Here is a 72089-nt window from a genome sequence, read left to right on the forward strand (position 1 = left end):
AAATAAAACAGTTACACAATGCAGCCATAAACAGTTTATATACATTAAATGGGTTACAATAACCATTATTGTTGTCTACTTAATCTACGTGTTGTCCAACATTCAGATATTTACATAAATAATTGCTTTAATATTTTAGTGCGGACAGATGTTTTCATTAGTAAATGGACATATACATTTTTCATCATGTGAGATGGATAGTATATACAATATTAAGTTGATATTGATACTTTGCATTCAAAAATAGAGGTTGTTTTTAAACTAAAATCCTATTATCTTCCTATCAAGCAAAAACATTTTTTTTTAAAGAAAAGTTACGATTAGATATTAAGTATAAAACACTGTTAAAATCCGAATCCAACCTTGTATCTTCTAAATACGGGATGAACAAATGTTTGTCTGACAACAAGCAAAGGCACACCAAGTGTATGGGTGAGCATCTGTGGCGTACAGCGCCCCCATTTGATCAACAAATTGTTCGTCTTCTCTTAAAGGGGCACTAGCTACGAAATATATAAAACATTAAATATATTATTTGTTTTTCTTAATCCTTAATGAAAGCAAATAGTGAAATAATAATTCGCCAGTATGGTTCAATTTTGACAAAATATGCTAAAAAACATTGATTATGAATTATTCATTTGCACGTGAATAATTCGACCTCTTTGAATCCGCATTCATGTGAACTTCAGTTTAACCCATTTGCTTGAGATAAATAACAAGTGAATTGTATGTGTAAAGTTATTTAAAGAAATAATGTCAACATTAAAAGTGAAACAAATGTAAATCATTTGATTGACTGATTCGATCCACAAAATATCATTCTTATAAAGGTAAAATCATTGATAAACATTTATTTTTCATCTATAATATGAAATTAAATAGACCTAGAATAATCCAACAGCACGAGTTTGCTTTATCTATTTATATCTTTTGTTATGTTTACATCGCTTATATGGTCATCGAATGATTTAAGAGGTAAACTCGATAAATGATAGTTGGTGTCTTAGCTAAATTACACACGAAACGATGCTACGACTTTACATGCCCGTGTCCTGTAAGTTGTTTATTTTAGACTTTTAATAAATTGGATAAATGTTTTAAATTGTAATAAATAAAAATTAAAATGAAAATTTCATTAAAATCGGTGAACATGAATTTGACAGCTAGTGCTCCTTTAAGAATGATTTGGTCTAGTTCAACTGGTGTGATCGGATGACAAGTCTCTCACGATTAACATACAGTTTTAAGCATAAACTCTGCAAGAAATCTTTGAGAAAGTAATTTTTGGTAAAAATACGCCCCTTGTACAAATCTTTGATTCGCCACTGAAAAGTGGTATATATATATATATACTAGAACACACCGGTGATATCGCGGGTCCGTGACTGAATTAAAGTATATAATTATGTGTAAGCCTTATTTTAGTATTGGGATTGTCATTTGATAAAGTCATGCCGACTATAAGATGCAAAATTTTCTCTGCTTTTAAAATCTTTCTGTTTGAACCCGTCGACCTGGAACTTATCAATTATTAGTAATAATAATTATTTGGAAAACAAAAAGTCCTGGAATGGAGTATTTTTTAATCAACAGCATTGTCCTATATTTATTAATTTAGTTATAAATAAAGTTGAATTCTTTGATTCGCTGTTTTATGTCATGCCCGCTAACAAGTTGAAAACAGTACCTATACGTTATTTTAAGTCCAGATTTTTAGTATTCGTATTGTCATCTGCGAAAGTCTTACTGCTTAAAATACTACAATAGGAAACAATTTGACAATGATTGAATTTAGTAGACAATACTGTGATTATGACCTGTGTATATAGCAAAATCCGAAATACACCGTTTGATGGTGCGCCTGTCAGATGAGAAACGTACAGATAAGGTAATAGGTGACAGGTGAATATAATATTGGTATCGGTATCAGATTCGACCCGGAACTTGTTAATTATTGGCAATATTAATTATGTGGAAAACAAAAGGGTCTGGAGTAATGCAATTTTTTAATCAACACCATTGTCCTATATTGGATATATATAAAATTGAATTCTTTGATTTGTCGTTTTTAACCCATGACGGCTGACAAATTGGACCTCGTTATTTTAGTATTATAGATATATATGTACGTCTGAGCCAGTGACAACTCTACAACAGATTTATCCATCGGATCACCAGCAGTGATGGTGATACATGGCTGTGTACATTGTGTATATACAACTCGTCTAAACATCAACCCAACAATGTTAGATCTTTAAATTTGCTTTATATATATGTACATACTGCTTGTAATGAATAATTAACACTACAAGAGCAGATCATTAGCTTGAAAACAGTAAGAAATCATAGGATCTCGTTTACATGTTTAACCCAGCCACATTATGTATGTAAGTGCCTGTCCCAAGTCAAGAGCCTGTAATACAGTGGTTGTATTTTGTTGGTGTATTTAATATTGTTTTTTCGTTCATTTATTAGGCCGTTAGTTTCCTCGTGTGAATTGTTTTACATTTGTCATTTCGGGCCTTTTATAGCTGACTATGCAGTATGGGCTTTGCTTATTGTTGAAGGTCGTACGGTGTAGTTGTAAATTTCTGTGTCATTTGGTCTCATGTTGAGAGTTGTCTGAATTGCAATCATACCACATCGTTTCTTTTATTATATTGAAACACAACACTGAGTAACACCTTGCGTTATAACAGAGTTATAAACTTCATTGATAATACGAATCCATCTATATTTGGAAATGCAGTTTCCTTGAATTTTCGTATGCCAAGTATAATGTTTTAACACAGATAGTAAAATATATTAAAAAGTGTAAACTAATTCAACTTCAAACAAACTTGAGATTGTAATTACATGGATATTTCAAAATGAAACAGATTGGGAACTCGATGATTACAAATGCAACTGTTTCTAATGTTACGATAACTATGTTATTCTAATTTAATCTTCTCTGAAAATGTTATATCTCCAATTCAAAATTAATTAAATGATTCTGAATTTTCAAATGACATTTTAAGTTATGGACACCCACTTCAGCTTTAAATTATATTAAGGTAACTGTTTTCGTCTATTCTTTATAAGGACAGAGTTGAAATGAACGAAAGTAATATGTTTCTGATTATATCAATTGATGTTAAAGTTACGAGTGAAATCGATCACACAAAGTTACAGTGAGAAATAAATACGTCACCGAACAGCTTGGATAATAAGCTTTCACACCTGGTCAGATCCTTGTAAATGTACATCAGTTGTAGTTTAAGGGATTTGAATACCTGGTGGTCTGCATAAGGTAAGGGAATATTTATAGCAATTTTTTCATAGCAATTACACAATGTAGATATATGGTACAACTGTTTTTAAAGTTGTTTTAAGTAGGTACTTACATATAGATAAATAGTCAAAACTATAGTTTTGGTGGCAGCAATCGTTTCTTAGTATAAAATGACTATTATAACTGGTTAGCTAACAAAGTTTTGAGTAACTACGAAATATTCTTATGATGATATTCGTATAATTCCTTCCCTGTTGCAATTACACAATTTGTATAGTTCATTTTTGTCATGTTCGATACTAAAATAACATGTCATATTATTTATATTTTACTTGTTCATGAAGTTAAATGGATTATAATGTTACAATTACAAGGTCGCATTTGCAGTATATTTGAATGTATATTTATTCCCGACATCGCTAAAGATTGTTGGTAAAATATTTTTAAAAAGTTTCTACTGAACTCACCTTTGTTCAATGAAATAAACTTAGACGTTCAAAGGGGAGGTTTTTCGAATAATTTATTTTATTCCGTGTGTGCTCCATTCGTATCATGTCACTGAGGTTAACTTCTTACCTAGTGCATTAAGGGAGCTAAGATGATGACAAAACATAAAAAGCCATGTCAATGACTTTTATAAATAATACAATTTTACGATAATTCAGCATTAATTGGGAAAAAAACATAGCATATGGCGTATATAATAAGTCTTTTATGAGTGACAGATGGTTTTGCATATGTACGTGTGTACCATAGAACTACACGTTTTCTTGTACAATTAATTTGAAATCAAAAAGCGCATGCTGTATTTGTTTAATGTTGCGGTAATGCACCACTTTTTGTACATTGCACAAATATAAAAACTGCCAACTATTGGTAACAGTAAATTTCACGTAAAGATTAAGCAAAGTGCACATTACTATTAAAAAACAAAAGTGGGTTTTTAGGCAAATGAGACGAGAACATATTCAACCCTTAAAGTAAAATGTACCTACATGGGCAATTTGTTGGATATTAATGGTCGTAACACACATTAACGTACATTTAAAATACGAATAGTTCTGGATCTTTGATACTAAATGAGATAGAATAATAAAAAAGAGGCTGACAACTGTAGAACAAATATACAAAAGTTTTTGGAAAAATTCTCCATAAGTGTCCCTTCACGTCGACTCCCCGTTATTCGAATCACCTAATGTAATTAAGAGATGATTTGTTTAAGTAAAAATAATCATTATAGTATATAAGGCTTTTCGTCAGGAGTTCTTGTATAAAAATGTTCCTAAATGACATTATTCACTGTTTAGTATATTTTTACTTAAAAACTAGAGTTGAAATTTTTTAGAGGGAACATATATTTGCCATTTAGTTTTATCCTCGGTATTTGTCCGTTATAGATACCTCATCGTGTACTAGTATATGACAAGTCTTAAAGAATAATAATATGATACGTAAAAAGAAATCAAAAACACATAAACACTTCTAAAACACTAAAATGAGGAAAATAATTGGAATCAAATGAGAATGGAAATGGGCAATTTGTCAAAGAGACACTAACCCGACCAAAGAGCAGAACACAACATGAGGTCACCAATTGGTCTATGTCGCAGCAAGAAAATCCCGAAGCCTAGCCCCTAAGCACAAATGTGTACTAGTTCAGTGAAACTGGACGCCACACTAATATCCTAAACATATATATGAACTCAAATTTAAAAAAACCCATACAAGCCCAACAAAGGCCAGAGATTAACTGACTTTGGACATGCGCAAACAATGCAGCTGGGTTAAACATGGTTTGTGAGGTCAAAATCATACTGCTATATCTGTAGCCAATTTAGAATAAACAAACGCACAGCAATACGCGAGTTTGAAAACGTCATAGTCCAAAATCAGAATAGTTACTAGTAACCAAAAAAAAAGGCAAAAAGACAATGATACACAAATTCACAAAAGATACTAGCAGTTACTGACAAGCCAGCTCCAGACATCAATTGAACTGATTGCAAGATTACGTTTTTGTCCTATGAAAATCTCTCCCGTTAGAGGTTTAGTATAATACCATAATAAAGAATATATGAAGAAAATAACCCGTATCATGCAACAACTAGTTTAAGAATCAATATGTTAATTTCCGACAAGAAAGACCCTGTGAATGAATCAAAATTGATTCCAAAATATGCCATCTTTAATGACCTGACAGCAGTTTCGTAACTAAACTCATTCTGAAGAAGTCTGTTGGAAGGTGGTTTTTTTTTGGGGGGGGGGGGGGGGGGGATGAATGACAACCTTTGTGTGGTTTCATTTTGTATTTTTGATTTTTTAGGACCGTTTTGTATTCGTTTTATTTTCTCTATTATGCATATTGTTAGGCCTATATATCTATATTACTTTATTTGTTTACCTTTTATTCTGCACCTTTTACCTACTGTCCGCTATCCTGTTGACCCCATCTGCACACTCATATTCAGTATTGGCATATGTTAATGTACTTTATAAAACAATCTGCCATTCATGCTAAAAGCCTTTATCTAAATAAATTATGTTGTGATAAATCACGTTCGACAATTAAATTCTATGTTTAAACTAGTTGAAAATTGATCAGGTCCCATTACCTAGTGTTTTCAAAACAATTTATCGTGTATACCATTCAATCTGTAAAAAAAAAGGTTATACATTTTTATCACAAAACTTTCAAATGTTGGCATTGTATAATGTGATACTGTTCAATCAGTAAAATGAAAGTGGAAATGGGAATGTGTCAAAGATTTGACAACAGCCGAAGGCCACCAATGGGTCTTCAACGCAGCGAGAAAATCCCGCACCCAAAGGGGGCTTCAGCTGACACTTAAACACAATTGTGAACTAGTTCAGTGAAAACGAACGTCACAATAAACTCCAAAACATATAAATGAACTAAAATTTAAAAAAAACATACCAGATTAATAAAGGTCAGAGACTTGGTACAGGCGCAAACATGTGGTGGGATAAAACATGTTTTATGAGATCTGAACCCTTCCCAATAACTTTAGACAATGTAGAATAAAGACAAACATAGCAATAAGCACAGTAAAACTCAGTTTAAAAGAAGTACGAGTCCCATGTCAGACAAGGTAACAAAATAAATTAAGCAAAATGACAATGATACATTTAATGAACAAAAGATACTAGCAGTTACTGACATGCTAGCTTCAGACCTCAATTACAGCCGATTGCATTGAGGGTGTACCCTCATTTAAGAGTAGACTAGTCGGACAGATAACCAATCTATCTGTCTGTTGGACTAGACTAGTTCGGAATGAAGGTAGTACACCTTTCTTTATAATGACTAAACATATTACTCTTTTCTACAAACTCAATGCAATCAGCTATGTACTGATTGAAATCAAGTACAGTACTCGGGTATAAGTGCTTTCGTACGGACATGACTTTTAACATACATTTCTAAATTATCCGTTGATAAATTTAGAGATTATTAAAAAAAACTAACGTTCTGACTCCCTCAGGCAAAGTTTATATTAGATGCATTATGTTATTTCTTTAATGCTTCTACTACTTAATAATAAAATATTATGATGTTGCATTAATATTTTTTAAATAAGACATTTCTCCATCAGACACCAAATGACGTAGAAGTTAGAAAATAAAAGTTGATATTGAAGTTAAAAGTTATTTTGTAATAGCATGTAAGATATATGTAATGAAATATTAATTTTATACACTTAGAAATTAACAGACCAACACAAATCTAAGACTGCTTTTATATTCATATTTACGATTTAATTCTGAGAAAAAAAGCACTATCTCAATGACTAGAACTATTCTAAATAATGAAAAGAGAGCTTCTTTTGTTTGCGTCATTTGAAATTAGTTTACTATATAATAGCTTTACCAAAAAACTGGACCTGCAATTTCTATCCTTTAACACATTTAAACAGTTCTACATGGGAGCAGATTGTTCATTTTCAGAGCCGCTGTGTACATGTAGTGGTTAGTGCATCGGACTACTGAAACAAAGGTTCCTGGTTCGAACTCCGTTCCGGGGAGAACATTCTAGGGACTGAGTTTTCGGCTCTCCCTTGACACAATTTGCGAGTATGGTCTTGAGAAACGATGAAAGTCCTTCCGGATGATAGATGGCTGACACGTCTTAATAGTTATCAAAGGTACCAGGATTATAATTTAATAGGCCAGACGCGCGTTTCGTCTTCATAAGACTCATCAGTGATGCTAAGATCAAAATAGTTATAAGGCCAAAGAAGTTCAAAGTTAAAGAGCATTGAGGATTCAAAATTCCCAAAAGATGTGCCAAATACGACCAAGGTAATCTATGCCTGGGATAAGAAAATCCTTAGTTTTTCAAAAAACATAAAAGAGAGCCATATCTCTTGCTCGTAAAAGACACCCTTGTAGATTTCGAAAAAGAGCAGGATTATGCTGCTACAAGGCAGCACTCGCACCCGCAAAGTTGAAACGGATTCATATGAGTTTCAATAATTTGTTTCTCAATACACTAAAAATAAATATGTTTAAACTACTATTAAAGCATTCTGAAAGTTATAATTCTAGAATACTTGTAAAGTATAACTGTTCTAAGATCCGTATTCATTGTCCAGAATGTTGAATAATGCTTACACGGAAATCTATATAGATCACAAATAACGAAATATAAAAGTATGATTATACCGCGCTCGTATTTATTGTTTAGGAAAGTCAGAGAGACATGAACCTTAGACAGGAACACTGACACATACATTCTATCAAAAATGGAGTCGAACGCACCTGCATGTGTTTGCAGTTGTATCATTTCTGAGCTCGCATGATAGTGTCTTCATTAAACGTCTTTATTACCATTTTGAATTCGATAAATTGGTCCATTTTTGAATTTGAAACATTAATCATAAATCTATTTTTCTAAATAGTCTTGCATGTCAAATTAAACAGTAGCACCAGTTTCCCGTTCGTCAGCTCTTCGTCAGCTACTTTTCCAGTTTTTATTGGTGTCTAGTCCTTGCATTATTTGAACTGTTCAATGAAATTTTCGTTTCACTGTCCGTTGTATAGTCAACTAATTAGAAAATATTTCATCAACGAAATTGATGTATAAGTACATAAAGGTTCCATATTGTTTGTTGGAGTTAACATTTTATAACGACAAATTAATAGCTTTTTATAAACAGTTCCCAAGTTCAGAGTTTAGCACCTTGTTAATTGGTTATCCTAAAGGACTCTATAGCGTAAACAAATTTGCTCTAATGCACATCGGGCAATATTGTTAACTGTGAAATCTATTGAACAAACCAGTTTGGACTGGTAGTAATAAATATAATAATAAGAATTGGGGTTGTATAATTACAGAGGATCCGGTTTACAAAAGGTATTTATGCAAAGGTTTCTGATGGGGAAAACATTACACTCTAACCAAAATGTACAGGAAAACGATTTATGCAGGGTCCCGTTTTATCCAGGTTCCCTGTATATCAAAATCTCACACTTGGGACTAGGACACAATTAGTATATATTCAGATGCTTTTTATTCTTTTCCCTTGTAAACTTCGTTTTAACGTAGGTGGATAGTTGTCTCATTGGCACTCCTTGTTGTTATAAGGGAGCTACCATTTGATTTTCAGGGGGCGGGGCTAGTAGGAAAAATTTTGTCCTGCATTTTTTTTTAGCTGTAATCTCTGTCCTGCCTTTTTATTTTTCACTCTGTTCGGTCCTGCCTTTTTTTTTTAGTTTATCCTGACTTTTTTTACCTAAATTGTCGTCCTGACTTTTTTTTGCAAGTGTCTCATCCTGCCCTTTTTTTTCAAATTTCATCCTAGCCCCCCCCCCCCCCCCCCCCCCCCCCTAAAAATTAAATGGTAGCTCCCTAATATTGAGCAAGTTTAAAAATCACAGATATCGAACACATGTCGCTAATGACCTGGAAATCAACACATCAAATCAGTCAACCAATTGGTGACTGTAACCATAAATTGATGTGGTACCAATTTTGTTCGATCAACTCACAACCTATTAATGAAGTTCGTGTAGCGAAGAAGTGTTGTAAGACAAGCCTGATGAGTTATTTTCAACAATTTAAACTAGAAACTAGCGGTTTTATTTATATGTAAATGAGAAACTGAAATTGCTTCTGAACTACACTTACATTAATCTACAAACCCTAAACTTCGGACAGGTGCATATAAATGCAGCAGGTTTAAACTGAACCCTCGAATAAATTTCTTTCTCAGTCCTTCCTGGATTTCTCAATATCAAAATTGATGGTGAATTCAGTCTTGAATAATGTATTATTGCTTGTTACATTATGTTATTTTATGGAAATTATTAATCCCTTGTAATATAAACAAACTATCATAATCAGTCTCGTAGGGTACATATACAATTTATGTATTCACACTTCTACGCCAATTTACTAAATTGTCTGTTAATTTCCTTTAATCACACGATATTAATATTATTACGTTAAAATGAGAATACAGAGAGTTTAACTATTGATACATCTCTATTTAGGAAGGTTTCATATTGTTTACGAAAAAAGATAAAGAAAAGAAATATCAAGGATACACAATATTATATCTAAATTACTTTTTTTAAATCCGTGGGGATTTAAATAGATGTATTGTAAAGATGATTGTCTCGTTTCGAATACCGTTTGTTGATCTATTTATTTATTTTTTCTCTTGTTTTTGTCATTTGTAGTTGCAGTGTTATTTCGCTGTACAGGCAAAATATATTTTTATTCATTCACAAAGTGTGTCTTACTCTGCTGCAGAATCCGTTTTAAAGACAAATATAAAAGGAATCAATTAATAAGATTGCATACATCTTTGATAGAAGTTTTTTTTAAATCACAATATTTGGTTTTTGATGGAAATAAAGACAATTATTCAAAACAGGATTTGAACAACAATAAATGGAAGGTCTTTCACATAAAATCAAATGCATATACGTTGTACAATGTAGGTTGAGTAAATATAGTCAGAATCTTTTCTAAACAGTATATCTTTAGAACTGTCATAATCATATGTCATAGATTAAGGCGACAGTAATTTACAAATGTTGAATACTGTTAATCGACCAAGGACGAATCAAGGAGTTTAACAAAATTGGAGAATAACATGTTCTAATAGACACAGGATCGGGTGCGTCGACAGGGTACGCGTTTCCTGATATGCTTGCCATGCGTACTTACTTTCAGTACAAAATTACAAATAATACGACTAAACTGGTTCATACAAATACCGCAAAAACATGACGATACTGAAATGAGACACCGACAACGCTTATCGGTCGACCAATTTGTTACAGTGACCATAACATCATGTTAACAACTTACGTGGTTCTTCCTCATGACATAAGTCTGTTAGAACTGGTTTTGTGGAAGGAGCACAATCATGTTGAGGAGGTCAGCTTTATGTGAACGAGCACGAGTGTGCTGCATAATATTGAAAAACACTCATTGAAATGTGAGTTTGTTTAAAAGACATGAATAATAAAAACTTCACATTGTATTTGAGTTCTGAACAGTTCTATCCTTGTTCTAGGGAATAACTGTCAGAAGCAGTATCAAGGTCATATAATGAATAATACTATAAATTTGGTCATTGAAGTTCTGAACGGCAAATGCAGATATGTTGACCTCCTCGACATCAATGATAACTTAGCTAATTAATGACAACAGTAGTATACCGCTGTTTAAATTATATCAAGTACATAAAATCAAAAATTAGGGGCATATAATGAAGGACTTTTTGCATAAATTAAACTTGATTTTTTTTTAATGACCACAAGTGTTATGTCATTATTTTTAATTGATATTTTCAAGCCTTGTTATCTTGGTATCTTATGTAGATACCAGGCGTATTATTTGGTCGCCATTCTCATGTTTTGTCTACATATGACTGACCAGTTTGCACTCAATTATGACATTTTGAAATAGGAATCGTATTAGATTCTTCCTTGACACCATTTGCGAGTGTGTTCTTGCGAAACAATGATATTCCGTCGGAAGGGGACGATAAATGACTTAGCCGTGTTAATAGAGAGACATATCTCTTGCACGTAAAAGACACCCTTGTAGATTTCGAAAAAGAGCAGGATAATGTCGCTACAAGCCATTCGCAGCACTAGCACCCGATAAGTTGAGAGGGATTACCATAAGTTGTAATGACTTGTTCCCAATACACTTTAAATACATAAATATGTTTAAAGTAGAAGTCAAAAAGCTTGAACACAAAAATTCCGAAAAATTGTTCCTAACACAGCAAAACGACGTACACATGGCGGTTGAAACCCTTTGGTTTAAAAAAAAAATTAACATAATATTTACAGTTCAATTATTGAAATTGTAAAGAAATTATACTGAATGATACTTCATACCAATGATATTTCATATCAATATAAATGAGACTTCTAGGCTAGAGATACTTGCAGAGACTAAAAGTCCACCAGCAGTGGTATAGATCTAGTGGTTGCATAACTCATCCAAGAGGGACGAAAGATACCAGAGGGAGAGTCAAACTCATAAATAGAAAATAGACTGACAACGTCGTCATGGCTAAAAATAAAAAGACAAACAGACAAATAATAGTACAGAAGACACAACATAAAGAACAAAAGACTAAGCAATACGAACCCCACCAAAAATTTTGGGTGATCTCAGGCGCTCCGGAAGGGTAAGCAGATCCTGCGTCACATGTGACAAATGTATCAGGCTTATTACTGTTTGTCAATCAAACACACACTAATTCGTCCTCTGTAATTAACTTTAAAAGGTCTAGGTTTGAATTATGTGGAATAAGATATTTCCGGATATTGTAGAGTACTCAGGCTTTTCTTGATGATTATCCCAAAAATTGATATATAACTTATGTCAGTTGTGTAAGTGTCCACATAGTTTTGTTTAACTATTTTTATTGTGTATCTCTTTTTTGGTTTTTTTTAAATAAGATGCATTGTATGCTATACTGGTTTCTCCAATTTTAAATTCACTTAAGATTTTTTCTTGGATCTCCCTAGCATTTGAGATATTTGATCATAGTTTGAAGACCCAATATGTCAATGTTTCCCGTTAAAACATTTGATGTGTTATAACTCTATGAATTGAAAATGCATTTTGGGATCAATTGACTGGTAAATCATTATAGTATGTCAACACATGATTCGTCTGAAAAAATGAAGCAAAGAATAACGTGACCTTACTAAATTTATGCATCGATAGTCTTAAAATAGACATGCTAAACATAATTTAAAAAAATATTGTAAACACTTCTTGTTAATCATTGACATGGAATAATTGTTGCAAAAGCAACATTTTTTGCAGGTTTGTTGGTGATGATGTTTCTGGAATGTAAGGTGGAACAAATGTACGTCATCCGTTTAAACTGTCAATGAAACAGATAGCAACCAAACAAAATCATCACTTTCCTCCCAAACTAATATCTAGAAATGTGGAGAAAATTGGAAATTGATACTATAAATGTAAATTGATTTTCTCTCAATGGGATTTTCTTATATTAGTTTTAAGAGTCGACGACCCACCTCAAACGACCTTTATAATACCATCATATTCAGATCAGTCAAGATAATGGCATTATTAGAACGCCGTATATCACTATTCAGTAGAATAAGCCCTGGAATTGACAGTGGCTCGCAAAGGTTTAATTGACCATAATACTGCAAAATAAACTGATATATACTTAAGTAGTCTTTGATTTTACGTAATGGTGTGTTATTCTGGGTTCAGGATATGTCCTTATATATAAGTATTCATTATTGGATAGAAATCCGGAAGCAGACTTGTTTGTTGTTTTCTTGCACTAAGTAATCTTCTTCTTTGATGATAGCGATATCGAATATTGTGGAAATTATCCCGAGAGAATCGCCTTTTTAAAAAAAACAGAAAACATAATTTAATACAATTATGTTTTTCGATCTCAAGTAAATCGCTAAAGGGCGAAACGAAAAACAATCAAGTCATTTAAGTTCAATGTCTGACTTTTAGTTACCTATTGATTTGTAGGAATGACCTAACTACTTCCGTACAGTGGAAACAAATTACACGAAAACCATAGGTGTCTTTTAGTTTGTTTAGACTTTATGTTGCTTCTCATATGTTCTTTTATCTATATTGACATTAACACATTTCAACACGTTCAACCGATCCCATGATTCCTACAAGATTTTGACAAACTATACATGTACTACTTATAAAAGATGATCAGTTTAAATATTTACTATGTCAACATCCGTGAAAAACTGCCAAATATCTAAAGTATTCAGTAAGAGAAAAAAAAAATTATCATGAAAATTTTCGATAAAATTTATATGTTTTATTCGTCGTACCATTGACATTCGTGTTTAAAGTGACGTACATTGTATAGACACAAAGGGTTGGATGTTCTAATTATTGTCTTTTTTTTTTAAATATTTCACTGTACTATAATATTTTATGAAAAACACTTGTCACTATAATAAATATTTTACTTACTTACTTACTTACTTATGGCACTTGTATGTTTAATGCTTATTTAAGAAATATCTCATTGAACGTATGCGTAGCATATAAGAACTTGAAAATTAGCACTGTTGTGCATTCAATATAAAGATGAAATCCTTAACCTTATAGTTTGATCAGTTTCAATAGTATTATGCATTATGCAATTGAAAGTAGCTAAGATAGTATAGAATATTTTCTCAATGTAAAATTGAAATATTCGGATTGTTATAAAATTAAAAACAATACACAAAAACAATACAACATGTACATGTAATATTGTCATAAACATAACAAAAATATAAATGCGTGGTAACTTATTGCTACAAATTGATTATTAAAATTATTATATTTAGATTATGTATAACAAAGTAAAATACTGCCTACCTCTTTAATTTTGATTGGAGGTTGATTCATAGGAACTTCTTTCTGCATTCCATTCAATCAAGTAACACTGGGTGCATTTTATGTGGCTATCAAATATAAGATGTGTGGGATGACAATTTAAACTATGTACCTTCAATTAACATTATCTAGTATTAAATGAATTGAAAAACAAAAAGTGAACGTGAAATGTGTTACAATGAATGAGATGGGAATGAATTTGGTCATATTTGGGAGAAAGAAAAATGGGATAGAAAAAATGAAAATAACCTAAATAAAACATGATAAACCACGGGCAAAGCAAACTAATGAGTGAAAAAAGGTTTACAATTCGCCGTTTCAAAATCTAATGAATCCTGGGTAATATTTTCAAAAGTGTTCACCAAAACGTCGTGATTGGTTGAAAATGTCATTAACAATGGAAATTCAACCAATGACGTGACGTTATTTCATTTTGGGGTACGAACAATGAAATTACCCATGATTCTTTAGATTCTGAAACGGCCAATTCTAATCGTGTCATCTTTTCTGTATATTCTTTTATTCTGTTTTAGTAAAAGGATGCTAGTGCCCATTCTAATCGTGTCTTCTTTTCTGTATATTCTTTTATTCTCTTTTAGTAAAAGGATGCTAGTGTCCATTTGTTTCAGAACAACTAAATGGTTGATTGTTGACTGCCATTTCTATTTCCTAATTAAATTAGACCAGGTCCTATTCATTTCAAATTCACAAAATAAATGTTTCGAATTAATATTTTGATTAATATCTTTTGAAATTCTGCAGAGTAAATCACCATGATATGTTTTTTAACTCTGCTTAATATCACATAAAAGAGGATACATTTATGAAGAGACTTTACTGAGGATACAGGAATAGATTCCTATTGACTGTGATCGTATTCTCTTTATATTGTATGACATTTAGTTACATTGTGTATCACAAGACGCGAACAAAGGTAACTGTTCGGTGTGGTCCTCAATCAATTGTGTCCCTGTGTCTTTCTGGGATATAGCAAGACTTACTACTTAATTGAAATGTAAATGACGCGGAAGGAAAGGCCTTACTGTAAAAGCCTTTACTGCGATATATCTGTTTTACTTATATCAGATGTTGTCTGCATTACGCATGTCTAATCAAGTATAAATTTTGCAATGAAAAATTGATCAGTATGTCTTCAACGGTGAATAATGTAATTTTTATTTATCTGAAATCCTGTTGTTCTTGTATAAAATATTATTATACTGATGGGAGTTTAATAAAGCGAAATTTTACAAGTTGTGCAAACAGATTCACTGTAATACAATATGTATTTCTGTTCTGACCTTTCTGTGTATATATGCAATGTACAACTCTCTACAAACGAAAGTGAATTAAGTGGGTTTTTTTTTTCTTTTTTGCATTTGTGAATAATGTTCATAGAATGTTTGTGTTTAGACAATATTGAACATTATTGATTAAGCTTTAAAATGATGACTGCCATATTACATTTTTATCAATCAAGAAGTCAAACATGTTTCATGCTAGGAAAATAGCTTCTGTTCTGAAAATCTAATTTTAAATACCACGAAATATCATGTGGTGCCTTGTGTCCTTGTAATTATAATTGGTGTCACTAGGCAACGTTTATAGGTACTGTTAAACAAAAGTCATAAAACGGCCACTTCATTCATACAAGCATGTGGCTATAAAGATGTATAATAACAATATGACTACCCCAGTCTAAGAGGACAACGAGTTTTGTGTAAACTGTATAAGGACCAGTAAAATGTGATGTGAATAAGACCAACACATGGTACGTACAACAATAAACTTTATAACTCTCACCAGTATATGAATTTCATACTGAATAAAGATTATTCAGTTTTATTTTATTTGGCTGTATAGTTTAAACGGGGCCTTGTACCTAATATTGTTTTCAAGTGTCAAAATATCTATATTTTAGAACATTTTATAATGACATGAAACGGGCGTACTTTAGCAGTAGCTTATGTATATAGCTATATAGTGTATTCAGCATTTGTGTGATCGACGGTTGTGTGTATTATTTTGTTCGTCGGTTCAACACGATTCATGGAGGCTTCTTGGAAGTAGCTTTAGAGTTATCACCAATTGTCATCCTGAGCATGCTTGACCCGAAATAAATACAATTTCCAATGTCTCGATAATTTTCGTTTGGTTTATGTTGTTCTTTGTTTGCATTTTTGTTGTATAGAGCTTAACCTTATACATGTACTTATAGTATATCGATACGATGTTCAAATTCGGAATATCGATTTATATTGTAAGTATTAAACTAAATGTAAAGTGTGAAACTAAAATTCCGAATTAGGATGCATTAAAGTTTGGATGAAGAGAAACTCGACATTCGGGTCTTATTATATTTTTCATGTTATTCTTCACATCCAAATCGTGGAAAAAATGTTCGTGTTCAAGTACAGCCATATAATTTGCAACAATTTTTACCTGTTTAAAACGGAAGTCAATATCAATTTAATGTTTTTTGAATTACTTGATAAAATGTCACAGCAAACAAGAAAACAATGACAACGACTGCTCTCATTTCATGACAAGACCTACTTATTTAAGGTAAACATTAATATTACATTGTAATTACTTTTTACGGGATTTGAAACAATAAAAATAGCAGGACATTCTTTTAATGAAAAATATTCTGTATATATATTGTCCTCCATGATATGTTTTATTTATTTTAACAAAGTTTCTATTGTCGTTCATGTTTGCAGAAATATGTGTTTTACAAGTTTAAGAAGTATATTTGCGTTCTCAAGATTGTCTCAATTTGCTGTTTTTGTATATTGTTTTAACAGAAGCTGTCGTTTCCGATTTGAAGCTTTTCCTTTTCTGATTTACGCTATGCGGCAAATTGTCACTTTCTCATATATCAGGGCTGACAAAATCATATTTAAGTTAATAATATTTTTTTTATTATATGCAGATTTTTAAGTGCCAAGCTAATACAAAATTCATCAAATAGCAATAATGAGTATTATGATCTTGTTAAAATACAAGAAAATTGCATGTAACTCATTAAAGCATAAATGCATACAAATTCACGCTACGATTTTCTTTTGAAATCTATGATGAAAGATAAATAAAATATAATCATTTTAAAATAATACATGTGAATGTATGGTTTCTAATAAATATAATCATAATATTATATATAAGATATAATTGTAGCGTAAGCTTGTACTACTTATCAACCAAACAATACGTGTGTAACAGTTGGTGTCATTGAATATTACATGTACATTTTACACGGTACAAGATTAAATTACACATAAAAGGGTGTACGGTGCAAAATGGACAAATATTGAACTTTTATGGATACAATTGCAACCTAATAACAAGCGAACCGTATTGTTAGAGGTTTGTAGGTAAGAGGTCTTGGTCGAATTACTTATTAATTGGAATAAACAGAGATTTGGTGAAAATGCCAATTCAATTAAACAACAATATTCAAGAACCCACAGCCAAAGCACACGAGGGGTCAATATTATGGTCTTCGGTGTCAGAAAGTATAACAATCCTATAAAATGTGTATCTCAGTCTAAGTCGCGCGCCGCGGACAAGTTGTTACATGTATTCGTTATCGGTGCACGCAAGTATTACAAGTTTGGTGTCTTTGATCAATAAAATGTACATGTATATTGATAATATTTCTTTAAATGTAAAACGACACAGTATTGCAAAGTTCAAACCATTTAAAATAGACGGGAATTCATACTGAAACTGAAAATTCTGTAATGATGGCTCATTCACAAACATCACGCTAAAACTCTTTCTGTAAGCTTAAGTTGTAAAAAACGCAATAGCCAAGACCATATCGATAAAACAAAATTTGAACATAGTATGAAATACAACATGACCATGATTGTACTTTTATAGTATCAAAATAGTCTCAATTCCATTTGTCAGGATAAAACTAAAATCGAATACTATGCCTGCAAATGTTGATGTTTAAACATTTTGTAATGTCATATACAATAAAAACGGGAAATGTTTTATTTAATTATACCCACATAGTGTAAAAGTAATTGGGTTGATGCATCAGTTGATTATAATTAAATGTGATGTTGTTGTTCTGTCCTACATCGTGAGCTACAATCTATTGTACAAGAAAGTCTTTTAAAAAGATCCACAAAAATGAAAGTACAATTACCCTTACCAAATCAAGAGGAACAAACGTATTACTATTTTATCGGACTTTTCCTAGTTTCGTCTTGGGTAAAGTATGTTCAGAAAAGACGAGTGAGTAAATTTGTAAAAGAACGGAAACCAATAATTTAAAAAAAAACGGAATATGAAAGATTATAAAGATTGCTCTGTATATTCAGCAATGAGTCAAAATTTTGACATTTTACTGTTTTAATGATACTATCAAATTGTAAAAAATTATATTGTGACAACAACCTAGATAAAGTTACCGTCAATAAACTTAAGCAGTGCATATATTGTAAAAATGAATACCGGTTTTATATGAATATATAAATGTTTAGATAAGAAGATGTGGTAATTATGATTGCCAATGTGACAACGTTCCACAAGAGATAAAATGACGTAGCAGTCATAGGTCAACGTACGGTAAAATCAATCATGCATAGCTAGCTTTAAACGGTCCCGACATTGCAAATGTAAAACAATTCAAACAAGCAAACTAACACACTGACATCGTGTCATCTTTTCTGTATATTCTTTTATTCTCTTTTAGTAAAAGGATACTAGTGCGTTTATTATGTTTATATGTACATGTATGTTTTTAAAGTGTCTCATAAGTCAACAGTTACTGTTTGGCTGGGCATTGATTGAATTTTAAAGATATTAATTTATTTGTATATAAAAAAAATTATGTACTGTATCAATCAATGTGTGTCACTCAAATAAGATATATATTTATTTATTATGTTTAAAATAATGTGAAATTTGTCCGATTTTGATGTGTTGTTAGTATCAATGGTTAAAGCATGTACGTTTAATCGTCAGAAGATTAAAAATAATGTTCTTTCATTTAATAACAACAAATAAACTTATCTCATATAAAAATAGCTACAATCCGTATTTATTTCTATTTTCTGCTTTTAATCCTGTCTTTCAATATAAAAATAATAACGATGTTAAGAGTTAGTAGCCACTTGAAAATTACTTCCATCAAAGAATGTTAAAGATAAACCGATTTTATTTTACCAGACTTATGTTTGTTAGTTTGAAATATTAAAATATAGTTGAAAGGATTAGCCTGAATGGTATTAAAATACGGTATTTTAAAAATTTATCTGATAGGTGTCTTATCTTAACATTATTCTGATATTATATAACAATTTCTTACTCCGAGTTGTGCATATTGTGGCGCTGGTAAGATTAAAAATACATAAATAAGCATTACTGTTTCATAACAAAGTTATTTAAATGATTTTAATTGCAATGCGTAATACGATTGTACTTTCCTTTCTTGAGCATATGTTTTAGAACATGTAACAGAGCAATAAGTCAATATTTTTATCAAATTAAACACCTATTAATTCGAAAAACGGAAACCCCTACGACCCTGTCTAGCATCCGGATTGTTAAGTCAACCAGAACAAAAAGTTTTGTACTTATAGCTATGGTCAGTTATCATCGCTAAAAAGCTACTCGAATTACTGTGTACATGACAAAAGCAAGCTGCGTATGTCCTTAATTGACTGATACAACTATAGAAATGTCCATTGGGAAAACTAGTTGAGTTTTTAGAATTCCAATCCTATATAATATCGCGGTCATCAACTATGAACACAGCGATACGACATAAGATTTAATTCTAAAAAAATAATATTGATAAATTCAACTGTACGTTGTCTCCATAAGGGTAACCCACCTGTTGTGTGAATTTAATTGCGTTTTATGATGTTATTATCTTGGAATATTGATCAAAAGAACAAGATTGTCGGTGTAGGAGGACATTTATATATACCATTAGGTAATTGAAGACACTTGTTTTCTAGTAAAAACATTAGAAAAACATTTACATATCTTGGACTTCTTAAAATAGTGTACAAGTGTGAAATTTCCTGCTTATAACTTTACGAAATGATTTAATGTAAATTCTGTAAGGAGTCAATTAGTGGTAAGTAACTTTTATTCTTAGATTTTATCTTTAAATAATTTAATGAAGTTCAGTATTGTTCTTTATGGGTTCAATACCATACTGCTCTGCAATAAATTGTTACGAGTGTTATTGAAGGAAAATGGCATTAAATACGCGAAACAACGGTAATCGTTGTAAAAGCTATTTTCGATTCGTAAAACTTATCACAAAATATGTGTTTTTTTGCATGTCGATCTTAATTAGTGAGTGCTCAGGCAACAAACGGACAAGTGCGGTATTTTTCAATCTTTGATTGCAGATATTTTAAATGTTATTACTAAATATTTTTAAAACGCTAGCTTTTTTTTCTATTCTGTGCAAACTTTTTCTGTTCCCTCCTCCTTTGCTATTTTTAGACTTGTTTTTGAGACTCGAAATTCTGTATTTCATACAATAAGAGTTTTTTTGAACATATATAATCTATTTTCTATCAATTTCTTTTATTCGGAAAGAGAAATAGAAGACTTTTGCTGAGGAAAAAAACCCAGAAGTTCTGTGTTTATTAAGGGCTTTTCATTTAGTATAGATGATTGTATATACATGTAATTCAAGATCGTACATTGACATATATATCAATTTTGGCTAGTGCTATTTGGTTTCTTTAACTTACGTCTACTTTAAAACTACTCCTCTTTTTTTAACAAAGATTAACAACATATAAAGCAAACTGATATACATTGTGTATGTTGCAGCCGCTATTTACTACATGGGTCATTCTCAAATTTTGTCCAAATACTTGTGTACGAAAGACTCCAATAAAAATATACAATATAAACAAGTTTCATGTACTGTACTGTGAATGGTGACGCAAATTAGATTCAGAAACGGCAGTTAAATGTTTGTGGGTATGATTATAAGGAAAAAAATATTCTTCAATACCTCCAGATTGCTCTTATTTTGCATGTGATTTCGCCATTGAAAGCACTTACTGTAATGAATTCAACTTTCTTGTGAAGTAAAATGCAAAGTTTTTACTAGTTTTACATCACAAATGTTTTTGTTAATTACAAATGTGAACATATATCTCAATAAGAATTACAAAAAAATGAAAAAAATATTAAAAATCAAAGGTGCCATCTGCCATGTCCTTGTTGTTACCAAATACAATTTAGAATGTGTAAGAGTTATGTACCTTACAACAACTCTTCTTTAATGATGGATCCCTGAAGACAACTTCCTTTGCAGACATCTTGTGACAAAAGCAGACGACAATTGTGTATAATACAAAGAAATTCAGTGTTTAGGTTTGTATTGACTTCACCATAAGTATTTTTTAGGTCCATGATGTTATTAAAAAAAGGTTGTCTTATAAATAAGCATAAACTAAAAAGATAGACAAGTGAAATGCTTATGAAAATACGTTGCACATGAGATTTTATTTTGTGACTGGGGAGCAGTAATTTTCCAATTGGTAATGTTTTCCCGTAAATATATCCTTGGTGTTACTGTCCATTATGTTACCTAAAAATAAGTAACATAATGGACAGAATCGGTTATGTGAAGGAACAAATGTTTAATTAAACCTATGAAAAAGATGATATAAAAGAATTTTATAACATTTTTCGATTTTATATAAAACCAAAACAGACGAGTGTAAGTCATGATATATGTAAACAATACAAAACGTATGCACTATTATAAAATCAGTGAGAAAGTAACACCAGGGAAAATAATGGTAACACACTGGACACATAAACAACAATAAAGCGTCAAGAACGAAAAAAAGTACATTTATAAATAAGAAATATATTGAGTAAATAGGTAACCTAAACTCATAATTAATAACACATTTCTATACATGTTCGGTAGAGAATAATACAACCACAAACATCAAAAAGAATAGTAACACCAGGGAAAAAAACAGATTAAAAAAATAATCTTTTTGTATGTTTATTGAATTCGAAATTTGATATGATTTTACGTTTTTCTCATGATGCATTTTGTAAATTATCATTTATTTTGCATCTTATCTATCTAAATTATTTTACAGAGCATCATGCCGTTGACGAACGCAGAAAAACAACGTCGTTATAGAGAAAAGAGAGACAGTGACCCCAACAGAAGAGCAGAATTCCTTGCAAGATGTAAATCAAAATATCAAAGTGACATAGGTGTTGGAAAGCGCAAACGCATCATTGAAATGACACCACGAGAACAAAGGAAGCAGAGAAAAGAATGGAGGAAAATAAAATCAAAACAAAGAAAAAGAAAGAAAAGTAATCACACCATTCTTACACCGCCTTCTTCACCACAACCAGCTCTAGAACAAATCCCTCCAGAACATCACAGTACACGCAGGAAGAAAAGATTGATGGCAAAGTGCTACAGGGACAATGACCAGCTAAAGTTGGAAATTGCAAAGCAAAAACGACTTGCACATAGGCTTCAGATGCGCCTGTTAAGATTGAAACGGAAATCCTCTTTGAATACACCAACAGGTCAAGACACTCCAAGGTCAAAAGCCAGAAAACTTCTAAGACATTGGTCTACTGAAAAAGGTGAAGGATCCAGAGCTAAAAGGAGATTAATGAAAAATCAAGCAAAGAAAGCACTACAGTTCCAATACACATTAAATGCAGAACTAATGAATAAGTACAGATCAAAGAACAAAGGAAAGCAGGCACTATCACAGATTATACGGGGCAAGCTAATGAGAAAATACAAAATCATTACAGAAGCAGTTAATGAATTTAGATTTACAGCAGGCAGACAACGTCAAAAGAAAGGCTCACTAAGTAAAAGGTTGACAGACAGAGTCTGCTCATTCTATGAAAGAGATGACATAAGTAGAATCACACCAGGAATCAAGGATACGGTAACAAAGAATGGAATAAAGAAGCAAAGACGAGTTATGACCGAAAGTATTGAGATTATTCACGAAAGATTTATCCTTGAAAATACAGATATAAAGATCAGTTATCCAACGTTCTGCAGAATGCGCCCATTTTGGGTTCAACCACCGAAGGATTCAGATAGAGAAACATGCGCATGAAAATACCACGAAAACATGCAATTTCTTGTCAATTCTCTTCACGGTTTAAACTGTCTCCCATCGAAAAGACTACAAGAGATCGTTAAGATGTTTGCCTGTGACATTAACAAAATGGATTGCATGTACGGAAGATGTATGGAATGCAAAGATGTCATTCTTCAATCAGAAACTGATAGTACTATAAATACTGAATGGTTTCAGTGAAAAACAAAGAAGGAAACCCGACTTATAAATAATCAAGAGAAAGAAGTCACACTAACAGTTAAGGAAAAGGTAACTGACAGTATAGATTGTTTGATAGACACATTTTCGAGTGAAATGCAAAGATTCAAAGTCCACACCTTCAATATCACCAACCAATTCAATCACTACAGGAAAATGAAAGAAAACTTAAAAGAAAATGAAGTTTTAATACACATTGATTTTGCTGAGAACTTCCTTTGCAAGCTTTCAACAGAAATTCAAAGTATGCATTTCGGTGCATCCAAGCAACAAATCACTTTGCACACAGGTGTGTATTACACTAAAGGAAGAACCCAAACGTTTTGCGGAGTTTCGGATTGCCTAGACCACAATCCAAGTGCTATCTGGGCATTTCTTGATCCGATTTTAGATAGAATTATAAATGAAAACAAAAATGTAGACACACTACATTTCTTCAGTGATGGCCCATGCAGCCAGTACCGTCAGAAAGGTAACTTTTTTCTGTTATCAAAGGAAATGTCAAAACGAGGATTACAGGCTACTTGGAATTTTCATGAGAGTGGACATGGGAAAGGGGTCCCTGATGGTGTTGGTGGCACACTAAAGAGAACAGCAAACGATTTAGTTTTACGTGGAACGGACATCACAAGTGCAAAGTCTTTTGTGGAGAGAAATCAAGAGCAAGAATCCTTGGTGATGCTGTATGAAGTTGTAAAAGAACATATTGCAGAAAAAACACATCTACTAGCATCTCAGAATCTAAAAGCTGTACCTGGAACATTCAAATTGCATCAGATAAGAACGTCAATATGTGGGGAAATTTGGTACAGAGATGTCAGCTGCACATGTGTTGAGAGTTGTTCGGAATATGGACATAATTGGAAAAAAGCAGTATTAATAGTAAATAGCAAACATGTCCAAGAAAAAGATAGAGAAGACAGCAATTTGAGAGGGCTAATTCCAGAAGAAAGTGGTTCGAAAAAGAGTGAAGAAGATAAAGAAGCTAAAACAAAATATAAAAAATCCTGTGATCATCAAGAACCTGATGAATATGTCCCTAAAGATTCAGATTCTAGTACCAGAGAAGCATTCTTCTTAAAGACTTTAAATAATTTGGCAAGTTGTACAACTTTTACTGATGTACACAAAATGTGCACCAAGATACAGAACGAGATAGAAAGACAACAGTTCAACATAGATTACAACTATTTTCCATCTATTTTGAATACAGGCATCAGTGTTGATGAGGATTCTCTTCAAATATTTCCAAGGGATATTTCTCAGAAGGAATTACTTGAATTGACTCCTGTTAGGATTGGAGCGGATGGTAATTGTCTACCTTATACAGGCAGTGTATTTGCCTTTGGTGACCAGAAAAGAGCAGAAGAGATTCGGGTCAGAATGATTATTGAACAGACTATTTTCAAGGATTGCTACCTAGACCAAGATTATCTTAAACGGGGTACAGATAATTCATATACAAACAACGCTTTGTCAAAGACTTATGCCATGTACTCAGATGAGTATATTCCAAATGAAAGACTATCTTTGCGAAAAGTGGAAATGGTATACCAAAAGGAAGTAATAAAAATTACAAAGAACAGGTCTTATATGGGAATCTGGCAACTGTTTTCACTTTCAAGTATTTTGTGCAGACCATTATTTTCTGTGTATCCTATGCTAGGCAATCCAAATGTTCGCAATGATCTTCATAGGTTAATCCTACCTAGACAAAACATAGGCCTTGAAACAGCTTATGTAATGTGGACATCAACAAGAACAGATATGAATGAGAAAAACTGGGTTCCAAATCATTTTGTAGCAGCTTTGAAAGATATTGAAATGGAGGAAAAGGATACTATTGAGAATTTTGATCCAAATGATGTAACACCCCATTACCTAGTCGATCGTTATGTTCTCGTTGAATATGACAATAAGCCATATCCTGGCAGAGTAATAGATTGTGATGAAGCTGAAGTATATGTCACTTGTATGCATAGATTAGGAAAGACTTTAAGAACGAGTACGTTTTATTGGCCACTCGCAGTTCGAGATAAATGTTGGTACGGTATGGATAAGATCATAGGAGTCATTCCTGAACCAAGACTTGTAGGACAAAAGTATTTTGTAGACAATCAATTGTGGGAAAGTGCTCTCAGAAAACTAAACATTTGACTTGGTATTGTGCATTCTTAATTTAGTCAAATTAAGCATAAAATGAGGGACCAAAAAGACATACTGATTTTCTTTATTGCAAATTTATAAATTCTTAATATTTCATTTTTTTCAAATTTCGTTTTACAAGAAAAGTATTTCATCTATTTTTGGTACGTCCTTGGAGTTACCGGTCCTACTGATATGATGTTTTAAAGTGAATAATCTTAAGAAATTTCTGACAATCATAGAATAACCAAGTTTATGTTAAAATCCTCTTTGACAGATACCTTCTTTATAACACTTTTTCTTTCCTTTTGATAAATAACGGTTTTTTAGCTGAAAATGTCATTGATGATACTATTTATGTCATTGTTGTTATATTTTGTCCTTTGTGTTACCATCCTCTTTTACTTTTAAATATTTAATTCATTGCAAATAAACTTATTCAAGAAGATTCTCAAATGATATTAGTAATAATATTTACACAATGGGATATTAAACAAATGAAATTGATCCTGCAAAGTAGATTTAAGAGAAAAATAACAAAGTTGTTTTTTACTATGCCTCTACCTAGTGTATGAAAGTGAAAAATTCACTTCTTTGGAACTTAGGATAAGGTGGACGTAATTTGATAACACATATATTGGATACTCAGGCTATTATTTTGACTTTACACATAATCTGAAATTGACCAATTTTAAATATCAGTGCTTTCTTAATCGGTAACTCCATGGACACTTGCAAGCAGCAAGGGTATGTTTTATGATATTTTTACAAAAAAGTTATTGTTCATGTTGATGTTAAGTTGTATTTTCATGTTTTGCAGAAGTTAGAGTTCTAATTAAAGTCATTTTTTATCTTAGACTTGCTTATCATTTTTATAAATCTTCTGGTTTTGAATTTGGACATTTTTTGAGAATGACCCACATGTATTTCAACATGCTATTATTACGGTGAACATTCAATTAATTCTCATATATCTTTTGTAATGTATCGTTTTAAAAACAACAATAAAGTGAACGACGACATTGGCAATAAATTCCCACAATAACAATTTGATTGGTAAATGTCGTTCTGATAATTAAAACATAAAAGATAGCTGTGTTGTATCAGTAAACAAAGTTGTTTTGATAAATGTTAAATAAAGTTACAATTGATTTTGAATTATTCATCGTAAAATTAATTACAAATTGAAACTTTAGCTTTTATTTATTACATAAAATAGCAATTATTCCGTTAATACCAGGATGTGCTATAAATAGCCATCACTGTAATGGGACTGTCATCTGAATAAACAAATTAATTCACCTGAGATTCATTCAAATAAAGATATGTTCATGAAAAACTCCGCCGAACCATTTTTTTCTCTTTGATACTTTCTGAAAAGACTTTGTTGGAAATAACTATAATTGGTTATTGTTTCTATATTGAAGATACAGGTTCACCACTGTATACGTAGGCTGTTCAGCTAATACCCGACGGTTTATGTTGTTGTGTTTATACCTGACAGTTTAGGCTGTTCTGTTTAAACGTTACGTTTTATGCTATTTTGTCTAGTTTCGACGGTCGACGCTTTTCTTTAAGTTCCGACGATTTAGGCTTTTTGCTTAGGTGCATTGGTATTGACTGTTGCTTTTAAGGTATAAAGGGTTACGCTGTTCTGATTATGTACTATACGACTGTTCTGTTTAGGCCCGACAGTTCAGACCTGAGGGTTTAGGTTGTTATGTCTAGGCTGGACGGTTTTGGCTTTTGTGTTTAGACCCGACGGTGTAAGCTGTTCTGTTTAGGCCCGACAGTAAGGGTGTTTTGTTAGTCCCGACAGTTGATGCTGTTCTGTGTAGTCCCGACAGTTACAGTGTTTTGTTAGTCCCGACGGTTGAAGCTGTTCTGTATATGTCCGACGGTTAGGGTGTTTTGTTAGTCTCGACGGTTTAGGCTGTTCTGTTTAGACCCAACGGTTTAGGCTTTTCCTTTTAGAACTGACGGTTTATGTTGTCCTGTGTAGGCATGTCGGTTTATATTGTTTTGTTCAGACCTAATACTTAAGCTTGTTCTGTTTGGACCCGATGGTTTAGACTCACTAGCAGTCATTCTATGATTAGACCCGACGGTTTATTTTGGTCTGTACATGCCCGATAGTTCAGGTTGTTAAAAGCATAATTGGGCCAAATTACAGATTTTATATGGATCATAAAAGGGGGTTAAAAGCTAAAATAATATATTACAGAATTCAATTAACCCAACAAATTTTAATAGTAACAAAGATACCCTTTTAAAACTTTGATTAAAAATGTTCTGTTTTGCATTCTACTATTTCTCTTTTACACTTTGGTTTCCACGAATGAGTGAGTTAACCAACTTTTAAAGATCTATTCGTATTATTGCAGTTTAAAATATATATTCCATTCATTTATTTCCTATTCATATCAAGTTATTGGCATATTCATGTCAACCTATTGTTATCACGTGCATGTTATGTGGTTTCATTGAACTGAAATTGTCCAATATTCAACGTTGATTGACAGTGGAAATGTCTTTAGAGCAGAAACCGGAAAGATTAATTTAGGTAATACTGGTCCGCAGCCTGACGACCTTTCAAACTGTCAATCACAGCTGAGTGCGTTATGTACAATGTATCCGTTTGAACATTTCAATCGTTCATTGAAAAACTGTGCTAGCTTCTCCATGAGCTTGTTTTTAACAACTGTACACTGAGGGCTATTTGCTTATTCTGTATATCTCATATATATTGTATATACTTTTTCTGTATACTAGTAATATATTACCCATTCGGTTTGAAAATAATATCAGATAATGAATTCGATTTAGATTTGATGTATCCACGTTTTTGTACGTTTTTTAGTTACTTTGATACATTGGTTTTTCTTTTTATACATTTACAGCTTAAGAGACATAAGATGTGGTATGAGCGCCAATGAGACCATTTGTAAAAGTAAATGATTATAGGTCAAAGTACGGCTTTCAACACTGAGCATTGACTCACACAGAACAGCAAGCTATAAAGGGCCCCTAAAATAACTATTGTAAAACCATTCAAACAGAAAAACCAACGGTCTAATCTATATCAAAACGACAAACGTGTAAAATGTATGAACTACATCAACAAACAACAATCATGAAAATGAGGTTCATTTCTATTTTATAATAATGAAAAGATGAAAGCAATATCAGCACATAGTGATTATTTTAAAGATATTGTTAGATTATTTCATTTATTGGATTAATGTTCATTGGCGAATGCTTCATGCATTTTCAGGGATGGAACACATCATTGATTATAAAATATATGTTGGCTCTTCAAATTAAGTCAGTATGGTGAAAAGCAGGAATTATTACAGAAAGTAGGGGTATGTTGGAAAGGGGTAAAAGTTTGATTCTCTACCTATATGTGGGATTGGATTAGTCGTCACCACTGCAAATAAGCGGAAGTGGCTATGTATTCATACATCCTGCCTATCCAAGCAGACACCCCTTTGGCATAGGTTACACTTTCGTATGTTTAAAATTCAGGATTTACCATATTTCTATATCCCTATATTTTTTTAAGGTTTTCTTGAGATAACAGTTGATTTTAAATTCGTTATAACTCGTTCGAAAAAAAACTTGAGTAGTGCAATGTGGTGACTGCAGGTTTTAGCATGAATACAAACTGCCTAAAAGGAGGGATTCAAATACAAATGATAGAACTATCTAGCTGTTATAAAATATGGAAATTAATATGTTGTGTTTTCTTTGTGCACACATAATAATTTTGTTTTTACATTTTTATGACTTGGCGTAAACAGCTTATATTAACTTATCACTTTGTTCATAATCAGCATGACTTAAGAAATTCAAAGAAATTAGTAAAACTGCAGTTTATATAATGGAATGATAATCACTGGCGCCATATCTTGAAATAAGAGCCCATTTAAATCCATATGTAATTTACCAATTTTAACAATAATTCGTAAGCTTGATAAACCAATCAATTGATCTTGTAACATACAACGAACATTAAAAAAGAAACAAATTAATAAATACAAATGCTGACTATGGAATAAGTTTCCTTATTTCGCATTATTGTTTTTGTTTACTCTAGGCGCACTTAAGATGTCCTCATCAATTTAGCGAATCCTGATGAAGGTCGTATTCCTTCTGCTGAAGGTCTTATTCATTCATCAATAACATTACTTAAATTAAAAATCCCACGATCAATCACCGAACCCTGTGTTGATATTTTGATAACGTGACAAGTCCTTCAGACATAGACGATACCTTTTTTGTCCAAATCGACGAATCCTTATAATTAAAAATATTCGAATGCTTCATACAACGTATATGTGCGCCATTCCTTTTGGAACAGTACACCTAAACTAGTCATTATTTGTCAGACTATTTCATTGGTGAATTTCCTTTGCAGATGCTAATAACCAAGAATTAGCATCCATGTTGACTGTAATTTTCTATAATCCTATTTCACCTGAGATTTTCTGAATGTCATTTCCATTATAAAGCTGATTATCTTTTGAAAATAACTTTTTGTAGTTTATTGATTGCGTCATTTTCTCGTTCTGTGTATACGATAATAGGGTTTTCTTGACATCACACATTTCAAAAATGAAACAAACAAAAACAAAACACCACGTTTCTAATTTTCTCCTGCGTATCGCGTGATTCTTAAAAACGATTTTTGAAAGCATGAACAATAAAGTGGCCTAAACAGATCAGACATTAAACTGTATATTTAACGTTATCTGTTATGTGAGGGGGTTGAAATAGTAGTTTAAGAATATATAATAATTATGATTTATGAATGGATGGACATTTACAGACCAACTTAACCATTTTATTATGTCAATACCAAATCATTGACGACTTGGCTTCTATAATACTATATGGAACTCAGTCAATCAGCAGTGATACCGACTCAGTGATAGTAAAATAAACGTATGCATGAAATTAATCAGCAAACACAACGAAGTTTTTCTGTTATAACTTGTCCCAAGTCATGAACCACGTTAGTGCTATTTTCCAACATTTTCACCTTTAATATGTATGTAACAGTTGTTTTGTTATTAGGAGAGTGTTCTGTTGATTTCTGCTGATTTCTGTCTGATTTCTGATCTTTGGTTGTTTTTGTTTTTGTTAATACCTTACTATTATAGATAACTTAAAACTTGAAATATGGCATCTATACCTGTATATTGTGGAAATCTATTGCCCATTAAGTCTCTTTTAATTGTTTTTTATTGTTTGGTTGCAGTCTTATTGACTTGTACCCTATAGGTCTGTTCCATCTTTTTTACAGAAAAGCTATAAATGATTCAAAAACACAATATAAGATACGTGTATGAACAATCAATCCAAAGTGCCTCCACAAAATTGTTAAAAAAAACAACATTGAAGCAAACTTTACCCGGGGAATAGGAAATGATTAACCAATGTGTACCCTTTTAGAACACCTGTCACCAGCCCCGTTGTTTTGTGGGAATCACGTCTTCTGCCTCTTTTGCTTGTGCGTCATTGTTTCATCGCCGAATTAGAAACAAAAAGTGTTTCGAATTAAATTAAACACCTTACTATGAAAGTGTGGGATTGAAATGTCATTGTCGTGTATTTTTCATTAACTCCCACTGTTTCTGATTATTTTGTATTTTAGTTCTTGAATGTTATACTTCAGTGGATTTATATTTTTCCATATTTCTAAAAGAATGGAGATGTGGAAGGATTTCCAATAAGACAACAATCTTCTGAAGTCCAGTGACGTGGTAGTATGTCACCGGGCTGTCTTTAACAATGAGCAGAACCCATTCCGTATAGTTGCTATAAAAGGTCTCAAAATGATATAACAACATACGAAAAAATATGACCTACAACAACCAGCGATAACCACTGACAGTATTGTAACAGCATTATATAAGCTAAAGTGAAAAAACGATAGAGAGGCCTTCACACATCAGATCGACATGCAGAATAAAAGTCAACTAGCAATGAGACACAACACACAAAGTACTGATCCATAGGCGGATACAGGGGGGCATGGGGGCCCTCCCCTTTTTGTTAGAAAAATAATTTTTATGATTGGTTATATAGGAAGAGTGCCCCCTTTTCTGGATCCGCCACTTTGATGTAAAATTAGAGAACTCGTTTTTTTTTTTTAAATATCATATTATAACAAATCGTATGAGAAAAAATATTCGCTAGTCATGAACATTTTAGTGTAACTTATAATCATGTATGGGGTTTTTTTTTTTGTCGTAATATTTTTTCGTGAAAAGATCCCCTTGTAATGTCCTGCTCGTTAATTGGCGATTATATTTTTACTAACACCCTTTTTTCATTATTACGTCAGCTTCTATATGAATTGTGTTTCATAACAATGAAATATATTAAACATTTTGATTACAACTAATCCCCTGATACATTTTACGCTCTAAATAGAACTTGTATATTAGACTAATCAAGGTCTGATTAGGACAACAACCTCTATATATTTATAAAACTGCTGTGCTTGTATATATAATGCATTACTCTGATTATAATAGATATTATAGTATTAGAATATGAACGTGACGCTACAGTCTCATAAAACACGAGTAAAAACATGATTCACAGGAACCACACTGTTATCATTTCCTTTTGTTGAAATTTGATTAAAGTATTATAGACTCTGATTGTTGCTGTATTTCAAACAGAAATTAATCATTATGATATCAGTCATAATATCAAAAATCTTGACTAGCAAATTTTGCGTTGCTTTTTGGATTCTTAGATATGGGTGTTGCTGAAACTTTACAAAATACCCCAGCAAAACTGATGCGTCAAATTCATATTTCAAAAAATATAATTTTATCAGTTGTGCTTGAAAGCATATATTGAAAAATTGAATCAAAACTAACGAAAGTTTGGTAGAATAATAAAACCTTCATTTATCTAATAAGTAGGTCACAACCTTTTCTAGGTGGTCTATTGTAACAGAATTGAAGTCGGAGAATTGAAAAAATAAATAATTAAGGCATTAATAATTTTTTTTTCATATAAAATTGAGAAAGGAAATGGTGAATATGTCAAAGCGACAACCACCCGACCATAGAGCAAACAACAGCCGAAGGCAACCAATGGGTCTTCAATGTAGCGAGAATTCCCGCACCCGTAGGTGTCCTTCAGCTGGCCCCTAAAATATGCATAATAGTACAGTGATAATGGACGTCATACTAAACTCCGAATTATACACAAGAAACTAAAATTTAAAATCATACAAGACTATGATATCGAAAACCCTGGTGTAATAATTTTTCAGTAGTATGTTTTTATTTGAACAGTTAAGTTGAATGAGAACACGAAGTCTTGACTAAATGCTAACCTGAATAAGTCAAATATAGAAACATTTTATGATTAAGAAACACGAGCCTTTAACCAACAAAAAATAATTTCTGTCGGTTATTTTTTTTACATTTAAGTTTAGGTTCATGTTCCCTCATACTACTTGCAATATTGTCTTGTTATATCATCTACAAATTTTAGTCTGCATTTATAATCAAACTTGAAAAGCGCATTTATACAGGGAAAAAAACCAATAATTTTCTATGGAACCGTAGGTGGTCTGTCAATTGATAAAATATTGCTGTGCTAACATGGCTTAATTGTGTAGTTAGATTTGATATTTGACATTTCCTTATGTCTTACGTTTTTTTGGTACATGTACCTGCTGTTTTCTGTTAATATCTAAAAAAATTTACTTACGTTAATTTACATTATTTTTATTGTATCATGTTGAAGATATTACGTTTATGATTTTTAATCTACATTTTTTGTATGAAATGATTTATCTAATGGAACTTTATAATATCTTCATTGGCGTAAAGAATATGGCGCCATAACCTAGTCTAATGCATACAATTATGCGATTGTTAAAAAAAATAAGGTTGTGAATCTCTGGTACAAAAGCTGTTAGTTCGTTTAAATTGATATGCGCTGCGCTCAAAAGTTTTCTATGTTTTCCCGTTTGAATGGTTTTATACTTTTAACTTTTTGGGCCCTTTATGGCTTGTTGTTCGATGTGATCCAAGGCTCCGTGTTGAAGACCGTACCTTTACCTATCATGGCTTACTTTTATAAATTGTGACTAGGATCGAGAGTTGTCTCATTTGCACTCATACCACATTTTCTTATATCTATAAGCTTTGCAAACTGTCGGTCTCGAATTTATCAGACGAAGATTAATACAGACAAATGCGTTGTCCCAACGAAGATCATAGTATATATATGTACACTTTTTAACATATTTAGGTATATTTCAATCAATTAATACTTGTACTAGTTCGTTATGTTGATGAATTTGAATGATTTTCCCAATTAAATTTGCTTCATTTTATATTGTCATACAAATGTTCATAGTTACTGAAAGCAAGCTTAAAGTTCTTAACCGGCTGACAAAAATCTACATGTATAGTATTAATGATTCATGAGTAGTAGGTATGCATATTGGCATAGAAAGGGTTAATACAAATTTAAAAACACTTGTTTCGACACGTTCATTAAGATAGTTTTTTTCTGGTTTGTGTTTAAGGTTGTTTCATTGACGTAGAAATTGATTTCTTTTTATCCATACTTAAATTTTACGAACTCCTTTGATTACGTTTTGCTATGATGTCACTAACAAAAATAAGCTGGTTCTCGGAAAACAACCGACGTTATAAACTAAAAATGAAATTGTAAAGTATAATTAGCTTAATATGAATTGAATTATTTTAATGTTAACAGTTACGGTTGTTCATAAAATTGACAAGTATGCATGTTTTCACGCCACAAACAAAAATAATCTGAGTAAAGACAAACATGTAAACACGGAAAGTTTAAAGACATAGATGAATCTAGTTGATATATAAAAAATTATATGAACTGTTTGTTTCAGAAAAAAACATCATTCTTATAAATCCAAGCAAAGCGCTCCTACACCAAATGTGGGTACACAAAAGAGCAAACTTATCATTATAACTCCTTCGTCCTGATGGCATAATCTCAGGATTTAATCATTAATATGTTTAAGTCTGGAAAACAAACATTCCTTGTAAGGAATAAATCGTCTTAAGCCAATGCAGTGACAATCCAAAATAACTAATAGTAAAATAATTGAAGCCATAGTTTTAAATGGAAATTCTTCTTATTAGGGAAATTGCTCTAAGCTTATTCTTCATACTAGTAAAGATGTTTGTTTGTATAAAATCAAGACTTTCTGGTAAAAGAAAAACAATTTAATCTATATTGAGACCCACTCGCACATTTAGAAAAGTCGGCTATAAGATGGTTGAGAAAATTTTGCAAATTGAAGTCTCCCTGGAATTATATATAAATCCTTACGTCCTTCTATTTCTAATTATAGTCAATGAAATCATTGTACAACCTTGAGGGATTTGATTTGTTGTTGCAAACCTCTATCACTGCGCTTTCGTTGGGTCTTAGTAACAGTCACGGTACTATAAATACATAAAACAGTAGCACAAAAATATCCGTGGACGGCATAACAGACCACACATATGACGTAAAACAAAGATGAACAACAACGGACAACATATTATCGAGATACCATGATTTGGTACCAGCATACACATTTGTAAGGATAAACCGTTTTTTACTTGCTAAAAAATCTCAACCTTTGAGCATCTCTTCAACGCTTGAATAAGTTTATTTTTTTCAAAATGTTTGGCATCCATCACCGACATGTATTGTCGAAATGAGCATCACGTGCAGTATTATTAGCCCCGTTTATATTATCGTTGCCTACATCGATCATTGGTTGTATCACAATTTCTTTCTATCACATTTTGTTTTTAATGCAATTTTTAATTTCGATCGTTAGCATGACTGAGCACTGAACATAGGATTTAATTCAAATCGTTGATGAAATCAATTTTGTTGTACATGGATTTTGTAAGTGAAAAGTCACTGTTTATTTCCTGAAATAACAATTTTTCGCATCATACATTACATTGTTGGCGCCTTCGGTTCACATCTGTTACATGTATTAATTCAATTTACATACATGCCATCTGTATATCTATATAGAAGTACATTTTTTTTAATTTCTATTGTGGTACAACGTGATGACCTATATATATTGTAGCGTTGTCACTGGTTCAGACGTACAGTAACTTACAAATATAATTATTTCTGTGACTGTATCTTACATTAATTTGTAGGATCCTTTACTATAGATAAATTAGCTGATCTGTAAAAATTACATCTTCATGCCTTATATATCATGTACTGTAGTACGACACTAGATTAAAGCTGACGTGGAAAGGTAACACCCGGACACCGAAAGCTTCATTTTAATATGAAGCCCAGGTGGTCGTGTGGTCTAGCGCGCCGGTTACAGTGCAGGCGATTTGGTGTCACGATATCTCAGCAGCATGGGTTCGAATCCCGTCGAGGGAAGAACAAAAAATTTGCGAAAGCAAATTTACAGATCTAACATTGTTGGGTTGATGTTTAGATGAGTTGTATATATCATTGTTGGGTTGATGTTTAGACGAGTTGTATATATATAATTATATATGTAAACATTTACATTACAGTTACGAACTTTAAATTTTAAGCATAGATTAAATGTAAACCCGTACACATTATTCTGAATCTCTCTGGGCCAACGTTTTTTCTCTTACTCCTTAATGCCGCGTGCTATGTTGACAAAAAGCCTAAACATTGCTTTGACCTACCGGGGATCGAACACGTGACCCCCGCACTCGAGACGAGTCACCTGCCACGAGACTACCGATGCGTTTTACAGACCAGCAGAAATTACATTGAAATAGAAAAATGGTTTTTAAAGGCTATATTTCCTGATAAAAAATGGGGATAACTAGAGTCGATTAAAATATGTTTTTCTTTGGTCAGGTTGTTGTCTTTTTAACACATTCCCCATTTTCATTCTCAATTTTATGAACTGTCATCTCCCAGTGTAAAAAGGTTTAAAAACATTTCTAAGATAATCATTTGTAGAACTAATTAATGTTACTTACTGTTTAATGGACGCGTCTCTTACGTCAAATACTTAGTTTATATAAAGATCATGATTTCTTTTATCTAGATTTATTGTCATCCTATTATTGAAAGTATTTCTTCTTGTTTAACGTGTTATATATTGTGGGAAAATCCGTAAATTTGCTGAAATAGATTAATTGAATTACATCTTGCGTGGAAATAAATATGACGAAACGTTTTTTTTTATATAGTTCGTGTTGTTAAACTTTAAATAAGTTTTCTGTTAAGTGTCTTGTGTATTGTTCTTCGTCATTGCAAGTTATTTTTTCTTTTGACAATACTTATTTCTTAAAGTTATGATTGCCCACTTGGTATTTTATCTTCAAGTGCCAGGACCTCTCTACCATGGTCTATCTGATTTATACGGACTTATAATGTTCAGTTTATGCATTATGTAAGTATACTAACTAAAGATTTTCCATCTTTTGTTTGTTTTGCAGAGCGGTTTTACGATATTCTCTTTAGTAAATTAGTGTTTCAAGATTGAGATAAAATGGTAGGGCTGTGTACTATAAAAAAAAATCAAAACATGTCTTGTGCTTTTTAATAAATGTGTCGGTCTCTTGCAAGACTGTTTCTCGCTGCCTCTGCATGTTTTTTTCTGTTTTGAAATGTGTTAATTTATTAACACTTCGCTTGATTTTGACTTTTTTGTATGGGGCGGGAGTTTTAACATATTTGCTGTTTGTTGAAGATGCACACTGACCTCTAGATGTCTACTGTCTGTCAATTTGTAACATATGACGTCATAAAGTTTAATTAAGAAAATGGATAAAAAGTCAGCACCTGAGTCGGGGGAGGTTCATCAATCAACGTCATTTTAATATCATTAAAAATCAATCCAAACACCAACAAGCCACCATGACTGTTTACAAAATAATCAATCATTCCGTAAAGATTTACGCCATATTATATTCATTATCCCTCATCAGTTTATTGCAGTCAGCAAAGTTATTGTCAATAGAATCACTGGACAAGAAAATATATGGTAAACGAGAAAGGAGGCATTGACCATTGTTCAATCTATCATCGTCCAAAACTACTTTAATAGTCATATGCTAATGAAGGTCTTGTCTATTTTTTAATTTCTTTTGTATTTAGTCAAAGTTTCAAAGCACAGTCTATCAGCCAGCAAGGACGAAATCTAATAGAAAAAAAGAAAAACACAAAATTATTAAATTGTTTCCGCGTTTTGTCATGACGGATCCTTTTATAACTTCCTATACGGTTTGGTTCCCTTTACTCATTGCTGAAATCAGTTGGCTGCATCAATTTCATTTGAAATCTGGTGAAAAAATTGTCTCATTGACAAAAATATCACATCTACATGTACTTACTTATCTATATACACAAGAGTAGATGTAGTAAAATTATCAGCGAGTAAAATCTCCACGAGAAACCAAATTATATAGAAGTTGACATCTATTGGAACAACATACTGCATAGTCAGCTTTGTAAAGCTCCAAAATGCATAGTTTGAAGTCAATTTTTGACATCACAACTATTTTTATGTAAAAAATGTAATAATACAATAAATCAGATAATAAGGCTTGTTCAGATTCTTTGTAATCATCGGAATATTTTCATAATTGGATGACATGTTAATATATGAAGTATGATTGTGCTTATTTTTATTTTTTTTGGTGATAGGGGTGGCAGGAGTCCAATGTTTCAGTTCAACTTGTAACATAACAGGATGTCATTCTTCCCCCATAACGATAGAATAATATTTCTCTATTGAGTATAAAAATTAGAGATTTGCGCCAACAAATTGCCATGTTATACATTATATCACTTTTCCGTAAAGCGTTGTAGATCTTTCTCTAAACTCCTTTGGTATTTACTAATGAGTCTATCATGCTACACTTATTTGTTTTTGAACGTGTGAATAAATATACAAAACAAATAAAATAACAAAGATATAAAACACTTATTCCTGATTTTCTCATAACATTGTCTGTTAAGTTCAAGATTTCGCACAATAATCGGTTAATTATAGAAATAATATCATGTTTCATGCCAAAAATCCAGTAGTACCATTTTTGATAGCACACTATTTTCACAAATTAGCTTTTCAGCTGCCATAAAATAGGTTTTTGCTCAATTCAAAACAGTAGTTAGTTAACACTGAAATGAAATTGCTATCGTTTTGAAGTATTATGAGAGTTTATTATAACACGTAAAAATGGCTACTTATTAGGAATGAATAAACACACGGGATATTGCTACTTAAATTCAGATTTAAAAGTCAGATGTTAACATGGATTTGATGTTTAATTTTCACTAAAAACAGATTTATTTCAATAATACTATTAACGAATATCTGAAAATAGGATTTCAATGTTTTTGTCATAATATCAGACATATGCCACAAATTTTAACACAAGACATTTGAATAGAAGCTTTGTAAATCCTATAACGAATTCAAACGAGATTTAAACGAGATCCAAACGAGTTTAAAATGTGATTATATTGCTTTTTTAAGAATTTTATCCAACCTAATTGGAAACATACATAAATAGTTTTATGTAGGTTTATTACTGGTTAACTTCATAAAGTATATATTACACGGAGCAACATCAAAGAGTTGTAAAAAACAAAGAGGTTTTATAAACATATGAACGTTCAAATATATAGGCCATATACTGAGTAAAAATGTTTAACAACACACATTTTATTTTAATTTTTAAACTTGAAATAGAATACATCGATCCATAACAACAGATCCTTATTGTAATAAATCAAATAAACCACAAGATATACTGACTTTTATTAACATAAAATCAATCAGGTTAAACTTTACCCTGCAACTTTAGAATTCTTTTATTCAAAGATTTTTCAATTCATTAGAATATATGTTGCTTACATGTTTCACTAGATGTATATATCTTGCCTTCTAGTTGATTCATTAGTTATGAAACCATCATGGTGGCCTCGTGGTAGCGTGTTCGTCTCGAGTTCGGGAGTTCGTAGGTTCAAACCTCGGCCGAGTCAAATCAAAAACATTAAAATTGATATTTGCTCCGCCAAGCACGCGGCATTAAGGAATAAGAGTAAAAACTGGTTGGCTCGGAATCGGAATAATTATGGTCAAATCATGACAAACGTACAGCCCTAGTAGTTCATTCTCTTCTAAGAGTAATTTAAATTGATAATAAACGTGAATTTTTAATGAAGTTATGACGTTCTATGTTTGTGACCAAAAGTTTAATGGCATTTATTCCTCTGGTTTATTTCTCATAACAATAAGGAGATGATGTATGATCGCGTATGAGTCAAATCATCCAAAGTTTAAATGAAAGGGAGGTAAGCAATTATAGGCGACCGTACGACCAACAATGAGAACAAACCCATACGGTTTAGTTGGCTTATTCAGTTGAGAAAACTAATGTCTAATTTATTACAAAACAATTTACGAAAAAAAAAATATGACAGACATGAACCACCGATAACCACTAAACTACAGGCTCCTGGCTAGGGCCTGGCACATAATAAAAATGGTGGGGTTTGGCATGTATGTGAGCGCCCAAGCCTCTCCCAACCTGAGACATGTTTTTCTTCACATAATGGTATGTTAGTGAAAAATGTTCATGAATAAAAATTCCCTATATGACTTTCGTCAAGAATTCTGTATATATAGTACAAATTCAGTATGATAAACTCTTTTTTGTTTGCCTGTGCTCAACATACATTGTATCTCGATACAAGATGACTATGCATTATTCTCAAAAGTGAAAAGTTTCCCATAGGGGTAGCACAAATAGCTCATGTGAATTCGTTAAATACTTGAATTTTTGATAGAGTCATATGAGTTCGTAATATAAGTTAATGTGTAATGGAGTTCACATAGATTCGTTATACACGTGAATTTTTAATGAAATCAGACGAGTTCGTAATACCCGTTAATGTGTAATGGAGTTCACATAGATTCGTTATGTATACACGTGAATTTTTAATGCAGTCTTGACTTCTTTCTTTTAATAATCAAAGCACGGAAATCAATGCACTTTTATCACATTAATTCCTTTTGTTTTATGTATAACCAAATTATGTTTTCCGTATGGTATATTATATAATAAACCCTGTATATGGTTGATTCACTTGATGTCTTTGTCATCCATACAGATTTAGATCGAAAAACTCGTTTGTGCGCATGTGTTACTATTAAGTGTTCAAAATATTAAGATAGTGGACTATGGATGCATTATTCTCAAAATTGTAATTTGTCTTGAATATAACAGTTTTGTCAAACAATTCCTTTCTTTGTGTCTGTTCCTGGGACACCAATGGTAAGACCATGACAGTTGTGCTCCTTTTTTTCATTTATAACATGGATAGCAGTTTTCTATTATTACTTTTTACATGCACACGAGATCAAAACATTAAGCATATCATAAGGGAACTATAGAAGTTATATTTATATATTTACGTTTCTCTTCTAAATCTTAAATGAATGTGAGATCAGATATTTGGTATTTTTTCCCAAATTTCTAGAAAATGAAAAAGTGTACCGAAGTTAGTTACAATTAAAAAAATATTTACGATTTAAAAGAAGTTATAATGTTTCAAGCTTTGTGAGACAAAATTCATAGATGTAACTGGTAAAAAGCAACAAAAAAAGATTTCCTATAATGTTGCTATTCATCTGGAGTTTACAATTCGCTGCAAATTTGAGCACCTGTAGTTGCTATTTATTAAAATATACAGATGCTGGATAATGTCAACATATATACACAGTCGGAAAGCAAGCCCTTAGAAACGACCGTTGTTGCTACTTTCTTAAGACAACAATGGGACTGATATTAAAACCCGCCATTCTGAAATTGCATTAATTTCGCGGATTTTTTTTTTGGCGCCAATTTGGAAGTTTATCTTTTTTTCAGTTTCCTACTTGCCATTAGGGTCTTAAATAGATTTATTTCGATTTGTTAAGCATGGAGTTTATTATCAAAAGGTAAAAAAATCTCAAACATGTCAAATTGGCCCTGTTTAAACAATCCCGTAATGCCGTTGATCGTCGTTTAAAATTATTTTCTTCTATTTTTCACAGATTAACAAAGACTATATGTAGCCTATGTACTATACAAACAATTAATAATACGTATCTCAAAATTTAAAAAAATTATAAAGTATAACATGTATAACGTTCTTTTTTTTACCCCTTGCGAAACCCCGTTTGAACTAAATTCCAAAAGAAAGACATTTTTTGACATTGTAGTTTTTCGGTCTTACACATCGATGTCACCTGGCATCTGAACACAGTCAATGTACACATATTTAGTATGTTTGTTTGAAAAAGTAATGGCGAGATCAGCTGTGAATATTTGACTGGATTAATTATTCTCTTTAAGTCAGTGAAATGTATGACTTAACTAAAACAAGGTAAGGAAATCTTATACTGTCTTTGCACAACCTTAACTGCTTTAGATGACTGACATAAAACACATTCGTTGTTTATAATAATATATTTTTTTTTGTGATAAAGGAATCCTGCAAAAGTAAATGAGAAAGTTTTGTCCTAAATTTGAACTTAGGCAGCCAACAACCATTTGATTTTCTGCTGGGGGTAGGGGGTGGTGGCTATTGATTATTTTGAAGAAAAAAAGTTTGTTTCCAATTTTTGGATAAAAAATAATTGTTTTTGACCCTGAGAAAAAAAAATGTTTGTTTTACCCTCAGCTGCCATTAAATGAAATGCTAAAATTGAAAGAGAAGAATTGTTTTCAACTTGTCTGGAAAAAATCCATAGTTCCCCCCTCCCTGAAAACAAATGGTTGCTGCCTTCAAACAATCTCTTTCAGAGTATCATTTTAATCAATCTTATTCAAAGCATTATCATACTGACCTGAAGTGTGACTTACATTTTGACTTGTGATCTAAAACATAATTGTTGACTTAGCCCCAGAAACTGCTCTGAAATACTTTTATATAAATGTAAAAATGTATAGTTTTTTTAATGCTATTATTATTTTTTTCAAAAAGAAAAGGAAAAATATTACTGAGTCTATTTTGTTCTTATTTATTTTGAAGTTCATGATTAGCACCATTTATTTATTGGTTTAGTGTGTTATTTTTATAATTTGAGTCCATTCATTAGAACTATAACTTGCATGAAATCAATGAGACAACATGTATTGTTATATTTAGTTTGTTCATACAAGGATTGCAAACTAATTTTATTTTTATAAATTTAAAATAATAAAGATTTTACATTCAGAATACTTTCATTATGATCTCTTTTAAGTTTAAATGAAAAAGGTAGGACCAACTTGCAAGTGTCAGTAATGAAAAGGAATTCCTGTTTTTTTTATCATTTTAATACAGTAACTGTCTTGATCCATTTTTCATGAATATTTAGACTACCCCTTGTATAAATTGAGTAGACATTTATTTCTGTGTTAAAATAATTTGGTTGCAGCAGTAAAAATACTAACCAAAACATGAATATTAAATTAACTCTTGGAATATTAAGTTAATGTTAAATTATTAACCCTATTATGGCACATAGGGACACATAGGGCCTATTTCACAGGGACTGAGTTCTGAAAAGTGATAACATGTGTTTCTCTATTTTTTGGCACATGTTTACAGTATCAAAATATATTTAATAAGATAATTTTTAATAATATCCACATGTAAATAACAGCATATATATATGGTGCTTGATATAACAACAGTTTGTTCATGATAGTGTCAAACAAAGGGACGTAACTCGTGAATTACCGTCGACCCCGCTTCGTCAGAAATATCGACACATCTAACTGGCACATTTGCGTATCTTAGCATATCAACTGGCACAAATTTGACATATCATAGTCCAAGTTATGTTACATAACATAATTTAAATTCAGCATAGCTTCCCGAGAAGTTAAGAAAGAAAATTACGATTTTAATTTTCTTTGACCAATTTTTTTCGTCAACACCTTGACTTTGAAGACACATTTTGAGAGAAAAAAATAAGTTTAATCCATAATTGAATTGAGTAATATATTTCTTATATACTCAAGAATGTTCACTTAAAAGGAAATTAGTTTTAAATCATGCAAAAAACTACAAATTCTAAAAAACGAGCTTCACTTTTTTTGGTAAAAAAATGCCCATATATGGTAATCACATGACGTCCATTGTTGCTTTAAGAAATGGGGTCAAACCGGGGTCAGCTTTCCGACTGTACAGGCCATAACAAAGTATATTACTTTTGATTTACATATATAAAGATTTTACATTATTATTGTTATAGGTGAAAATTGGATTTCTTTATTTGTCAGTACATGCAGAATTTTGCAAATTTGTGATCAAAGTTTTACACACTTTAAAAATGTATTTTTTTTCTATTTAATTGTTATTCCTGTGTACATTAATACATATAACAATGAACGAAAATCTGATTTTTTTGTTTTGAATAAGGTGTTCGGTTCGCTCACCTAAATGTAAAATTACAACCTCTAAAACATGAAAACATAAAATTGTACAAGTATGATAATATGTGTTGTTCATTTTATTTTAACAACGCCCTTGTCATGTCCGCCTTATTGAATAAGAACTAGAAATCAAATTAAAATGGTCGTGATTATGTTTGACAATAACATATATAATTTAAGTCCGCGTTGGAATTTTTATTTCTATCATGTTGGGTGGACCGAACATGAAACAGAGGTTGAAGGACTTATAAGTTGAAGAACTATTATCAAAAATAGCATTTTAACATAAAACAGTTATTTATCGAAATTTTACTACTAGGCAAAATAGTAACGGTATTATTTTCTATTTATGAATAAGTGATTTCATTTGAACACAATACTCTTGGAATATACATCATATGATATTGTTGATCGTGCAGTGTTTTGTTCTGATCATCAGTTTTCTCTGTTATGAAGACTACTTTCAATGGGTTTTTTCTACTTTGAAGATGTTTGGCTACAATTCTATCTCTAACTTCTGTTTTCCAAATATATTTACTTGCTCTTCTACATTGGAGGCGTTTTTTTATCGGACATTTTAAGAGTTTGAATATTGTCACTTTTTTATGATGTTCGTCTGGCTCATTCATTGATGGTATTTTTCAGGATCCTGACACTTTGATGATGACAAGAAATTGACGATAATGATATAACACAACGCTATACGAGAAGAAAATTCCATTATCGAATTTTTATATACTTAGAAAATCTTACACCATCGACCTTTGTGGTCTCAGTTAGGAACTTACATTACGTCAAACTGGGAAATTAATTTTCACTAAGCCGCAATTATACTAGTCACAACAACCAATAAAATCGGTGAATAAAATAATGGAATAACATCACCATTGTATAGGACCGATATTCAGTACAAGCCTGTTACGACATCTGCCAAAGATGGTGCCACCGTACGATTTATGGCAATCAAAATCAACGAAAACAAACATCAGAGGTAAGAAACTAAATGATTGTACCTCAGTATTTTTTTTAAATTTATTTTTAGTTCCTTTATTCATTTATTTTAATAAATATTATAAGATGTTAACGAACATGTTCTACATTATAAATTCTTACGTAATAAAAAGAAAACAACGATTTAGTGTTATTATTACGTGTATCAGAGAAATATTGTGTTTTTAATGTGCTAAAAACAAAACATGTAAAGCGCACGAACCTGGGATGACATACAATTGTTAGTCATGTTAATTTAAACGTTTTTCGTGTTATAAAAAACAACTATTTGAAAAATTTCAAGTGCATGATACCGATGTAAGTTTGCGAATGATTTAAACAAAAATAATGAAACGCTTTTCTTGATTGAATTTCACCAGGAACGCTGAAACCTAATCAATTGGAATCTAGTGATGTACATGCACCGAAAACGTTAAATTATTCAAAAACACTTGAAAAAAACCTAACCGCAGGCATAGACTGGTGGGTATTCGGCACACATTTTCGTATGTTTCCAATGCTCTTTAACGTTCTACAATGTATGTGAGGTGTCCTTTTAACTGATTTGAACCGAGCGCCATTGATGAGTCTTATGTAGAAAAAAAAATATGCGCATTTGGCGTACCAAATTATAACCCTAGTATCTTTGGAGATTTTTATTATTTAAGTACACACGGCAATTTAAAAACAAACGTTAAATGCTCACTGCATCTAATTATTTTATATTGTATCCCAAAAAGAGCCTAGTGTAGGATGAGTGTCACGTTTCATTAACTTAAAAGAACCCTAGCAACAACTCATTGAAGGGTACGATGTAGGCATGCTTCAAGCTAAAACTTCTGACCCTATCTATGACATACAAATGTAATCTCATGTTCAAACGGAAGTCCAAAAACTCTGATGAGTTATGCCGGTCGACCGTCATTGCAATTCTTATACCTTTTCTATCAACTTTAATTGTCAATTGTTCTCATCCTAAGCCTGCATAGTTGGGTCCTTTTATAGCTTGCTGTTCGTTGTGAGCCAAAGCTCCGTATTGAAGACCGTACTTTGAGCTATAATCATTTTTCTTTCTCACAGATTGTCACTTTTATAGAGAATTGTCTCATTGGAACCACATCTTCTTATGTCTATGAAATATTTGCCACTGTGCATTAGGCAAACAACACTTAATCCACTTGTAATGGAGATAATTCGCGAAAAGTTGTGTAAATGTTATTCGGCCCCAACAACTTCTTAAAATAGTATTTGAACTTTCAATGTGCTTTTTGTCATATAAGATCTCATACGATCTGACGAACAAAATCCGTCATGTTGTATGATTCGGTCTATTGTTAAAATACTTTTTGGCATTGGTCAGTTCAGTATTATTCTGACCCTTAGCTTGGAATCTTTTAGCAGTTGTTCAATTTATTGTCAGTACGTTCAGTAGCTGTTGTTTCTTATTTTAAACCGTAAAAGAAAGGCTGAATACATCAAAGCGATAGTCAAGTAGTATATATTATATTTTCTAAAATGAAGCAAAATTAATTAGACAAAAGTGAATCATAATTATATCTTTAAAGTAGATATTGTAGAAGACGCACTGGTAACGCTAATGACAAAAATGGGTTCTTCTCCAATATTATAACATTTGATCATACAAAACTGACTATTTTCGTTTATTCATATATGTACAGTGTACTTCTGTAAATTCAATTGAGAAAATTATGTCATACAAGGGAGAGGTTTAGCTAGCTTTAAAACTAGGTTCATTTCATAATTTTTCACGTAAGAAAATTCCTGTACCAAGTCAGGAATATGACAGCTGTTATCCATTCTATTGATGTGTTTTGAGCTTTTGATTTTGCCATTTACATAGGGACTTTCCGTTTTGAATTTTCGTCCAGTTGAATTAACTTTTTACAGGGCATTTAATGACAATTTGTGTACACTGAGGTTTAAATGCAAATTACAGTTACATATACGTCTTTGATCATCTAATCTCATTTCAATGCAAGCTATATAATATCAATAATAGGGATTTTATTCTTAATTATTCTCTATACAATTTATGCGGATAATTGTGATTACTCCGTCTGTTTCTATATAAATAGTCTATAAGTTCTGTATTGGTTTTCTTTATGACTACAATTATAATATAAAATTTCTTAGTAATATAACACGACTATAAGAATCATAATGATCTATAAATAGAATGTACAGAGGCTAAGGTACTTAAACTGTAGTTTAGTCGAACTTTGTACGATGAATACAATTTCATCTTCTACGATGGAATTATATTTTCTTGATTTATTCTAATTATTAAATCGCTTAGCAGAAAAAATCTTGTTAGTAAGCGGTATTTTGAATTTTCATTCAAAAGTTATCAGAGTATTTACCACTAGTACTCTTTACGGTAATTCGTGTACATATGTATATGTTACATAAAAATGTTAAAAAATTATATTAATATTTGAAAGTAATTAGAAAATACCAAGATAACCAAATTTTCCCAAAATCTACTTGATTTAGAATAAGTTATTGAAATTCGTTTTTTTTTCTCAGAAATCTTAAATGTTAATTGAACAATAAGAGATTTTAGACCTAGGACACGAACTTTTAATTTCAACTGCTTCTTTATATTCGCTAGTTATTTACTTTAATTCAAAACAGTCATATTAAAAGCTTGTTATTTTGATATAAAGAGCAGCGAACACCCTTAAGGTTAGGATATAATCGGTTAGGTTTTTTTTTCAAACATAAATCAGACTTCCAACCAAGGGGAGAGATCCGTTTGCGCCAAAAATGCGTCCTTTTCCGCCACAACTTTTTTTCTACAATATTACGTTTGCGCCACTTGTTTTTAAATTACATGGTATCATTTGCGCCAAAAATAAAACATACGGTTGCGCCAATTAGAAGAAAAATGACTTCCCTCCTCCTTTATTCGGACTTGGAACCGGCAGTTTACACGGCAAATGTTTCCTTTTCTGAAACATACTTTCTTCTTACTGTTGTTGCATGGGTACATCCCAATTCAATGTAAGTAGTAGCTTGTAACTTCCCTTTATTGTCCAAAAAGACAAACATTAAAGGATGAAATGCATAATACAGTTCAGAATAATTCCTGTGGAATACGTCTGTTCCATTACTGCTAGATAGAGTTTCAGCCCATACGGATGGTGGTAACAGCACTGTGTTATCAACATATCCCATGTGGCTAAAACATAATCAGCAAAAAGCTTCTATTTTCTTCTTTTTTGACACATCTTGTATTTAATATCCAGCAAAGCAATAAGTTTTCTTCTTTCTCTGTACGTGGACTGTCTAATGCACTTCAAGTCATTTCTCTCTAGATGCTCATCTTCATAGTGAAATATCTCCGAACATGTGATACCTTTTAAGCCAAACATAAGAATGAATATTATTCATTAATACTTATGATAGATATGTGTACAGGTAAATTGGCGCAAATGAGTTCCGAATATTGGCGCAATTGATACATTTGGAAAATAAAATTTGGCGCAAATGATACCCCTGAAAAACAGTAATTGGCGCAAAAGGACTGTTGCCCAACCAAGTAGGTAAAAAAGGTTACATATCGAACCTTTCATTTAAATTTCAATATATTCGTAAAGTACAATTTGATGCATTGAACTCAAACCAAAAGGAGTTGAATAACCATATGAATAATTCAAAATATAATCCAATTCAATAAAAATTGGTAATTTCACGTATATTCCAACTATTGAAATATTCCATTCAATATGTGTTCGTGTAAAATCGTCAAATTCCACTAAGAAAGTACAAAGACATTATTTACTGCAATGAACTACCTAAATCATTTAGTAAATATATGCACTAGTAAAGGCCTGTTGTAAATCGTAGGGTAATGACCGCTTATACATATTGAAGAAAATACCATTTGATATTATTTTTGAATTAAACTGCGATATCAACACTTCGATAAAGACCAAAACAAATATTTAATATAAAAAAATTGTAGATACAAATAAGGATATCTGCAATGTTTTTTTTCTTCCGAAAAACAGTTCGTGATATACTAGTAAATAGATAATAATGCATTTGTTCGATAATGCATTGATTTTTACTACTTAAGTAATACAAAACGCGGTTCCATTTGTTAAAGCTGAATTAAACGGAAAAGAGGAACTCTGATTTCCGCAAGTAATTTTTTCTCACTAGCAAATGGTTAACGGGTAATAATCCATCACATACTATTTTAGAATGTGGAAGTTAAGTTGACACAATCATCCGTCACTATGGTATATATATAGAAGTCTTATAAATATGTATTCGGAAATCATTAGATGTCCTTGAACAATTAAGCAAAATATTCAATTTTTACAAATACGTGACTTGAAATCGAAAATACTAGAAATATATGAAATATATAAGACTATAAATTTCGAATAAAAAAGCACAACAATATATTGAGGTAAAAAGTAGCAGGTGTACGATGGGATTTTGATTAAGAAATCTATGAAAGTTTCAAGAAATCAAGTCAGTGTTGTTAATTTATTGCAGAGTTCGTGTATTGCGATGGGAAACTTCCGATTTCCTTTGAATAAATAACATAACAATAGCTCTAAATGGAAATGTGATATAAAAAAATATGGAGATGTGATATCATGCTTGCCAATGAAACAACTGTCCACCAGAATTCAAATAAAGTGGATGTTACAATATAGACAGCAGTGCGATATTATTACAATATGGTAACGGTCAGATTGGGCAGTTCCTATGTCTTATTAGCACAGTAAAACTAACAAGAGAATCTGTAAAATCCTTTGTCTGTTTGGTACATTTATGGCCTGTTTGGCTTCAATGACATGGACTTTCTTCTACCTTTTAAACAAATGTACAGGAACGATTAAACTTAGAGATATGAAAGCGAGCGAGCGAGAGAGAGAGAGAGAGAGAGAGAGACAGAGAGAGAGAGAGAGAGCATAAAATTAAAAAAAAAGAATTGGTTTCACCAGTTTATCAAATTAATCTAACTGGCATTCTATTGATTAATTACATTGCCTACCTTTTTTAATAATGTTGTACATAGCTTTTGTTGCTTTTCTGATAGTCTTTTCTTTGCTTTATTGAAAGAATAGTAAAGAATTTTTTTAGGTCGCTAGAACACAACATATTTGATATTCATGCAGTTTACATTGTACTAATTAGATATCTGCTTTATCTTTTCAGATAGATGAAGTCTTTTAAAGTGGCATGGGAGAAACAAATATAAGTTTACCAGAAATTAAAGGAACTTTACTCAACATAACTACTGAAATACAAAATGTAACGTGCGAAAATAGCATGTGTGTTTTTGAGAACCAGAATTATTTGTCAAATGATAACAGTCACGGATTGAATATAGGAACAGAGGCCGCCGTCAAAACTGTGATTCCGTCTGAAAATATAGGCACAGGATGTGTTTTATTTTTTATCATTACCATGACAATTGTTGGTAATGTTGTTGTTTTAGTAGCCGTGACATCGAACAAAAAACTACGAACTGTCTCTAATATGTTTATACTTTCATTAAGTTTGGCCGATTTATTTGTTGGCACCATCGTCATGATTCCGGCTGCAATAAACGAAATTTTTGGTGAATGGATTTTACATCATTCATTTTGTTCCATTTGGGTCTCGTTTGATGTGATGTTGACTAGCGCTTCTGTTTTAAATGTGTGTTTAATTAGTATCGACCGATATATTTCCATTATGACTCCACTCCGATATAAAACTATTATTACACATCGTCGAGCGCTATACATGCTTCTAGCTGCTTGGGGAATTGCAATTTTCTCTTCATTTGTTCCAATAATAAGTGGACTTCATAATCCGTCTTTACCTACACTGAAGAATTTGACATTAATCAGTAATAAACCACAATGTCTGTTCATAGTGAGTGTACCGTATGCGTTTACTGCTTCGACAGTTACAATTCTAATTCCAATAATAATAGCTCTTGTGTTGTATTACCGAGTGTCAAAAGAAGCTAAAAGACAAGCATTGTTTGTAGGAACTTTAATGGTTACAAGCAACGTATTATTAGGAAAGAACATGACTTCCAAACATGTTAGAGAACCTTTTACTCATAAGGCAACTGTAACATTAGGAATTATAGTTGTAGCATATGTTGTTACGTGGGCGCCATTTTTTATTACAAACATTACCGAATCGGTCTGTGAATGTGTTCCGGTTAAAGTTTTTGTAGCATTTGTATGGTTAGGTTATTGTAACAGTTTAATTAATCCTATAATATATCCTTTATTCATGCGAGACTTCAGGAAGGTGTACGTCAAAGCAATTTACCGGTGTTGTCCATACTTTAAAACTTTGAAACACTTTCAGGAAAGTCCAAGAATGTGTAAACAGTTTCCATTAAGCAAATAGTTTGCTTATTTAATATTATAATTTGTTACGACGTTAAATATTTATTGAATATGTTATTTTTACATCTGTTTTATCTGTGATAGACCATTAAAATATAACAAAATACATTTTGTTGATACTGAGATTGAGGACTAGTAGTATAAATGTGAACATGTTTTATGCCCCATTTATGGGCATTATGTTTTCTAGTCTGTGCGTTCGTTCGTCTGTTTGTTCGTTCGTTCGTCTGTTTGTTCGTTCGTGTCTGTCTATCTCGCTACAAAGTTAAAGTTGTTGGTCAAGGTAGTTTTTGATGAAGTTAAAGTCCAATCAACTTGAAACATTTACACACGTTCCCTTGATATGATCGTTCTTATTTAAATGCCAAATTATAGTTTTGACTCCAATTTCACGGTCCCCTGAACATAAAAAAAATATAGTGCGAGTGGGGCATCTGTTTACTATGGCCACATTTTTTTTTATATCTGTAATTCAAACTCTTAAATGTATACTAAATTTGTGGACTGCAAATTTGAGCTTCCAGAACAGTTTTTGGGTTCCGATTAATGCCACTTATGCAATGAAACTGGTTCAATTTAAAACTGTGCGAAAATTTAAAGAATGACAGAAGACCCCATATAGATAATCAAACCACATGAAGATAGACGAAAATGACAATACAAAGGAAAACAAAAACGAAAAACGAATAAAATACAAACACAAGTCCATAAAACATTATATCGGAAAGTGAAAAGCAAAAATACAAAACATCAAATTACATGAAGACTATATAGTTCAAAATCAGAATAACACTTTGTATACTTGATGAATTCAAAGTGGTTAATTATTCTTAAATAGTTTCTACCTATAAAATTACAAATGGTTTCTGTAAATCCACTTGACATATAATACAGATGTCCATTGGTATATCAAAAGTCTTTAAACAAATAAAAGAGCTTGGGCTAATGTGTGTACAATATGTAAAGCTTTAAATATTTCATAATCCATCAAAAGAGTTGTTAAAAACATTACAAAGACAATCACAAATTTGCCATCAGCACTAAGTTTGAATTCAGTTTTAAAAATCTTATTTATATTTGACCTACTCAACCATCTACTTACTCAAGACATGCATATCGCTAACACTAGAATTAAAATTCAGGTTTCAATTAATTACCTGGATAAATCTCAAGGCCGGTTCATTTCTGTTTGAATTCAGATTAAGTGACTTTTAGATGATTTTTTATTTTATTTTCAAATACACCACGTTTCAGAAAATCCACGTGACTAACAGTACAGTAAGTAAAGTAAGAGGAGCAGAAGTCCTAGACACTTAATCAATTACTTCTGTTGTTTTATATAAATATGTCTGAAAATGATTGAAAGAATTGTATGCATTGTCAAGTATTCATCAATTAGAATACATCGTAATTTTCCCTCACGATAATTCCAGTTCTGACATAACTTTTTCGAGATTGAGCAATTCATTCGTCAAAAGATTTAATTCTGTAAGAAACTGTTTCTCTCTAATGAGCAATGCCGAGTAGATTGTCATAACATATTAGAGTGAAATGTATTATGTCAGCATTTGACAGTTTACAATTAGTATACCCTAAAACGATTATGTTTCTCAATGAAAGCATGATGCATTGTCGTTTTTGTTATTGATTGAATGACAGACGGTTTTGATTATAATGAAGTATGACAATCAATTAGTGTTACATAACATTGAAAAAACTGATTACCAATTTCTATATTTAAACAGAATTTGTTCGCTTTTCTCACACAGAAATTAAGCTAAAAGACTTTGAGATATAAATACAATACGTATGTAAAAATGAGATGCTAAATAACTGTAAAACTTGGTGATTAGCACACATTATTTAAAAGTATATATTTATCTTTGTGTCTTATACAAAAAATAGCTATCTTGCAACAGTATATAAAACAAGAATGTGTCCATAGTACACGGATGCCCCACTCGCACTATCATTTTCTATGTTCATTGGACCTTGAAATTGGGGTCAAAACTTTAATTTGGAATTATAATTTGAAAGATCATATCACAGGGAACATGTGTACTAAGATTCAAGTTGATGTAACTTTAACTTCATCAAAAACTACCTTGACCAATAACTTTAACCTGAACTTCGCACTATCATTTTATATGTTCAGTGGACCATGAAATTGGGGTAAAAACTATAATTTGGCATTAAAATTAGAAAGATCATATCATTGGGAACATGTGTACTAAGTTTCAAGTTGATTGGACTTCAACTTCTTCAAAAACTACCTTGACCAAAAACTTTAACCTAGACGGACGGACAAACGGACGCACAGACGGACGGACGAACAGAAGGACGGACGGACGAACGGAGGTACAGACCAGAAAACATAACGCCCCTCTACTATCGTAGGTGGGGCATAAAAACTGATAATTTCGATAGCTGTTGCACACTTGACTGTGGTGACTTCCAAACTGAATGGAAGATAAAGGTACCATTTCGAACAGATTTCAGAGGAACTAGTGATAGTTATTCTTCTGGATAAAACTTGAAAGAGTCAATCATATTCTGGAAACCAAACGAGGGTCAAATTTTACGACGAAACACATTGGATTTACCTACATTACATTTACGAACACTTTTGAAGCATTGTTACTGTTGTGGATGGTATCTATCATGTCTATATATAATTTCTTTGAAATAGAAGAGTAAATTATCAAAGGAATAATCAAACTCACAAATCAATGACAAATTAACGTTCATCTGGCAAAACAAAACCCGGAAGCAACGACCAAAAGATAACAATTATAAAAACACAAATAGTAAACTGAAGAGCACATATTCCCCCAAAACAATTGGAAGATATCAAGTGCTCCGGAAGGATAAGTAGATGCTGTTCCAACAGAAGATCACGTTAAAATAGCAGTATATGCCAATTGTGCAACCTCATAGAAAAAGTTAATGTGCTTACATGTTTTAAATGCGCTGATTAGGCTTGGAATGAAATATTTGTACTTAATATTTTAAGAAAAACTATATAAACATCAAAACGCTTTTGTTTCTAATACATCAGCTTATGCATCCTAAATGCAGATCGGCTGACAAGTTTTTGTGTATTCGTTTACAATATTGCTTGTTGTTTTTGTTGCATTGAGTGAAATTCAAGAAATATTATTATTTAGTTAATGTTGGTTGAATCATTCAAAAACACATCAAAAGCATTCGCTACCGATAAGCAAAATAAAGAGAGAAAAATTATTTGTTAACTTTAAAAGTTCTCATGAATTAATTAAATTGGTCACTCATTACAGTTCTCACAGTTACACAAGATTTACTGCAGAAGTTATATATAGATACAATACGTATATAAAAGGAGGTACACAATAACAGTCAAACTTAGTGATTACCACATTAAACAATGTACTTTTGTATCTTATGTTAACATAACTAGCTATCTTGCAACAGTACACAGAATACAAAAATCTGACATAACTGACAAATGTGATAGCTATTGCACTCTTGACTGTGTTTTCTTCCAAAACGAAGGAAGCTAAATGTCACATTTTGAAACATAACATGTGAGTTCTGAGGAAGGTGTGATAGTTAATCTTCTTGAATAAAAGGTAAGAGAAAACCATGTCATGTTACCTAGAAATAAGACAAGGGCAAAATCAACCGACGAAACAATTTGGACTAACATATAGACCATATAATCAATTTTGAAGCATTCTAAATGCTATGGATAATATAAGTACTTCAAAGGAGAAGGGGAATGTATCAAAGGAACATCTAAACTCACAAGTCAATGACAGTCATGACAACAAAAGAAAACAACGACAGAAAGACAAACAAATTAACAGGATCTTAAACACAAATATAAAACTTAGCAAGACAAAAGGGCATGACCCCCCCCCTCCCAAAGGGCGATTACAGGTGCTCCGGAATGGTAAGTAGATCATGCTATACAAGAAAATCACGTCAAAATATCAGTACCAGTAAAATGTGCAACCTCGTTATGCTTACAAGTTGAAATGCGCTGACTAGGCTGTAGAAGAAACATTTGTTTTTCAGACAAAAACTTTATCAAAACGCATCTGTTTCAAATATATTAGCTTATGCATCCTAAATGCAGATCGATTAAGAAGCTCTTTGTGTATTTCTTTATCATATTGCTTGTTATTTTCGTTGCTTTAAGTGAAATTCAAGAAATATTATTATTTAGTTAATGTCAGTTTAATCATCCAAAAACACATCAAAAGCATTTGCTCTCGATAAACAAATAAAATGATTTGTTAGCTTTAAAAGTTCTTATGGATAAAATATATTTACACTCATTTCTGTCATTTGGTTTTGTGTTTATTCTTGCCAAGATGATTGAAACAAGTATGCATTTTACATTATCCGCCTAATTTAATTCTAGAGACTAAATGTGAGGTTGCAACATAAATACATAACAGAACAGTTAAATATACATCAAATTGCTTTTTGTAAGTTGTAAATCATCGCTAAAAATATGATATAATGTTCATGTTTCGCTAATTTCCAAATAACTCTTCATTAATTAACTTTATAGCAATTGTGAATGATCATTTTCTTTAAATAAATAATATGTAACAACTGTTTACACGAAAACATCTGAATCAGATATTTACAACAGTAACATCGAAGTCATCTCTTTACGTCTGTTATGGCATATCATTGCCACATCAGAACATAGAAATGATTCAAGTGTCGTAATCACAACTCTGCCATCCGTTCCTGGTTTATGAATGGGACATATCATCGGACTTCTTCAAGACATTCCATATACGACGGATACTGGTGACATTAAAGCAGATAACTTTGCGATGCATCTATCAACATCTACATGGATAGACAGCATCGGAATTGGAGTTCACATGAAAGGATATTGTTATTCGTCAAGGAAATAACAAGCAAACAACACCAAAACCCAAACTAGAAAAGACTATTCCTGGTCCTATGCAAAAAATAAAAACGACATTTTATGCGGCCAAAGAGCTTTTCTGTGTTTATCTTTATCAAGAATAAAACCAGATTATTTAGAGCCCAAATATCAACTCCATTTTATGTATAGTTTACGTATTGCTAGATTAAAAGTCGTATCTATGTACACAAATTAGCATATTCGAAAAGTTTCCATTCTCAATTTTATTTCTACTTTAGAAAACATTAGACTTCAATGTACATTTCTATGATTAGTGTCAGCCTCATAACAAATTTCCAAGACGGTTATGAGAAATTGAGACAAATAAGCTTTCTGCAAGTTTTGCTGTTATTACAAAGATGTTATGCATGTTGCATGTTCAAATTGATTAAATCACCACTTGGTATGTCATCATATACATTGATTTATTTTATTTATTCTAATTAATCTACTTGATGCAATGAAATTTATGTCATCACATTGAGTTACATAATTGTGATTAATAATATCAAAGACAAAAAAAAATTGCATCTGATTTCCCTTGTAGTTTTTAATTTCAAGTAGGCCAATTGCTTAAGTTTGGAACATATATCGGAATATCAACTCCATACATGTATAGTTTACATATTGCTAGATTAAAAGTCGTTAATATATAAATAAGCATATTGGAATACAATATTACCAGCTCAGTAGTCACACTTTTTGTGCTGACATGAATTATCATTGATATGGTTATATTTATAAATTAACTGTTTACAAAATTTTGAAATTTTGAAATACTAAGGCTTTTCTACCTCAGGCATTGATTACCTTAGCTGGATTTGGCAAAACTTTTAGGAATTTTGGTCCTCAATGCTCTTCAACTTCGTACTTTATTTGGCCTTTTTAACTTTTTTGGATTCGAGCGTCATTGATAAGTCTTTGGTAGACGAAACGCGCGTCTGGCGTATATACAAAATTTAGTCCTGGTATCTATGTGAGTTTATTTACAACCACAAGGTCGATGCCACTGCTGACGAAGATTTATTTCCCCGAGGGTATCATCAGCCCAGTAGTCACACTTTTTGTGCTGACATGAATTATCATTGATATGGTTATATTTATAAATTAACTGTTTACAAAATTGTGAAATTTTGAAACACTAAGGCTTTTCTACCTCAGGCATAGATTACCTTAGCTGGATTTGGCAAAACTTTTAGGAATTTTGGTCCTCTATGCTCTTCAACTTCGTACTTTATTGGGTCTTTTTAACTTTTTTGGATTCAAGCGTCACTGATGAGTCTTTGGTAGACGAAACGCGCGTCTGGAGTATATACAAAATTCAGTACTGGTATCTATGATGAGTTTATTTACCTTTAAATTAAATTATCACAATGACATGAAGTGATAAATAAAACTCAGTAAAATGATTAGATTTTACACAAGCTATCGTTTCTTAAACAAGCAGAGAAAAATATAAAGCAACACCCTCGCCGAAAAATATATACACGTTCTTATGTTGTACTGTTAGGCCACGGTCCAAAGTTAAAGGGGCACTAGCTACGAGATATATAAAAAATCAAAAATATTATATGTTTTGTTCAATCATTAATAAAAGTGAAATAGTGAAATAATAATTCGCTTTTAGCAACCAGTACGGGTTAATTTTGTCAAAATAACCGTAGAAACATTGATAATGTATTATTCACTTGCAAGTGAATAATTCGACCTCAATAAATCCATATTCATGTGAACTTCAATTTAACCCGTCACCGAGTGATGGATAACACGTGAATTGTGTGTGTGTGTGTGTGTGTGTGTGTGTGTGTGTGTGTGTGTGTGTGTGTGTGTGTGTGTGTGTGTGTGTGTGTGTGTGTGTGTGTGTGTGTGTGTGTGTGTGTGTGTGTTTTATTTGGATCAATGGTGATTTAAACATTTTTGTCATTTTTATACCCACCACTTGTAAAGTAGGAGGTACTGTATATTGTGAAGGGGAAGTCCGTCCGTCTGTTCGTTTGTTCGTTCGTCCATATATAGTTATAAGGAAATATTATATTATACCAAAGATAACAATGTCAAAAGATAAATTGAAAAAAAAGATTAACTTACCTTCACAAACTTGTTCAAATGAAACACAGTGGTTCATGAGATATATGACATGACATAAAATCCGTTAATGTATGATAAGTAAGACAGCGTGGTGAATTTCTTGAACCAAATTTGATAAAATTGTTCTATCGCTAGTTTAGGGAATATCTACTTAACATAGGACACTGCATTCTTATACTCGACATACTTGGTACATGGTTCGCAGTTTACACGAACAAAAAGTACGTTAGCATTTCGAAATGAAGACTCAATGAAGTATCAAGCCTAGTAAATATTGTCATCAAACATTTTTATTTAGTATATCAAATTATAGTTAGGATATACTGCTAACTGCAAGGAGGTTCTTGGAGAGAAGTTTGCCATCGGAACATGCATTCCGCATTTTAAACAAGAGTGTTGTTGACTCGTTATGTAATACACATTTATTCAAGGACAATAAAAGGAACACGTAACGCTGCATTTTGTGCTTTTCACTATAACAAAATGTAAACAAATACAAAAAGAACAATTACACTTATAAATAAAGACAATATACAAGGAAGTCATTGAATAATGTAAGGATCAGGTAAGTTATTTCTTCTGTAAAATAATGATCCGAACACAACAATTGCCGTCTGTTAGCATCAAGTGTTGAACAGAGACATCAGTTGAAATATGAAAACAACTATGTATTTTACAAAAGTTGAAATCACAATGATGTTAGTATAAAAAGGGATGAACGATACCAGAGGGACAGTCAAACTCATAAGTCGAAAATAAACTGACAACGCCATGGCTAAAAATGAAAAAGGTAAACAGACAAACAACAGTACACATGACACAACATAGAAAACTTAAAAATAAACAACACGAACCCCACCAAAAACTAGGGGTGGTCTCAGGTGCTCCGGAAGGGTAAGCAGATCCTGATCCACATGTGGCACCCGTCGTGTTGCTTATGTGATAACAAATCAGGTAAATAGTCTAATTCGATAGGTCACATTCATGAAAGGGAAGGGGATTGTAGTTACGAAGTACGGAACATGTCCGATATCATTTGTGAAACGGTTATTCCATAACGGTCAACCAACTCGTGATGGCGTCCGTAAAATTTACCATTTCACCATTTGGAACTCTTCAATTAATAGCTTCCTTGTGAGAAACAACCCTCTATCAAGAAAATCATGATAGGAAATGCAAGCACGGGAATATCGTATCAATTGGGAGGTAGATACACCGTATGCAGGTGCTGCTGGAATGTTTCTACTGTTCTGTTTAGACATATGTTTATATCACTTATATGGTCATCGGAAGTATTCGGAGGCTAACTCGATAATTAACTAGATGGCGTCAGGGCTAAAAAAAACACACGAAACAAAGCTACATATTCTCGACACTAGGCCATTTAAATTGCTTGTTTGATACTTTTTATGATTTGGATAAAGGGTTTACATTGTTATTAATTAAATACTAGAATTTGAGTCAAATCGATGACCATGATTTTGACAGCTAGTGCCCCTTTAAGGAAGGTTTTGAGCCTCCAGACATATTTAACCCAAATATAGATGTGCCTGTCTAAAGTCAGGAGCCTGTAATTGGGTGGTTTTTATAATTTGCTTTTCATCAGATTTGTTCTTCTTTTATTGTTTTGTATAATATGTTCTTGTTTCTTGCTGTTACACCACTATCACAGATTAGGTGGAGGGTTTGGTTACATCTAACCAGTTTAAGTAAGTCACTTTTTATATGTGCCTGTCCCAATTTAGGAGCCAGTAATTTAGTGAGTGTCGTTTAAATTTGTTGCTGTGTAACATTTAAAAAAAAATTTATATGAACATTTTCAAAATCGGAGACATCTGAAATTGGTTTACTTATAGATTATCGTTGATCATCTCAACGAGATTGATTTTCTCGCTTGAGCCGGTACAAGTTGACAATCTGTTTATCGCTATGTTATCTATAACGACGTTGTAAATTTCATGTCAATTTCATTAGCAAGGCCACGTGCCTTCTTAGTTTCAAGCGATAACTTTCCATCTCAAGCGAGTAGCAAGATACGAATAGCTATCACCAAAAAAGATCAAAGGAAAAATGCAGAAAATAAGCGATAGTGTCATTTAAATACTAAGAAAACATTTAAAGTGTACCATTATATGTAAAGTGTCGACAAAGTTCTAAGTCTGTTACGAGAAATTGAGACAAATGAATTTTCTACAATTTTTCGCTGTTATTACACAAATGCTATGCCTGTTGCATGTTCAAATTGATTAAATCACCACTTGGAATGTCTTCATGTCCATTGATTTATTTGATTTATTATAATTAATCTAGTTGATGCAACGAAATGTATGTCATCACATTAATTTACGTAATTGTGATTAATAATATCAAATACACTAAATACATTGCATGTGATTTCCTGCGTAGTATTGAATTTCAATTAGGCCAATTGCAATTGCTTAAGTTTGGAACATATATAGGAATGTTCTCAAAATCTTTAAAACATGATGGCAAAAAAGTATAAATATATTGTTACTAATTAAAAAAAAATTATAAAACTTAAATAACTTATAAAATCATAATCTGTTCAAAAACTCACAAGTGGAAGATTCCTGAGGTACACCAAAGAAATCATTCGGCAACAATGATTACTGGGCGAAAAAGTGCTAAGTGAAACAAACCTAATGAAATAAAATACTGTGACCATTTTATCATGTTTATGTCCTACATTGTACTTAGTGTTGTGGTTTTTTGGGGGTATAGCCTCATTGACGAACGCACAATATAAGACTAGGAATAAATGACATTTAATGTATGTCAGGATCTATTGTTTATGAACTTTTCGGTATAATTTCTTCTATAAATAAAATAAGCGAAAAATACCAGAGGGACATTAATTATATTTTATGCAATATAAGTTCTCTTGTGTCATAATAGTATTATGAACAAACATACATGGGATACTAAATTATGCTAATTACATTTCTTGTGTTACGCTTATTCTGTTATACGATTAAACACTTACCGTTTGTAAAGCAAAAAAGATCAATCCAATGATGGAGGGGCGAAAGATACCAGAGGGACATTCAAACTCATAGATCGAGAATATAAAAATGATAATGTCATGGTTAAAAAAGAAAAAGACAACCAGACAAATAATAGTACACATGACACAACATAGAAAACTAAAGACTAAGTAACACGAACTCTAACAAAAACTTAGGTTTATTTCATGTGCTACGGAAGGGTGAGCAGATCCTGCTCCACATGTGGCACCATCGTGTTGTTCATGTTATTACAAACCAATTCGGTAGATCACATTCGTGAAAAGGGAAGGGGATTGTAGTTGCGACATAAGGAAAAAGTAAAATCACAAAAATACTGAACTTAGAGGAAGATCAATTTGGAAAGTCCATAATCACATGGCAAAATCAAATAACAAAACGCATCAAAAACGAATGGACAAAAACTGTCATATTCTTGACTTGGTACAAGCATTTTCAAATGTAGAAAATGGTGGATTAAACCTGGTTCTATAGCGCTAACCCTCTCACTTTAATGACAGTCTCATCAATTTCCGATAGTTTTACATTGATGCGTTAAATAAACAGACACAATAAATATAATACTCAAAATATGGGTACATCAGTCATCATCGTTTAACAATTTTAAAAGGAACAATTTAACAGAACACAAAAACATCTACTATCTACGAACACATTTATTGATTTGAGTGTCTGACGTCAGAAAATTTTATACGTCACATAAATTTGTCGTTCAATGTACGTACAAACAATTTTAAAATTTTCATGGGAATGTTAGCATACAGGGTTAAAAAATCAAAAGTATGTAAGAATAAATTTAAGAAATAGACCGAGATTTAAACTAGTCCAAAGGTTATATATAGAATTTATAAGTATCCAAAAATAGTTAATTCCACTACGCGATTGAATGATTTTGACGTTTGTGGTTCAACGTATATTGTAATTCATAATAGAAATATATCATAATGACATATAATAAAACAATATCATACTGACGGGATCTTTTAAAAGTACAGAGTCACGTTATAAGAACAAAAGAAATACAAAAAGTCGCAAATACAAAACAAACCACAAAAAATGAAAGCCAATACAAACACATTGACGAGATGTATAAGTACCGAGCCACGTGAAACGGATATCACATGAAACCATTCAACAGTAAAAGTAATATTAATAATAGAACAAAGACAAATGAAAGAACTATAAAACACGTTGTTAAGATGATAAACAACATCAGCACGAAGAATCTATACATCAAGACCATCGTGTATTATTTGAGAAGTTGATACGGAATATTTATCAACAAGGTCTTGGTACCTTCCGATGAACTTTTTTAGAAAAAGAACGAGACGTTCTTTGACATACCCCTGTTTCATCAACTTTCTACTCAGACACTGATGACGTAATACAAAGTCTGAGTAGGAGCTGCAAGCTCTTGAATATCGAATAAGTTGGGAAATATATATCCCATATGCAGGTGAAGTTGGTATATTGCTACTAAGGTGTGGGAAATTTATGATTTCAAAATTAAAATTGTCTCGTTTGTCATAGATTCTGGTACTGAGATGACTGTGTAAGTCAAATTCGAGATATAAGTCTAAAAATGAGGCGGAGGAAGCCGTGTCTGTTGTTTCTTTAATCTCTAGTTCTGGGGGATATATTAATGGAACCCAACCAGAAAAGTTCGGATTGTTTATGGAAAGAACATCATCAATATATCTGAAAGTGAAATTAAATAATCTGGCTTCTTTGATTCTCTTGTTTTTTACAAGTGTCTGGAGAAACTCCGATTCATATGAAAATAAGAAGAGGTCGGCAAGAAGAGGCGCACAGTTTGTTCCCATAGGAATGCCGACAATTTGTTGGAAAGTCTATCTCCAAACTCAACAAATATGTTGTCGATAAGAAACTCCAGCATACTGACCACTTGTTCTTCTGTGTAGCATATTTTACCTTTTTGTTTGTCACTATTTACGAAATATGCCTTATGAAATCCCAAAGTAATAAATTTATAGCGTATGCTACCATTTTTATGTTGAAAGGCATTGTGGATTATTTCTTTTAGGCGATTTTGCAATTTCACATGGGGAATGGTGGTATACAGGGTTGAAAAATCAAAAGTTTTGATGGAACTAATTTCAGAAAAAGACCGAGATTTAAAATTGTCTAGAAGTTCTTTAGAATTTTTAAGAATCAACATATGGTTAATACCACTACGCGAGTAAACAGTTTCACAGTATTTCTGAAGACCCTCTTTCACTGCGCACAGAATTTTGGTCAATCTAATGGACAATTCTTTACTAGAACATGAAGATGAGCCATATCCAATATCATCTGTGACACTAATATTCCATAACGGTCAACCAACTCGTGATAGTGTCCCCAAATATATAACACAATAATACCTAGATAATTGTTATTGAACCAAGACTATCAGTATAAAATATATGTAAATAGAAGAAACAAACTATTCAGGTTCACGAGACTTAATTTGAAGCGACTGTCATTCAAGTGAGAGGAAAATGCATGTAACAATTCAGGAATATGACAGTTGTTATCCATTCGTTTGATGTGTTTGAGCTTAAATTGTCATTTGATTAGGCACTTTCCGTTTTGAATTTTCCTTCGAGTCCAGTATTTGTGTGATTTTACTTTTAACCCATTGGGCGACACATAACGTGAAATCTGCCTCCGTCTGTTTTATTTATTGAAATGTCGTAATTCAATACTTCAGATAAATGAAAATTGTGCCGAAAAAAGATTACTCTTAAGCCGGTAAATTACAAGGGCATTAATCTAACTTATCAACACAAAACATTTTAAAAAGACATTTGTACTACTGAGGTATCTAATTAAAACGGTCTTCGTGGTAAGATAGATGCATATACATTTTTTAAGGCGAATACCACAACTGAATCAGAAGAAATATGTTTTTTTTGCATTACAGAGACTATATATAAAACACCGACGGCAAGCCCATACTCTAAAAATGACAACAAAACAAATGCTCTGCTAACCTGCTATAATAACTATCATTTTTGAGTACTTTGACTGGTTTTTTAACACATTTTGAAACTGAGCAGGAGATGTCATTGCATATTTATAGACGTTATTAGAATATTTCAATTTCTTTTACCATCACGAATTAGTTGGTTAATACAATATATACCCTTTATCACTAGCGATATGTTTTTGCGTTTTGTTACCATTATAGTTTTCTTATCCGTTATTAATACGATTGTCAAATTTTTACTGAGTTTGACTTCGAATGACAGGTGATGCAGGCATACCAGGAGATGCGTCGGGAGCATCTCAGATAACCCTCGTTTGTGTTGCTAAGTTTATAGTTTTCTATCTTGTGTATCGCGTACTATTGTTTGTCTGTTTGTGTTTTCTTTTTTAGCCATGGCGTTGTCAGTTTATTTTCTATCTGTTAGACTGAATGAGCCTCTGGTATCTTTCGTTCCTCTTTTGTCGGTCGATAGACTTTTTTGTATTGTAAGTAAAAACGATTTCTGACAGTTGTTACGTTGATCTGTCTCTTCTTACACAATTTACGAGAATTGAACATCGTTAAACTATTGTCGCCTAAACTGAGCTTTAGTAGTTATCAGAAACGTAATATGTAACCATTACTTTCAAACAAGCATACCATGTTCTACTACATTCTTAACTTAATTACAAAAAAAACCAAGACGTTTCAGTAGTGTCAAAACCTTATAATCAAAGTTTCAGTACGGAAGAAACGCTTTGAATTAAAATTACTGTTCAAAATTCAAGAACGGCAAGATATTTTTATGCACGTTAGTTTTCCATTAAATATATGGTATTTTTATAATTTCATTGGTACTTTAAATTTACTGTACAAATAAAAGGAGTGAACTATCTGAAACGCATTGATACAATTATTTCCATTGGTATCATGCTATAATATAAACGAAAGGTCAATATCCTGTAATGGGTTCAAGTTATAAGAATTTCCACTCTTTAGTAAAATTAGAATTAGGTTGAAAGATCTTGAAATTAAAAAGCTAGACGATGAAGCATATAGATCAGTGTGAACTAGCAGAAATAAACGTGCAATTATTTACGATTTTATGACAGCAGCTAGAGCTACGAAAAAAAAAGCATCGAGAACATGGATATTTCATTTTGCTTCGCAAACATTAATTAAATTATGTATACAACAATATTTTATAGTCTTACTATAATGCATTTGTTGTCAGGTGATTGACTTGAAAATGTTTAAAACATTTTTTATAAATTATGGGTTTTATATTGCCAACTTGCTAATAGCAAATTGCAATGACTATACAAACATGTGTCATATACAGTCACTGACCGTATTAAGTGTTTTCTGTAAAGTTGACCATTGATATTCAGGAAGAAGGACAGTAGGAATTTATCCGGTTTGATTATTTATTTGTATTTGTTGCTATGCATGCTTATCATTTTATCGGTTTTTTTTTTGGAATGAAAATGTTTCAGTTTTTACCAGGTAAACTGGTTTATTTCCAAATCCTCTTGCTCTTTCCCCATAAAGGAAAGTGTAGACCCATAATATATTTTCGAATGATTTGTGTTATGACATTTAAAATGTCTGTAGGTTTGATGAATTGTCTGGTCGTCGGGTTCATATCCAAAATGAATAGTAATTGACAATTAAAGATTATCCTTCACACACTTTCAGCACTCCAGTTTATCATGTTAAAGTAAAAGTAAATGTTTTAGTTTAAATAACTACAGAGGACATATGAACACAACAAATATTTTTCATTAGCCAATAATACATGCGTATTCAGGAAGAAAAGATGCAGGTGACGCGAGAAAACACGAATCCCACCTTAAGCTAGAGGAGATCTCAGGTGCTGCAGAAGAGTAAAAAGACAATGCTGCACATGGGGCAAATCGTGTTGCTCATGTTAGTACACACATAATAAGTTTGATCTGGATGGTCACATACGTGAAAAAGAGGAAGGGTTTGTAGTGATTGTAGCTAAGACATTAGGAATACATCTACTTTTACCTGTGATCTATTGTTGTAACTTTTGCAGGATAATTTCCACAACAATGAATCACATAAAATTGTAAATGTGTTGATTCTATACGGTCGAGAATCAAACACATGGCTTTTGCAGTCAATCAGCGAATTACCGAAAACCACCTCGCAGTACTCATATAATGATAACATCAAAATCACGGACCACAAATCAAGAATTTATAGTTCAAATGCTACATATTGTTGTTACGATTGGATAACGAACACTTTTTGCAATTAATATTGGCCGATCCATTCAAAGACATTCAATCAACTCTTGTCGTGTTTCAATGCAGTTAATGACATGATCATGATACTATGAACATAAATCTCTGGTTATCCTTTCAATTACTTTTAATATTATCAATATAGTATAGTTTTATCATGTGCATGTCAGAACCTATATAGTCATGTACAACTAGTTTTGGTCTCATCGTATGTGGTATGGTCTAATGTCCGTTTTGTTAATTTAAAATCTCTATATATATATTTTGAATACTAGTTACTTTTACGCCCCTGTGGTTTGACAGTTTATACTAAGTAGAAACATTCCAGCAGCACCTGCATACGGTGTATCTACCTCCCAATTGATACGATATTCCCGTGCTTGCATTTTCTATCATGATTTTCTTGATAAAGGGTTGTTTCTCACAAGGAAGCTATTAAATGAAGAGTTCCAAATGGTGAAATGGTAAATTTGACGGACACCATAACGAGTTGGTTGACCGTTATAGAATAACCGTTTCACAAATGATATCGGATATGTTCCGTACTTCGTAACTACAATCCCCTTCCCTTTCATGAATGTGACCTACCGAATTAGACTATTTACCTGATTTGTTATCACATAAGCAACACGACGGGTGCCACATGTGGATCAGGATCTGCTTACCCTTCCGGAGCACCTGAGACCACCCCTAGTTTTTGATGGGGTTCGTGTTGTTTATTCTTAAGTTTTCTATGTTGTGTCATGTTTACTGTTGTTTGTCTGTTTGCCTTTTTCATTTTTAGCCATGGCGTTGTCAGTTTATTTTCGACTTATGAGTTTGACTGTCCCTCTGGTATCGTTCGTCCCTTTTTATACTAACATCACTGTGATTTCAACTTTTGTAAAATACATAGTTGTTTTCATATTTCAACTGTGCTCTCTATTCAACACTTGATGCTAACAGATGAGGCCCCTCATGGGGGGTTCCTAGTAATCACATAATCACCATTTTTTTGCCAATATAATCACATAATCATTAAATATTTGCTTATCTTTAGTAATCAAATAATCATAAACTAAAAATACAGTCCTAGGTAATCAAATAATCATGAAATATTTGGCTTACTAATCAAATAATCATTAAAAAAACGGCCAAGTAATCACATAATCAAAAACCCCATGAGGGCCCTCACAGATGGCAATTGTTGTGTTCGGATCATTATTTTACAGAAGAAATAACTTACCTGATCCTTACATTATTCAATGACTTCCTTGCATATTGTCTTTATTTATAAGTGTAATTGTTCTTTTTGTATTTGTTTACATTTTGTTATAGTGAAAAGCACAAAATGCAGCGTTACGTGTTCTTTTTATTGTCCTTGAATAAATGTGTATTACATAACGAGTCAACAACACTCTTGTTTAAAATGCGGAACGCATGTTCCGATGGCAAACTTCTCTCCAAGAACCTCCATGCAGTTATCAGTATATCCTAACTATAATTTGACAACTAAATAAAAGTGTTTGATGACAATATTTACTAGGCTTGATACTTCATTGAGTCTCCATATCGAAATGCTGACGTACTGTTTGTTCGTGTAAACTGCGAACCATGTACCAAGTATGTCGAGTACTTTAGTATAAGAATGCAGTGTCATATGTTAAGTAGATATTCCCTAAACTAGCGATAATATGTGCCGAAGTATCAAAAAGATATTTTCATGATATGAAAATCGTTGAACGAACGTATGGAACGCAATCATGATATCCGTATACCGCGAGTGCATACTGTTTTTTTTCAGGATCTTTGGGCTTCCATCTTTTGTAATTTTGCTTGGAGTTCGGTAGTTGCGTGAATACGTGTCTGCTGTTAATTATAATGTATTGTATAACATGTTGCAATCAACATAACACAGTCGGAAACAACAATGGGAAAACAAATTAGTGTGTTGTATGTGAATTTCGACAACCAACATTAACACTGTGGTTAATATGGTTTATTGCAAATGGACCTTCATTATTTATTTTCATTATTATTTTATCTTTTATTTTTTATTTTTCAAATGTTTCTATGGTGATATAGATTGACCTCTTGTTAATCAAGTTGATGTGATGTTAACTCATAGCCTATTATAACTCCCGTTCAGCTAAGACACACAGCTATCCAACATGAAAAGTGAAAAGTCAGATTACTCCCTCAATGGCCTGTAATATTTTGTCATTAGAAATAAGACAATTTGGAATGAGTGCCAATAAAATCGCCTGAACGCAATCGTATTCGCTCTGAACAGAGTGCTATAAGTCGGGAATGTTACAAATATTTCGGAAAAACACTCCTGACTGTGAAGTACGTCCTGTAACCTTCGAAAAATTTGATAGTTCGATTACAAACATGACATATTCTGCTGTATATGATCATAATCATTACATTTCCCTGCGTCTGTTCTCTGTCAGATCGCATTCGAGGGACTATGGACGCTGCCAGGACACGGATTACCAATCTTATAAGAATCGTATTGAGAACAGATACTTGGTACGCGTCCTAAACGATATATAATTGTTGTCATGGTTAAAAAATTGTTCTTCTAACAAATTTTAAGCCATGCATCACATGATTATAATTCGACTTTTTGGCGAATTATAATCGACAATGGTACCATTAAGGACGACAGTCAAAGCTTGTGAAACATTCTAATTTAATGAAAAATCCAATATTCAATATTTGACCCTTCAATGAGATTTTTTAACGCAAGGAAAGCACGTGCATGGATTTGCACTAAATATCAACGCAATGCAAATAGATAAATACATTTTTTGAACTTTTTCAAATATGAAACACCGTTGGCATGTTGATTAATAATTGAACATCAACAAACTAAACATAAAAAGTTGGATAATACATGAAACACGCGTACAAACCAACATACAATGTTAAATTGCATAAAACGAGAAACGACAAAAAAAATAAATAGTACGTACAACACAATGTATAAAACTAAAGAATAAACATCACTACCCCCTCCCCTTTCCACCTCCCACATCGGGTGAATATCAGGTGCTTCAAAAATGGTACCAGATCTTAATCCATACTTGATATCAATTATGTTTCTCCTATAGATAATGTTGATAAGTTTAATTTGTATATAATCCAACCCTCAGACATCACCAAACTAATAAACCCCCGGTCACGTTAATTTTATAACCCCGAAGCTTGAAGGAATATGAAATTTTAAAATGAACACAAGGTCTCCATGACAAAGATTAGACAAGAGTGTTACTGGTTTGAACTTCACAGACATTCAAAATATTGAAGATAACAAAGAGCAACACAATAAACTAAAGAGTGTGTATCATAGGCGTGGTATCAGTTGTTCTGAAACAAGTAGGCATATATTGCTTTACATATGGCACCATATGATGAATATTATTCGCTAGGTTCCATTTAAGGAACAAGAATCAAATTGTGGTTACAACAATTAAAACATTTTCATTGTCATGTTCCATAACTGCCAACCAACTCTTGATATCGTACGAAAATTTCTCGACTGGATGATTTCAACTCGACCACTTGGTATTCTTGGTTATATCCCTTCTTAGAAAACAGCAACCCTCTATCAGGAAAATCACGATATAAAGTATTATAACACGGGAGGGACGTATATGTTACTTGTAACTTTAAAGTAAAAAATTCATAATGATAAAAGTAACATTGCTTTCGAAAAAATAATACATAATCACGGAATTTCAAACAGATATACTGACGATGAAATATATCAAGTACGTAAAAAATCACAATTTATTTTTTCTCTAGAAGAAATAAAACGTACTACCTGCATATTTCAGTGATGACCTACATTGCGTCATGGCATTTCCGGAATTTGGATTATTTGTATGTAAATGGTACAACTATTAAGTTGTTTTTCGTGTTATGTTCTGTGTTAATTTCTCCTCGATTTAATTAAACAAAATCTACATGATAAAGACAATAACAATTGCAAGAAATAGCTCTCAGTAACGACTTTAACATAAGTCTTACATAACATACAAACCAAAGTAATTATCATGTTATTTGCGAAAATTACATTGTAAAGTGTTGTGGTTGTTCAGTATTATGCACAGGATAACGCTTTTTCGAATTGATCATGTTTGTATATTTTTAAATTCTGATTCATAAGATACGAGGGTTTTACGTCAATGAGACAGTTTGGTGCAAACTACGCAAGAAAGAAGTCAAAATCTTTTAACACTTTATAACAAAACTAATGACGATTAAGATAATGATTTGTTCAGTAAAAGTTTAGAAAATTGACAGACAGCAGTTTATGTTTAATTTCAGTTTCCCCGTGTATCTTCTGCATCATATTTATGTTTCATTTACAGCTGTTCGTAATGAGTTTAGTTTACAGCAATGATACGTATTATAACACAAATACTTAAAATCATTGATTTCTATAAACAAAGGCGTTTCCTATGATTTTGATGTTGATGTGAACAATTACACCAATTAAACATATATTCTCTAAAATTGCATACTGGTTGCTAATCAAAGAATGATTGCATCATATTTGAAGTAAATTTATAATTACAAAATTTTTCAAGCATACTTATATCATTGAAACAATTCTTTAACTAATTATGTATATAAGCGTTGACTTCTTAATCAATCGTGTCATTAAAGGGGCACTTGCTACGAGATATATGAAAAATCTAATACATTATTTTTTTTTGCTCAATCATTAATGAAATGCAAATAGTGAAATAATGATTCGCTTTATGCAGCTAGTATGAATCAATTTTGTCAAAACAAGCTAAAAAAAAACCATTGATTATGAATTATTCACTTGCAAATGAATAATTCGACCTCATTGAATCCGTATTCATGTGAACTTCAATTTAACCCCTTAACTTGAGATGGATATCACGTGATTGTATGTGTAAAGGTTTTTAAAGGAAAATAATGTCAACAAAGGTAAATCATTTGATTGACTGATTCGATCCACAAAATATCATTCTTAAACCGGTAAAAACAATGATAAACATTTATTTTTCATCTATAATATGAAATTATATAGACCAAGAATAATCAAACAGCACGAGTTTGCTTAATCTATTTATATCTATATTTATATTTGCATCGCTAATATGGTAATAGGATGACTTTAGAAGTCAACTCGATAGTTAATTAGATTGCGTCTAGATTGAAATACACACGAAACGAAGCTACGTATTTTTATACTCGTGTCCTGTTAATTGTGTATTTTAGAATTTTAATAGCTTGGATAAATGTTTT

General features: G+C 32.0%; 2 protein-coding genes across 3 annotated transcripts; both read left to right on the forward strand.

Annotated features, from left to right (window-relative positions):
- Window positions 1–3166: 3166 nt before the first annotated feature.
- On the forward strand, window positions 3167–51618 carry LOC139500046 (5-hydroxytryptamine receptor 6-like). Of its 2 annotated transcripts, none has more exons than XM_071288754.1 (3): window positions 3167–3295; window positions 44773–45118; window positions 50317–51618. In XM_071288754.1, exon 3 carries the CDS (start codon window positions 50341–50343, stop codon window positions 51511–51513), a length of 1173 nt encoding a protein of 390 aa, XP_071144855.1. In that variant the 5' UTR covers window positions 3167–3295; window positions 44773–45118; window positions 50317–50340; the 3' UTR covers window positions 51514–51618. The 2 variants fall into 2 exon arrangements, with proteins under 2 accessions (XP_071144855.1, XP_071144856.1); XM_071288755.1 differs by lacking the exon at window positions 3167–3295 and adding an exon at window positions 19979–20283.
- Window positions 23943–26519, forward strand: LOC139500045 (uncharacterized). Its single transcript, XM_071288753.1, has one exon. The coding sequence runs from the start codon at window positions 24017–24019 to the stop codon at window positions 25673–25675; it is 1659 nt and encodes a 552-aa protein (XP_071144854.1). The 5' UTR covers window positions 23943–24016; the 3' UTR covers window positions 25676–26519.
- Window positions 51619–72089: the final 20471 nt, after the last annotated feature.

This window comes from Mytilus edulis, chromosome 13, assembly GCF_963676685.1.
Source record: "Mytilus edulis chromosome 13, xbMytEdul2.2, whole genome shotgun sequence".
Taxonomy (NCBI): Eukaryota; Metazoa; Mollusca; class Bivalvia; order Mytilida; family Mytilidae; genus Mytilus; species Mytilus edulis.

Coding starts and splice junctions, on each gene's coding strand:
- LOC139500046 (XM_071288754.1), top strand. CDS start 50,341: ATGGGAGAAACAAATATAAGTTTACCAGAAATTAAAGGAACTTTACTC.
- LOC139500045 (XM_071288753.1), top strand. CDS start 24,017: ATGTCAAAACGAGGATTACAGGCTACTTGGAATTTTCATGAGAGTGGA.